This window comes from Thermobia domestica, chromosome 12 (assembly GCF_964235325.1).
Source record: "Thermobia domestica chromosome 12, izTheDome1.hap1.1, whole genome shotgun sequence".
NCBI classification, from domain to species: domain Eukaryota; kingdom Metazoa; phylum Arthropoda; class Insecta; order Zygentoma; family Lepismatidae; genus Thermobia; species Thermobia domestica.
This window is the reverse complement of record NC_137465.1, coordinates 184,893,737-184,965,825: the sequence shown is the minus strand read 5'-3', so window position 1 is coordinate 184,965,825 and position 72,089 is coordinate 184,893,737. Positions and strand designations below refer to the sequence as shown.

At 34.4% G+C, this 72,089-nt stretch overlaps 1 protein-coding gene across 1 annotated transcript; it reads left to right on the top strand.

Moving 5' to 3' along the window:
- The first annotated feature begins 18,118 nt into the window (after positions 1–18,118).
- On the top strand, positions 18,119–69,045 carry LOC145666891 (uncharacterized). Its single transcript, XM_081734475.1, has 2 exons — positions 18,119–18,963; positions 64,802–69,045. Exons 1-2 carry the CDS (start codon positions 18,417–18,419, stop codon positions 65,206–65,208), a joined length of 954 nt encoding a protein of 317 aa, XP_081590601.1. The 5' UTR covers positions 18,119–18,416; the 3' UTR covers positions 65,209–69,045.
- Positions 69,046–72,089: the final 3,044 nt, after the last annotated feature.

Here is a 72,089-nt window from a genome sequence, read left to right as displayed (position 1 = left end):
TCGTTTCGTTACTTTCCTTCCACTGAAAAAGGCTCATACTAAGGAAATAATCACCGTATTAGAGAGACGATACTTTCATCTATTGCCTTACCCACAGGAATTTTTATCCGATAAAGGACCGCAGTTCCAATCTAAGTTATGGCAGGACTTTTGTAACAAATACAAAATTAAACATAAGAAAACTTCCAGTTATTCCCCGCAGGCTAACGGCGTTACAGAACGTAGCCATAAAGAACTCAATAGGTTAGTTAGATTATGGTGTCATGAGGATCGAACCACTTGGCACAAGTACTTAGTCAAAATTCAGGATCTCCTAAATAATTCATATTGTTCCAGTATTGGCTGTACGCCTGCGGAACGCTTTCTTAGTTATTCTGCCATTGATAGCTATAGGAAAGTGTTCCCATGGCCCAAAGAGTTAGATTCCGTAGATAACCGTTTCCGATACGCTGAAGTAGAGGTAAAATTAAAAAGTCATGTTAAACAGTCGTCAAACGCTATAAATCTGCAAGAAGGGCAATTAGTGATGTTGAAACTGCACAACTTATCCTCACTTATAAAGCATGAGTCAGCAAAATGGATGAAAGTCTATACCGGCCCGTTTTTAGCAGTTAAATTATTGAAAAATTGCGCTGTATTACACAATCTAAAAGGTGAAAGTATCGGAACTCACAATTTCCAGAATCTTAAACTTTTCAACTGTACTGAGGACAAAAAACGGGAACTTCTATCTCAATACCCAAAGTGAATGTTACACTGTCTCATTTGAGTGCGTGAGAGTATGAGTGAGTAGTTAGTTTATTAGTATTAATACATGTTAATTCTATTCAACAAAATTTTGTTATTCAAACAAATTTTTTTTAACGACGCCGGGGAACTGTAATATGCCATTACAGTCTAATGATAGGAGGGATGTTCATAATAGGAGGGTGCCCGGACCGACTGTACTTGACGTTTAACAAAAAATTTCTGGCTGTTCATATAATTCGTAATTTTATTTGTTATTCTATTTCAAATTAACATGGAAAACTGTAAAAATTCATTGCGAATTATAGTTTTGGGAATCAATATCTTTATTTATATTTTAAATTAGTTATAAGTCTTGTATATGGATGTGTAAATGGATTATTACAATTCTTACGGTGTCAGTGCTATCCGAAAATATAGATCCACTATTGGACGGAACTTTTCAGATCAAATAACCAATCTAAAATTCGACAGAATTTTCAGGACCACCCTTCACCTCTCTTTTAGATACCTAGGTCCTTCTAAACTCTAGTTTGATCCAGATTTTACCAAATTTTATTCGTTTCAAAGCCCCACCGCCAAAATGCTTAGTTTTGATTGGCTGATAAACCCACGCTATGATATTAGGGCGCAATTATTCCATTCCATGCCGGAACGTCTCACTGACAACAGCCAGATTCGGATCATCTCGATCATAAAGTTGAAAAAGCTGCAAACAAGGTAATATTTGGGAGTTTTTTTAACATGTAAAATCTCTGGAAGTCTCGAGGAGCCAAAAACTATTAAATTTCGTAGTAAAAACTGAACTAAAAAGCTGAAAAAGAAAGCATAACTCGGTGACGCCATGTTGTGCAGATATAGTTCGTGATGGACAGAATTCAGGATAGTGTGTGCATTTAATCTCCTTTCCCAAACCCAGTTTGCAGTTCAGTGAATCGAATAGTTAAATTTCCCTCTTGCCCCTCCTGAATCAGTGTAGGTTCGGTCAGACCTGTCCGTTCAGTAATCTGTCTGTGTAGTTAGTACGTGATTTTTTTTTCATATATATATATGGCGGTATTTTTAGGTCTGTTTGTAGTGTTAGTAACCATCAGCATGTACTTGTAAATTAAGCAGAGGGCTCCTATCTGACTCCCAAATTGGGAGTACGGCTTCCAGCGGGATGAGTTGAACATGTAGTTTGTTCCGGGTTCCTGCCCCTTCAGGGCAGGGGTCCTATTGTTAGCTAATACTTCGATATGTCCCCTCAGGGCATTGATTAAACAGGTTGAGTAAAGAATGTGATTTAGTAAATACAAGGGCCAGTTGGCCCTGTTCCTTTCTTTCCTTTTCCTTTCGAGCCGATTTAAAATGGTAAAATATGAATGTTTTCTGTGTATATTTATTAGTATAACATGTATTAATGATAGTGATGATTGGTGTGTAGTGGCATGTATGTGTATATTTGTAATGTAGTAGTAGTAATTGTGATAGTTAAGTGATGAAAGAGTGTGTGAGATAATTAAATATGGACAGTGTAGTATTTACTATGCGATAAATTATTATTTTTCCGTCATTAAGTGAACGTAATATAGTATAATAATTCCGTGTACAAGGTCATATTCAGTTGTTCAAGGGTTGATTATATCGTCGCTAGCCCTAGTGTCAAAAGTCAGTACTAACCGCCATTCTTCTGTCGAGATGCTTAGTGATTTAGTTTTCATGAAATTGACCTTTCTTTCCGAAATAAAACCTAGAAGGTATAATTCACAGCCCATATGAATGTACAGTTAGGTCAAGTGCCCCAAAATTAATATATTCTGAAAATTTCAACATTCTGCCTAGTCTAGAAATCGAGATATTTAAGTAAATAAACAATACGTAAATTTTTAACAGAAGTCGGGCGATATGATGCTAGTTCTTCGCTTTGAAATTATATTAAGTGTCCATTTTTTCTTCGTGGCTGCAGAAGTTCATTGTTGCTGCAGAATTTCATAAACATTAAACATTATCGCAGATAATTCTATTTTCAGTGAACATAAGTAGGATTTTTTTTCTTTTCGTTCGTAATAAAGCTACCAGGTATTACATAGTATTGTGTGTGTGTGAAAGAGTCTTGAGTTCGAGTGAGGTTGTCGTGCGGTGATCGGAATGGGAAATGTTTGTAGTGACTATAGATTTTAAAGTGTTATGATGAAATGTGTAAATAGGCTGGGCGTAGATAGAGGAAACAGGGTGTTTGTAGAATATAGCGTCGTGGCAAATGAATATTAATGTGAATATGAATATAAAGTGTATGAATATTGTAGTAAATGAATATAGAAGATAGGACACCCATATAGTTAAATATATATAGTAGCCCAGTGAATACTTCGCCGCGTGTTGATATATATATATTGAATAGATACGTGTAGCTACAAACATCTCGGGTTCTGACCCCTGCACCATGATATCACTCGGACAGGAGGGCGATATATAGTCGGACTATGGTAATACTTTGTAGTTTAATGTGTTATAATAATAATCAACCTTAGTAATACCATCTAATAGAATGGGTAGCATCATATAATCGTTGACTAGACATATTGAATAATAAATTATGAAAAGACAATAGTAGTTATACAACAGGGCTGTAGTGAATCATATCTTCTGGTCGGTTTTAAAAATAGAATGTACCACTCCGTGAGATTTTTTTTCCTTCACGTTACCTACTCAGGCTAGCTTACAATGTTCATGGAGGCGACGGTTCTGATAGGGTTACAGAATCAAAACAATTAATTATTGAAACTTATTCCCGTACCCGGGCATCGACCTCTCCCCCCTTGAGTACTTTCGTTTTCTTTTCTTAGTTTCCAAACTAGATAGTGATGGAAATTAATCGATGCCTCAGAATTTAGCGCATTCTGCGAAGGGGAGCTATCGGTGAAGTTTGGCAATAGAAATCACCGATCCAAAATCCAGTTTATTTAATATTTTTTTTATTTTTGGCAAATCATTAGTTAGGGATATCTTAGCTAATACTTCTATTCTAGTTTCATTACTGTCCTCGAACCTTCTTAGTTTTTCTAAGGGGTCGAATATTTTTTTTACTTAGAGATTTCAAAATTGGGGACACAGTTACCTGGTCCCTTCCCCCTCTCCTTTCATCCTGCTGGTCTGGGCCGGATACGGGGATCGGATTTCAATCTTACAAGCAAACTCTTGTGGGATTGGGATCTGATGGACACAGAACTTGCATCCTTGGCAGCAGGGCGCCCCTTGAGTCTACGTATTTGAGTAGACCACCCTTTTTGGCATGTTAAGAATATTTTGGCTATGGATTTTGTTGAGAGCGAAATTCGACTTCTATCTTTCTAGCGTTAGTTATTTCTCACTTAAGTCTTTGGCGCCCCTATTCTTCGTCTTCCTTCTTCTCTATCCCTCTCTCTGTCTTCATTACTTCAAGATTTTTTTTTCAAATTTTCAACCTTCCCCCCCCCGATTTTGAACTTGTCACTTACGATTTATTTAACGTACAACTCTGATCTGAAATTACCAGCTGAGACGTTGCAAGACACGATTCATGGATAAAGTAGATAGTGATTGGGTCCTCCATCACATTTTGACCTATCGCCGAAATGAACAAAGACTTCGTAGTTGACGACACTTCGATTACGTTCTCTCACCGTCGTCCCTCTTAAGTTTTTTTAAATCCGTTGGTCACTTTCCTTTCTGTTTTGGTTTTCAATTACCTTGTAGTTAACCTGGGCCCAGAAATTGTACTTTGGTTTATCTAGTTATATCTTTAGAAATGCTCTGTGTTACGTGCCTGCCTCACAAAGTTTTTTTTTCATTATTTAAGGACGAATTGAATATATAAAAGGGAAAAAATTTATAGATGCGCGGTATCAGGTAGAAAAGCGATTTTCTTTTTCATATGTAATGTCGGAAGTCATTTGTTTTGGGACAATGTTTGCAACCTTGTAAAAAATTTTATTATTGGGGTGATTAATTTAAATGTGTGCGCATTTATTGAATATAAATATATATATAGAGAGAGAGAGAAATGAATACGTCGAAATGTATATGTACTTAATATGTGAATATGATTTTAAAGTAAAAGTATGATATTAAATGTATTATGAATATATGTAAGAGCGCTCGTGTCTGTCCCCCCTAAACGTGTATTGGTTGCTATAGTTTGCCAGTGAGTTTTCCGACGAATTTGAGAATGTAGATTTTGTCATGAATACCGCCGTGCACTTAAATAATTTTCCTTTTCTTTTGAATAAATGTAAATGATACCTTATGTAATTCTGTAATGGCATGTATTGGAAAGTAACGGCAGGTCTAAACGTAACCCACATCATAACGAATATTATCCCTGAACTACTAACCTAAAACCATCGTGGAAAGTGCACCTTGTATCCTTCATACTTGCATATGTATCCTGTGACTTGACCAGTTTTTTCCATCCTCAATTTGAACCATCATACTCCGTACACACCTGTGGAAGATCGTTTTTTTTTAAAAAAAAAAAATCCGAACCATGTATACATATATACCAAAGTGATCTAAAGGAAAGGTCTCATGACGTGTCCCAGTGTTGAATAAATAACTTAAAACTATTCAAATAATAAGTTTGGAAATGGACCGTCTAAGAGGAGAAACATCCTCTAGCGATAGTGATTTTTCGAAATCCCTGGATGGGTATAAAGCGTCGCAGTGTGCGATTGCAGATATAAACTGTTAAAAGTTATAAACCAAGTATAGACGACGAATGGTTTTGTAAACCAATAGATATATATATATATATATATATATATATAGAGAGAGAGAGAGAGAGAGATAAACACGAACGAAGTTAAATGGAGCGAAATGTTCTGGACACTACGAGTAGTGCGTGATTTGTGATTTGAACGCTCAAAATCATTAATATTTTATTACCCAATGTGAGGTAGAGACTCATATAAGTTCTGATACACTTAAAAGTTTTTTTTTCTTTTCTTTCCTCTTTGTTCATATATTTTTTTTAGTGAAATAAGTGTCTTCTTTGCGTATGTCGCAAATCATAATTTGCTTTAGCATGCCTAAGGTATGATACATGTAAATAATTTTTTTCCTTTCCATTTGTCAATATGATTGAATATATAAAGATTTACTAAAGTATAACTTCATGTACTCTATTAATATATAACCAAGAACTTGTGCTTTTAATATTTTCTTATAATTATTTGTTTTGTCCCTTTTTTTTCACTATGAATGTAATAAACTATTTGTACCTTTGTAGTTAGTTGGTTTCCTTTAAACATATATACACTGTCCTGAGTGAGTGAGCGTGTGAATGCATGATGGATTTAATTTAAGTAATTTGTGTGATATCATTTGTCATATTAACATCTGTAATATATGTGTCATGTTTTGACATATGTGTTAAGGTAAATAACCTAGGTCATGAAGGACCGTCACTAACGGTTTAAATCGGCTCGAGGAGTGAAGCAAAAATAGCAGGATGAGCCTAAATACGACATCTTTCTTCTAGGAAGTCGAACCTTTTATTGATACGATACATAAATTTATATTGAGTTAATAAGTTTGTTTTTTCTCTTGGCTAATTCATATGTGTGGTCGATCCTAGAGAACAGAGTTCAGATGCTGGATGGTTATCAATCACCGGTTGGAATAACAGTACAAAGAATGATTTCACTTTTCTCATTTCCAGGTCTAGGTCTGGGCAACCCCACGATCGTGGTGCCTGGAGCTAGGTCTGGGTGGTATGAGGGAACATGTGTCTATTCCGAAGCATTCCAAAATTGATTAGTTGTTAATAACATTTAGAATGATTCATCTTTCAACGACTTTCCCGACCTTTTACTATATTTCCGGAATTATCCAGTAATCTGCTTCTTATTAAAATACCCTATATCTTTTCTTTCTTCTTTACCTACCTCCTTCTTTTACCCTTCTACTTTCTTCTCTTTCTTTCCTATTTCTAAATGAAAGAAAACGGAGTCATGATTGAGAGTAGTCGCTATTGGCACGGTCAATAAGTTGTTTCGATGAGTTTTCTTCGGGAGTCCGATATGGAATAATTAACAATAACAAGAAAGTTTATTGAAATTTACTTTATTGAAGAATAATCATGATTTCGATTAGTAGATGATGTTTCGTAAATCGTTCTCGTTCAAAGAAAGTTAATTTTTAGCGACTCCTCTCCAGTACATTGCACTTTTGCTTTTTTCTTCGTTTACTACTATTTTTTTTTACGTTTTCTTTCAAACCCCTTTGATTTTCTAAGAAAGCAGCAAAATAATTCTCTATATCAATCATTGCACTAAAATACAAAGGTGTTTGAAGTATAGTCTACATGTATCAGGGACGCATCTACGGGGAGTCCACCGGCACATACATTTGTACACTTTCTTAATAAAGCTAGCCAGGTATACTTGTTTAGCTGAGAAATGACTAATGTTGACTAAAGATTTGTCCTTACTCATCATTTGTACTATTTCTTTTCTGATAAAAATAATCTAATTTTATCATTTTTTGTGAGAATACAGGTGTTAGTACTTAAAAATTACTTATCTTTTTTTTTGGCTGTAAAGCTCGATACTACATAAACATAGTGTCTAGCATTATTGGACCCCTCGCAACCAAAATCTCTGGCTGCGCGCCTAACATATATTAAAAAACTTCAGGAAAAATAGTGTGGATACCAGGCTATGAACCTTCCACATTGAAAATTTTCCTTTCGGTAGCCCAGGGTATTTAAGGCCAGGATACCACCCAGGAAGAAACGCATCCAAAACTTCGTAACTCTTTTTAATACTTATGAACTCGGAACGAAAAAATAGTTAATTTTTAGTCTAGAAAATCTTGAGAGGTGAAATTTAAGAGGATTATTTATCATACACAAGATTTCCTTTGTCATGCTACGTACAGGGTTTTTACTTAGCCAGGACTAATCTATATAGCCGCAAATAGACGGAAGTCCTGTGTGTCCTCTGTCCGCACGTCCAAGATACAGAAAATCATTAATGGTTATCTACTTTGATAAGCACTAGCTGGTTATATACAGATACTACACACAGTCCAGAAAATATGCAGTTCAACACAGATTTTCTAGGATTGCAGTTGTCCTGCAGTGGCCGGAGCAGCCACAAGAAAGCCACCGTTAGCCGGAATCTATAAATTTTCTTTCTAAATAGTCTCGATTCTTCTTTTTATGTGCTTTGTCTGCATAAGAGACACACTCGCGAGGTCCACTCAGTTGGAACGCCGTCCAATCTTAGTAACTTAACATACACTTGTATACTTCATTAATAAAACTATACTTACTTTAATAGTGAAATGATTGATGTGACCTAAAGATTTGATCTTACACTACATCTGCTCTTTCTTTTCACATTAAAAAATAGTCCTTACATATTTTCCTGAGAAGATACTTCAGATGGAGATGCTTGAAAATTACGTATTGTTTCCTCGGCAGTAGAATGACACCAGTCCAATACTAAATAGACTTGGAATCCTTCCTTCTCCCCCAACTTTGGACTCCCTCCAACAAATCTTTCTTGGTGTGTGACTGCGTAGAAGTTGTTAGACCCTGGAAAAGACTTTGTTTTCAGTACTTGATAACAACACATTTTAATAATATTGAATTATTTTAAAACTATTTTTTAGAATTCATTACAAAGTAATAATAAATTCCTCTAAAGTATTTACAGGTTTAGCAATAATCAGTTCAGGAGTAATAGATTGAAGCATTTAACTTTGCAAAAAGCGTTTTGAACGCAATTCCATTGTAATGATAGCTTTCAGCATTACAGGAATTTTTAACTTTCACCACTCAATTGTTATTAAGAAAGTGAAAGAAATGTTTCTTTTTCGTTTCTCTTGTTATTAAATTTTATTGTAGAAAATGACAACACAATTCAATAGCTCCGTCGGGATTCTTGTCCTTTGTAGGAGTTAAATTCTACTTCGTCATTTTGCACGAAATACAAAAGCAACTTAAAAGAAAATCCTTTCGACCGTCAATGGGAGAAAATGAATTCTTGTTGAGATTAAAAGAGTTTAATCTTTGTACAGTCAATTTCAAAGCTTTTAAATGTTTCATTGCGTTTACATCAAGGGGCGCACATGCGGGTGTCCACCGAGTCCGGATTTCCCGAAAACCACTTCCTAACTCAACATACACTTGTACACTTTCTCAATAAAACTATACTTGTTTAAAAGGGAAACGATTGATGTAGCATGACAATTTGATCTCACACTTCATCTATACTCTTTCTCTTATAAAAACAATCTAGATCTTTTTTTCCCTGAAAATATAGGTTTAAGTATTTTAACAATAATTTATCGTCTTTTCAGGTGCAGAATAATCCCCGTTTAATACTACATAAGTCAACCAATTTAAATATGCTAGCTGAACCTGCGATATTTACACAGCGCACAGTTCTAATATCAGCGTGAATCTCCTTCCCACTTCTCACTATATCTGTACAAGTTCCTCTTCGTTTTGTCATTCAGATTAAAGCAAAGCATGTGAAATGTCCATCAACCCGCAATACATAACTCCTGTACTGGTTGCCTTTTGCAAGGATATCAACCTAGTTGTAATATTAAAATAAAAGGACCAAAACGACGCCTAAAAGTAGGAGTAGAAAAACTAAGACAACTTTTTTGAAAATTTGAATGAGAACTGGCAAATCTACACAAAATTTGGAATCGACCAGCGATAACGGCACGTTTCTAGCACTTGTGGTTTTTGAGATCTCATTGTTGAAAGGATTGGCTACAAATATATAAACTTTTCTTTGGATACAAACATATAAAACTAGCATTTTAATATATAGACTAGCTGAACCTGCACTCTATACATAGTGTATCATTCACATATGAGCAAGAATCTCCTTGTCATTCCTCACACATTTGTACCTGTCCCTTCACAGACACTGGTGAAAGACGGCTTCATAAAAATCGGCAACGGGTAACATAAAGTAACAAATAAAACACAGTTCTGACCAGAGCAGAATGAAATATATTAAAAACTATACTTACTTACATTTAATATATTTCATTCTGCTCTGGTCAGAACTGTGTTTTATTTGTTACCCTACTTATCCAGAGCCATGGAGTTTGTTCAGTAACATAAAGGGGAGATTTTTTTCGATTATTTTGACAATATCTCGCACCGTTTGCAAGATTTGACCCAACTTCCCGTTGGAGTTTCTAATTCATGAATGATCAGTGTTTTCTTTCTTCTTGCATGCAGTATGTAATAAGCAAACACATTACATACACAATTAATTATAATGGCAGTTATATATGGTGTTCATTGGGCAAAACACTCCAAAAATAAAGATTCATCTTACACTGGAGAAACGGTTATCCTTCCTTTTTATTATTATTTGGTCATGAAACAAACGCATAAGTCTATGCAACCCCTATATACAACAGTGTTGTGTTGGAATGTATAATGTGTAGGATATGATGCTTTAGTTTTTTTTTTTTTTTTTTTTTTTTACATTTCAACGCTTCCAGTGTACCCTTAAAAATGCAATAAAGAAATAATGGCCGTTTTTAAAAAAAATATTCAATTAGAATATTCAAAGTGTATGCCCAGCGTGAATTCATCCAGAGAAAACACTGCTGCACTTTTTTATTTTCTGTAATTGCTTTTTGACATGATGCCTGCTATGAAGTCCATGAAGATTGAGTCTGGGAGTAGTTGTAGAGGTGTAACTTGGCCCCTTTGTAAATTGCTTATTGAATGATTGATTGCTTGTTGAATTCTTGAATTCGTCTTGGCTTGTCTATGAGCTCTTCTGTTTGCATTGAAGTAAACGTTAAACGCGTGGACATCTTGAGAAGTAAGCGGAGTGATCCCTTTGGTAATCCACGTATTTCGCTGGCGTCACGTACCTGGGTTTGGCCTGACATATGTAGTTACTACTTGCCGGCTGTAAGTTGCTAGTCGCAGGCATTTAAAAAAAATCATTGTAGGTGTCGTCTTGGTTTGTGATTCTATTGGAATTTTCATATACAATAGTAAGTGTTTTTCGAAGAAGATTTTGGCGTACAGCGTCTTCTGATGAGTGACCAGAAATAATGGTATTGCTATTTTGCCTTTTCTAGTGTTACGGTTCGGTATTGTCATTTGTGTTACTGAAAGCACACGATATGTTTTTTTAAGGGTTACGGTGATATCTTGAACTGTGGTGTCGATGGGCAGGCTAATTATTACTGCTTTAAGTGTCTGCACTTTCTTCTTGATTGTTGTGGCGAACTGCATCTACAGACTCTAATATAGTACGTGTTCTGCGACACAAAACCGGTTTCTATACGTAAATACCAAAAGCCAATAGAAACTCTAGGAGAAAGCCCGGAAATTATACCATTGCCATCATGTAAGCTACTACTCACAAGGAACGGACATGAACCTGCCATCCGGACATTCGAATCAAACCTAGTCCATTTGATAAACATAACAAAGAGGTGATATATATTGGGCCTATAACATACTAGAACAGGGAAAATTCCGTCCAGAAACCCTTCCCATCAACTTTGGTCCAATCTGAAGTGGTTCCGGGCAAAAGCACACAATCCAAATGTATTCTGAAAAATAATATAGGGGATAAGAAATGTATCTACCAAGTTTTGTATTGCAAGACAGAATAGGTATGAGGGGAAGCGAGTATTGGTATAAAATCTCTTCCCTCATATCTATTCCGTCTATCAATACAAAACTTGGTATATCGGGTGTTGCAAAATAAGTGTTACAACTCTTGGGAGGTGACTCCTGCCACTGAGACAAGAAAAAAAGTTCTCTTGAACTTTCGCCTATCGGACATAGTTTCAGATCTACAAGGTGCCGAAAGCGTGGGAAAATGACTTTCGGACGCCAATAGTTCCGAAACTATCCAACGTAGAGACGGCGGGTAAAAAATTCACTGAAGAAGTCATACCTGCTGTATTAAATTTTGCATGTTTCACAATTCTACCATGCACGCGCAAGGGATTCCCCAAAGGAACGTAGGGAGTCCCGGATAATCTGCCAAATAAAAATTGGTCTAAATGGATATGAATTGATAGGGTTCCTACCAGGTAACAATAATTCGTTTGTATCTGGAACAAATACAAAATGGCGGACACCTTCATGCCCGTTGTGTGTGGTTGCATAATCGCCAGGTACGGATGCTAGCCAACAGTGACGTTCTGAGTATTAAGTGTAGCGAATTTGTACTCAAATGCTCTAGAAAGACATCTGGAGTGTCGGTAGAGAACAACAGATGAAGCAGGGTGATTCACATGTGTGGCAAACACTTAAGAAAAATGCCCAGAAATGCACTCATACTCAGTAAACTTCAGTTCAAAGCGTCGGAAATGTAAGGATTAACGTCAAGAACATTAAAGCCATTGCAAATTCACCAATAATATTCTCTCTATCCGATGCAATATGATGTGCCCGGTTGCATACCAATAAGGATGCGACAACTGAGGCCAAGTTGAAATTGTGCAAGGGGACTCACAAAGAAACTGGATAAACTAAATGAATGTCACTAGTGGGATCGCATGATCAATATTGAAATGTGGCCAATGTGTGTGTTGATATCAACATGTAGCTAATGAACAAATGTCAACATGTCCCACTTCTGCTGGGACACCGTCCCAAGTGCAAAAACTAAGAAAATAACGTTGTACATTCTGCTATTACATCTGGTGCACTTTTTTGTAGAACGTAACTAGAACACGATTATATCAATGTCCCTCTTTGTTTGGGACATTGCCCCACAGTCGACACATATGAAAAGAAATCTCTTAATCCATTTTTCAAATTCTGATAGAGCGTGAAAATAAAAAAAAAAACTTGTATCATGTCCCACGTTTTCTGGGACACATGACGTACTCGAAATATGGGAAAATACCTCCAGAAATTCGTATCTTACACACAGTGTACATGCCAAGACACAGACGAAAATAAACCAATTTGGCACATGTAACACTACCGCTAGAACACCATACATATGGAAAATAAAACGACATGAGAAATAGGAAGAAACGTCTTAATGCTCTGATTTTTTACAACTGTGCAGTAGCAGTAACAAAATGAAACACACAAGCATGTCGGGAAGCTGTACAAGAGCGCTTGTCAAACAAAGTGGGTACTCCTTAAAGGAATGAACACAGAGAAAGTGAGGCTCTCTCGAAGCCTGAGGGCTAGAGCGCTTTCTTTTGCTCGCGTGGTCGCAGTTTCCAATCCTACTGGGAGCCCAAGGCCTCAGATTCTAGACCCGAGTAGTTATTTTCCTACTTTTCGCACGTAGGACGGTGTCCCAGCAGTACATGTTGACATTTGTCCATTAGCTACATGTTGATATCAACACACACATTGGCCACATTTCAGTATTGATCATGCGATCCCACTAGTGACATTCATTTAGTTTATCCAGTTTCTTTGTGAGTCCCCTTGCACAATTTCAACTTGGCCTCAGTTGTCGCATCCTTATTGGTATGCAACTGTGTACATCATATTGCAACGGATAGAGAGAATATTATTGGTGAATTTGCAATGGCTTTAATGTTCTTGACGTTAATCCTTACATTTCCGACGCTTTGAACTGAAGTTTACTGAGTATGAGTGCATTTCTGGGCATTTTTCTTAAGTGTTTGCCACACATGTGAATCACCCTGCTTCATCTGTTGTTCTCCACCGACACTCTGTCTTTCTAGAGCATTTGAGTACAAATTCGCTACACTTAATACTCAGAACTTCATTGTTGGCCAGCACCCGTACCTGGCGATTATGCAACCACACACAACGGGCATGAAGGTGTCCGCCATTTTGTATTTGTTCCAGATACAAACGAATTATTGTTACCTGGTAGGAACCCTATCAATTCATATCCATTTAGACCAATTTTTATTTGGCAGATTATCCGGGACTCCCTACGTTCCTTTGGGGAATCCCTTGCGCGTGCATGGTAGAATTGTGAAACATGCAAAATTTAATACAGCAGGTATGACTTCTTTTAGTGAATTTTTTACCCGCCGTCTCTACGTTGGATAGTTTCGGAACTATTGGCGTCCGAAAGTCATTTTCCCACGCTTTCGGCACCTTGTAGATCTGAAACTATGTCCGATAGGCGAAAGTTCAAGAGAACTTTTTTTCTTGTCTCAGCGGCAGGAGTCACCTCCCAAGAGTTGTAACACTTATTTTGTAACACCCGATATACATGTCTTATCCACTATACTATTTTTTGAAATACATTTGGATTGTGTGCTTTTACCCGGGGCCACTCCAGAGGGTGCCAAAGTTGATTGGAAGGGTTTCTGGAGGTAATTTTCTCGACATTTTCTCAATTTTTCCTTGAATGGCCCCGGGTCCAATGGGCTCAATACATGTCACCTCTGGAAAGCTTGTTTCATGCTGAAGAGAATGAGCTACAAACCATGACTTTCCAATGAACAGTGTTGATGCAATAGCTATTTCACTGTGAGTCTACGATTTTCTTTATACTAACAGGATTAATGGACCACAGGGACTTACTCCGTTGTCCATGGCACCTAATTTTTTGTACATCAACATATCTTTGTTATGTTTGTCGAATGGACTAGGTTTGGTTCGGATGCCCGGATGACAGGTTCATGTCCGTTCCTTGTCAGTTCGATTGTTTTTCAACGAATACAGCAGAAAAGGAATTGTCACGAACTTCGTGACCCGTGACCCGGAAGTCCCAAAGGCGTGACCTACCATACTCGCTGACCCAAAGTGATGCAGTCTGAACCATAGTGACCCGGTAATCCGGTTTAACACCGGTAGACCCATGTTCTGGAGTGACCCGGTAACACTCAGAGACGAAGCGTCGTCATACACGTGGGGAGTATGTGTGAGGCTATTAACGCAATTCTAACCTCTCTCATTGTCTTTTCAGTAAATATAATCTTTCTCTCTTGTTATATGCGTCTCTGTGTGTCAGGCATTGTACTGAAAGTTGAGTACAAGGTTTATCAGAATACAAACGCTTCTGAATCACATAAAAGCTAAGCTATATGTTTCTCTCATGAGGTATCGTCAAAGTGCAATCTCCTGTAAAACGTCTTTTAGTATATGTAAAAGATACTGCTGATCCCTATGTTTTATTAGGCCTAATTCTTTTTGTATAAGCTACATTCAAAACCCACATATGAGAAAACAAATAAGCATGAAATTATATTTGTGAAAGCATGAAATTATATTTTTAAAAGCATGAAATGTTCAAAACAAGGTATCTTGATTAAGAAATGTGAGACCAGGAACCTCACAAATGAATGCTCGAGCTTGAGTAGTGAACAACATTAATTAACTATAAATGCTACGGTAATGCCGTAGAAATTATATTTCAGTTGCTTCTGGGTCAGCAAGTCTGGGTTCCTGGGTCACAGTGGGTCTGAGAATCCAAACATTAATCTCCCGGACAAAAGTCGTGACCCAAATGACTCTAGTGACTCATGACTCATTCCGTCACTGGAATACAATGGTTTTGACAGATGAGGGTTTCATCTGTATCGAACTGCATCCATAGACCGTAATATAACGCATGTCCTGTAACACAAAATCGGTTTCATTGTAGCAAGAACAAGACAATAAATAACCACATGGAACTATTGCAATGTTTTGGGATACTATATTGACAATTAATCGATCGAGTTCAGAGTGTTGCGTAATAAAGTAAACCAAGATTACAGTCCAAGGATTTGTTTGGAAATTTGATCAAAATTTCATAACAGAATTTTTCAACAATGTTTATGTTAAAATAGGTAACCACATGAGAAAGACAAGTGTGTTTTATAAATTGTCATTGTTTCTATGACCTCTGTCCGTAATATGTCTCACAAAATTACGTTCATTGTTTACCAGATTCCTGCGAAAGGCATGTATCAGTTTCCTGGCGATTCTTAACGAAAGTTATTTTGGTGAAAATGATCATTATATCGATACAAGCTAAAGGAAAATAATTTTAAATATGGTATATATATATATATATATACTAATTCTTATAAAGACACTGCTTGTAGTGGTAAAATGTGTACCAATTCCCTTAGTTTACAGCGATGTTAATACATTTTGTTTTCGATAACTTGAACTTCGATAACTTGAAATCCTTGATAACTCGATTTTTGACATTTCCTTGAACTCTCCATAACATTCAACCGGTTATTAAAATAGCCTCTTAACTCTAATTTTTAAAAATTACAACCACTATAAGTCGAATTTTAACGGTTTTATAATCATATATTTTTTTAAAACCTCGGTAACTCGAACTATCGTATTTGCGAACCTCCACACCACCTCGAAGTTTACGCCTATAAGTCGAATTTCCCTTGATATGACCTCGATAACTCGAAGCTCAATCCAGCTCTATGATTTTACGTAATTGTCGTTGTTGCTACTTGCTAGTCCTGTCCTTGCTGCTAACGTGCACTATAATTGTGTTTTATTCATGTATAGTCGCTAACGTGAACTATAATTGTGTTTTATTCATGTATAGTTGCTAACGTGCACTATAATTGTGCTTTATTCATGTATAGTTGCTAACGTGCACTATAATTGTGTTATATTCATGTATAATCGCTAACGTGCACTATAATTGTGTTTTATTCATGTATAGTTGCTAACGTGCACTATAATTGTGTTATATTCATGTATAGTCGCTAACGTGCACTATAATTTCGTTTTATTCATGTATAGTTGCTAACGTGCAATATAATTGTGTTTTATTCATGTATAGTTGCTAACGCGCAATATAATTGTGTTTTATTCATGTATAGTCGCTGCTGAAAGGGAGTTAAACTCAAAATCAACTCATCTTTAGTACTTTAGTTTTACTGATTATCTTTTTTAATTTAATAACTTCCTGTTATAGCGGTTGAATGAGTAAAATTTCGAGTTATAGTGTTTGTATAGACACTTTTTATGAAGAACACTGAACTTTTGTATCTCGAATTTTTGTTGTGGTTATCTTGATAACTCGAACCTGATTACTCGAAAAATTCAATAACTCGATTTTTTATCTATTCCCTTCAGCTTCGAGTTATCGATACCCCACTGTATCTACTGATCTGACTCTCCTGAAGAGCCGCCACTGGCGTGTTGCAAAAATCTGAAAGAGTTCTTAGTAAAGATAACACTTAAGATTAAAAAGTGAATCCTTGATGTTTTAGTAGCTTGGTCCTTTGATAGATTCCAAAAAGCGTAGTTGTGTTACAGTTATTCTAATCTTTACTACTCAGATAATAGCTAGAACAATTATGCATTTATTTAAGTAATTATATGGTGGTTCGGCGGTAGCGCGCTGAGCTTTATTGAGAAAGAGAGGTCACTGGTTTGATATCAGAACATAGGAGATTTTTCGAGATTTTTCCATTTTCTTCAACATTTTCATTCTATAAATTCCTTTTATAATTTTCAGTTTCATTAATCTTCCGTTTCCTTTAACCCAGCATAACTATGGGAAATAAAACTGGAAAATTTTATTTTTGAGTATTTATGTTAATTGATTTTTAAATTGATGTTAGTTTAATTACCCCTTGATTCGAACAAACTGTTCAGTTGAATACTTAAATGATTTATCATGTTTAAATCTTCTTTGGAAATAGTGAAAATTCGACGAGAATATTGTTTCAAATTTCGAATGTTTGTGTTTCAATATTCGAATCTATTTCAAATTTCTAAGTTGATATTGTCTCCTTTAAGCTTTAAGATACAGCTTGGGAAAATGAAAGTAAATCGAAGCTAAACATCTAAATCTTAGGTTCTGAAGCCTGAATACCAACATAGTAAAAATTTACGTCCCTCTAGGGGAGGCTAAATTGAAATCATTACGTGTAGTGATATGTAAGCATAGCAACCATAGGCATGTTTGCTTTTCTAATTACAATAATTAATTATCTTTTCACTATTAATTTTACCAGATATTTTTTTTTCATTTCCTGACTCACCCATCTAATGCTCATCAAATTGCAAAATAATATTTCTTAATTTCTTTTTGCTTTTCACTATCCATCCATCAAACAACAACACCAAGCATTTTAATTTGCCATTTTTATTACTCGTCGTCCAGCCAGACGTTGAGGAATTTATGAAAAGATAAAAAAAAACTGAAAATCATACAGAAGCCTGGCAACCTTGGACTTCAGCGACCAAATTCACACATGCAGAAGCGTAATGCTAGCAACCCCTTTCTCCTGTCTCTGATAGCCAAGCGTCCATATCGGCAAAACATGCAAGAAAAATCCACTGCCTTACTATACACTAAGACTTTAATTTTAAGCTTCATGCTCCATAAAATCACATGTCACGGTTAGACACAATTAGGATCATATAAATGGCGTGTATTGTTTCATAAAATATCCATACGAAATTTGTGCGAGGTTGTAGAAGGACGTTTTTATCTGTCACGACAAAAATAATAAAAAGAAACACGATAATAAAAACCCTTTTTGAAAAATTCATACAACTGAACGTAAAGGAGTGATTTTTTTTTGTTTATTGCCGAAGACTAACAGTGTTTTTATTTACATATATATGTGTGTGGATTTATTTGTGTTTTTAGTGTGAACTTAAAAGGACGCAGAAGAAGTGTGATTGTTTTCTTTCAATAGTGTGTTGTTGTTCTTTTAGTGCATTTAGTGTTGTGACAGAGACATATTATTACTGGAAACTGTCAAACATGCTGTGTGGTCTAATGTGTCGGCCATTTTTCTTATTAATTTCCCTGTCTCTGTGCTATGCTCAAACTACAGCATCAACAGATGATAAAACTGGTAGTGCTTCAACGTCCACAACCACCACCACCACTACTACTACTACTACAGCATCAACAACTAGCACAGGACGAGGGTTCGAACCCTCTGCAGCCGAATATCGCCTCTTGTACAGGATATACGATGACTGTATTCGGAAAAACACAGTGGAATGTCTTAAGTTGAAAGCTATTGTGTTTTTGGACAGAGCCATCAGAAAGACTGATATTCAACTCTCGGAAAATGTGTATTTGATGAAGAAACCTGTTGGTAATGTGAGTGCTGAACAGTATAGTTCCAAGCCATTGTCGGAGTTTGATGTTGAATCTACTTTACCACGTACTCTATACGCTAGGGAAGTTGAACTGGATAACTTGTTAATCGATAAGATGACAGATTTCATCAGAACCCATTCTCTGGAGTTTAAATTTCCAGATTTCAGCAGCAAGGAACCAGTGCCAAGTCAGGGAACAGGTAAGAAAAAAAAATCTCAATAGTAATTATTAATATCATAATATTTAATAATAATAACGATTCACTAGACGATTAACTAGTTTTCACTTTACAAACCTGAAGACTGCAATTTTAAAGTGAAAGAATTTTCAACATAAAACAACTTTGTTAACATAATTAAAAATTGTTTGTCTATTTCCATTTAAAATACAACAACTCTGAAGAATTAGAGTAGCTATTCTACAGATCTATTAAGATATGATAAAATGAAATCTTTAAGTTTTACGTCCCACAGTTACTTAAGCTACGCTGAAGGATAGGGTGATGAAAAATGAAGGAAATGGTGGAATGAAAGAAGTGAGAGGAAACGGAAGAACCCCGAGAAAACCCACGCACACAGTGTTTGTCCACCACAAAGCCCACTTGGCGCGAGATGGGATCGATCCAACGACCCCATCCTTCAAAGGTGAATACTCTACCACTGTGCCACCGCGGCACCCTATTAAAATATAGAAACTATCTACGATGTCCCGTTCTGATAAATACATGTGATACCTAAAAATGCTGCAAGCAATTGATAGTAAATTTGAGATAACGTTTTAAAATTAATGCATATAATAATTTATCATAATAATATTGAGATAGCTTTAACTAAAATACTAACTGTGAATCTATAATAGCATTTGAAAAGATTTAACTTCCTGATACTAGGAAATACAAAATGATGTAAACAATTTAGAACAGTAATTGCTCGGTAATTATACAATTGATAATAGTGAAATTATGATAAGAAAAGATTTAAAACATTTTTATTACAAAACAGTAATTATAACCAGTGGTGAATCTAGAAGGCAAAAACTGGGGGGCAGTCCGAACCCAAGCTATGACAGGTATACCATGAGTTTACTATAAACTTTCAAAAATCTGTAAATAATAGCTTAAATAATTTTTGTAATTTGAAAAATGGGGGCGTAGGCCCCACCTCACAAGGCTAGATCCGGCACTGGTTATAACTAAAGAAAGACGCAACAAATTATAGAAGGAACTTATAATAATTTCAAAAATATATAACAAATTAATTATAGTAAATTTGTGGATCTCGAGAAAGATACAAATAATAACCAATAAAAAGAATCAGTGATAAATCAACAAAATATCGCGTTTAAAAGAATAAAATATGGTACCAATGTTGAATGTAGAAAACTTTCAACATGATTTTTTTTTGAGGAGAGCGCTGTGGCTCAGTGGTAGAGCTTTCAACTCTGGTGCATGGGGTGATTGTTTCTATCCAAGCTCTATCCAAGTGAACTTTGTAGTGGACAAACACCGTGTTCGTAGGTTTTCTCGGGGTTCTCCTGTTTCCTCCCACTTTCTTCATTCCTTCATTTCATTCATTACTCATCACCACCGTCTCCTTTAGCCTTGCCGGTATAAGCGTGGGATGTAAAACTTAAAGTTTTCTTCCATGATTTGTTTTAAAAGATGGCGTTTCGAAACCCTTCAGGCATTGTGAACTAATGGAGAAAAATAAGGAATTAAAACTATTCATAATTTATGCACTGATATATGGGAAGACAAGGAAAGAACCCCAAGATACCTCATATACATATGTTGGGCAATCGTGACATTTATATTCCGAAATTCAGAATCGAACCCAGGATATTTTGTTTCAAATGTGATCGTCCTATCAATAAACAATAGGAAATAATTCATTATCTATTCTATCGTAATCTATTTATTTTCAAGCTATGCACATTTTGTTATACATATTTCTTTTTCTATTCATAACTGCTACTAATGATTCACCTATATGCGTATGACATTGATAAGTAAAGATATTCGTTGTGCCGTACTTACGTTAATTGAAGACAAACACACAACCATGATATTTTTCCAATCAATATCTAATATACAGTGGTTTCCTGCAGATCAATTACCAACTAGTTATATGATTAGCATACTAAAGCTTAAGTTGCATTAGTATTAATATTACTAGTATATTATTATTATTATTATTATTATTATTATTATTATTATTATTATTATTATTATTATTATTATTATTATTATCCAAAGACACAAAATCATTATGTGCCCCACTTTGTATCTGTTTGCGTCAGTGCAATGAAAAATTTCCGTTTCTAACAAGAAACTGTAGACACACGCTACATAAACGAACTGCGTCTGTGCTTTGGTAAAATTACATTTCTGTCAGGAGATGCTGTAGAAAATTAAAATGTCATTTTTAATATTAACATGTTTTAAGTGTCTCTTTCAACAGCTAAGAGGGAAAATATGTGTGGAAAATTCCTAAAATTAGTTCTAGAGAATTATGGTTTTAAAAAATTCTTTATATAAACAACCAGTTAAGCGAAACGGTTGAATGATATCGCTGCCGATAGATCATTTAAATTTAATTACCATTTCTATAATTATATATGTTTATAGGGGAATTTGATCATGTACTTTATCAAGGTCAAAAAGATATTAAAAACATTGGCAGTTCAATCCACAATGTCCAATAAACACTGACATATTATTAGTTCAACAATTTACTGCATCTCATCTAATTGATATTAGTGTATCATTAATACACCTTAGATACCTCATATATATTAGCATATTGTCTATTTCTATTATTTCCGTTATGACGTTCAACTAACATTAGTAACTGACAGCTTACGTTAGGACATCAACAGTTCAGTTCTCAAAGTCCAATAGCAGGGGCGCATCCACGCGGATCTTGACCTCTTCCCAAATCTTCGTAACTTGACTAATTTGTACATTTCCTTAAGAGGCCTCATCCTGGCGAAATTAAAATACCGCTAATTTTACAGGAATTATGTGATATCTACAAATAGATAAAAGATAATTGAAATGTGAAACAAGAGCGTTCTAGACAATATTATTTTGCGTGAGGTACCGTTATCACAAGTCACCTAGTGCCTTTCCGTTTTCAACCGTTTAGAAACGCGAAAATAAATGCCGATTTTCAAAATGGCTCGAAATCGAAAGCAGATAGGTGAGTCGTGATAACGGTATCTCATATAAAATGATATTGTCTAGGGCGCTCTTGTTCCACATTTCGATTATCTTTTATCTATTTGAAGATATCACATAATTACTGTAAAATTAGCCTTATTTTAATTTCGCCGGGATGAAGCCTCTTAACATAACTATACTTGTTTAACAGAGAAGTGATTGATGTATTATTACACTTTGATTTCACACCTCATCTATACTGTTTCTTTCCTTAATAATCTAGTTCTATCAGATTTTCTAAGAATATAGTTAGCAGTTATTAACAATTACTTACCGTCTTTTTGGATGCAAAATAACACAGGTTTAATACTATACACAGAGAAAAATTCGTTCTCCGGATAGCGGTATATTGAACAAATATACGGTATTCTCTTGCTTACTATAGAAATCAGTACGGAGCATACGTTATCCGTATACTACATAGGCACTGCCCTTAGATGTTACACCATGCCGTTGCAGGATGTCTGACATCTAACAGTTTTCCGTATATCACATGCATATACTTATGTTACCTTCGTCAGCTATATGTTATATAAGTCCATTTGTATGTGAGATCCTGACCGCCTACATTATTTCATACAGAAAGTACGTACAGATGGAACACTTATACAGAAAGTATTATTAAACATGTGTTTTCAGTTATACGTCTGCTGTACATTAAGTCCAAAAACTACAGGAATTATGCATGTAACCTATCTTTTTAAGTACGCCACCTACTTTTTTTCCCTCAGTGTATAGACGTAGATTGCACCCACCTCCCTGAAAGAACTTTCGACCCGTCCCAACAAAAAAATTCTGGATGCGCGTCTGCCCAACAGGCATTATGACGTTAGTGGAGTGTGGCCCAAAAGTAGGTATACACCCCTGCATTGATCAAGTATAACATTCTAGCTTATAGGTTTATTTGCTTTGGCTGTTTCGAGCTTAAGGTATAAGTTAAAAGACATTCAGAACAAATAATAAAGAAACTAAGTCTACCTGATGGATAACAATAAGAAATGAAGTAAAATGCAATGAGCTGATCAGTACAGAATTGTATACCTACTTTTGGGCCATTATATTAAATATCAACCTATTTTTAGATTTCTTCACTACCCCTAATATACATTAGGAAATTACGTATAATCAATAATGTGATGTAGACAATAAGATTTCAATATTTAATTTTATCCACATGAACAGGTATTTAAGGCTATAGTATGAAAACGCCATTAGTAAAAATTGTGTTAAAATAGAAATTTTTACATATACTGATTCTTATTTATTCAATATAATAACTTCGTCCAAATTTTAGTATGGACGATTGCTAAATAATAATTAAAATCTCTCTGTCTGTCTGTCTGTCCTGATGCCTCTCTCTCTCTCTCTGTATATATATATTCTCAATACATTTTTAGAAATCTGTGTGAAAGATGCAGAGTTTAGGATAATGTTAAATTAAAATAAAGTACTATTTCAAATAGTTTTATTCATTTTAAAACAAGGATTCGTCAGCTGCTGAGCCTATTCCTTTAATTTGTGCTGTACCTAATTTAATCCACCACCACGGACCCGTCTTTATTAGAATGCGTTACATATAACATAAACATGAAAAATCAGTCCAAATTATTAATAAGATATATTCATTAGTATGATTTAGTAATGTTTCAGTACTAAATCGCAATGTTATACTTACCTATTGGTCTTGTCAAATAATTTTAAATATTCTATATTTACGTACCAACGAGAAATAAACACATCAGATTTACTTGCAAATGAGATTATGATATTAATCTGGTTAATTGGGTTTTGATGCGCAGATACATTAAACTTGTAATACACATTTCAAATTAATCAACTAAGATATCAAAATTTTATATATTTTTTATATTAAAGAACGGAAACATAATAGGCCTACTTGTAGTTCTGCGTAGTAGATGATAGCCATTGTATAAAATGAAATATCCAAATATAGGTTTAATTAAGAGTACATCTGTACCTGCGGTAATATTTAACGTGAATCATGTGCAGTACAAGAAATATTATAAAGGGTGGCTCAAAACTAGGTTGCAAGTATAACACTCAAGTTATACTGATTGATCAAGTTTATGGCTTTATGGGTTTATTTGCTTCGGCTTTTCCAAGCTTAAGATACAAATAAAAACACATTAAGAACAAATAATAAAGAGACTAAGTCTATCTGAAGGATAACAATAAGAAATGACATAAAATGCAATGAGCTAATCAGTACGGTACTGTATACCTATTTTTTGGGCCACCCTGAACGTATTTACCTAATATGATACTGACAAAAATGTGTTGCAGTATTTAGACAGAATTGCAATTATTTCTCAGTCAGTCTTCCATGTAGTGATTATCGTTAAACAGAATTGGTTATAGAATGAGTGTACACCATTTTAAACTTTTGATGAATATTTCAATTAACTCTTACTTTAACATCCTTTTAATATTTCTTGATTAAACATCTCCAAGAATTTTGATTTTCCCTTATTTCCGTTTCTAGCAAAGATACTACCATTTACTATAATCACAGTTGAAATATCAGTCTGTGATATCAGCATTACATATCGTTCTGTTCTATTTGTCAATAATTTCGGCAAATTTCATTAGTCATCTAGAATTGCGACTTAGTTTTAATCACTCTATAGCAGTGATCGCCAAACCATCGATCCTGAGCTACTAGTAGCTCGCAAGGACATTTTCGGTAGATCGCGTTAACGTTCCGGTTGGTTAATCTTGATTCCTCCACTTAGCTAACGCTAACGACAGGGGACGCTAACGTCAACAACTGTTTGTTTCTTCTGCGCAACTGCTGTTGTCAGCCTCATCTCACAGTTGATTGTATACGCATGAGGCTGTGCACGTTATGTTTTTCGTGTGTATACTAGACATTTGATAACTTGGATAATTTGATTTCATATTTACTGGATAGGTAAGTTTATAGGCAATAAACAAATGTAAGATTTAAAAAAAAAAAAAAATGGTAGTTATTTTGGTTGGTAGCTCAGTAGAATTTAAAAACCGTATGGTAGCTCAGAAGCTTCGTATGTTTGGCAATCACTGCTCTATAACTTTAGAACCACGATGGTGAGGAGGTAAAGTATCTACCTACTTACCTACTAAATATATACTGCTGCATAAATTCCGGGTAAGAGTGTCACTTCTTTTGTTCTATCTTCGTCCAAATCAGGCTCATACGTATATGTAATTTTCTTAATGCTAAGGCAAACCGCAGAAAAGTCAGGTTATTTGTAGTGAAGTTAATGTTGATAGAATTCATTTAAGATAGGTAATGTGTGTATTTTAGTTAAGCGACGGTAGTAACAATTTTAATAGTTAGCTATATATTTCTTTTTAGGTGATCTTAGATTTTATTTATCCGGACTTTAACTTTTATGACTCATGTTACCATATACTAATCCCCAAGAAAATTTTCTTATTCTAGAAGAATAAGCTGAGAATTATTCTCAGGTTAATTTTCTGTTCCAGAACAGTATGAAAGTAACTATTCCTTTAGCATTCTTGAACTGATATTTTAGCAACACTTTAATTCTCAATTTCCTACTTAGAATGGTTTTAATCCTTAATTTTGATACATGTTGAAAGTATTATCGAGTTACTGAAAGGTAGCCTCTGACAGATAGCTGCACATGTAAACAAAACGAGAGGGAGGTTTGTCTGTTGTTTGAGAAAAAGGAAACTCAGTTTACATCGGAGTCTTGTCTCTCCTCAAAGCAATATCTGAAATGACACTGCTGGTTAGAAGTTTCGATTAACTACTACAGTTTTTGATGGATTAAGTGTTCTTAACATCCAATATTCACCCATTTGGTTCGGTAATTTGAAGTTTAACGTTCTTTATAAGCTCTGAGGTAACACAAGATGTTTACCAACAGTTTAACTAACATAAATAAATAATGAAAAATCTTTAAAATAATAAGAAATAAAAAGACAAGACAAGGTGAATTGAACTCAGAAGCTTCCGGTGTACAAAGCCGCAGAACACACCCTCTCTTGCCAAGCAAAGCCCGTCACTGGCCGAACTCAGCCACCAAGTATGACCTTTTTATTCCTCAACCAATGGGCTATTTGCCTATTAAATTTCGTTCAGATCCGGCAAGTAATTACTGATAATAAAGTATCACATACAAGCCAAGCTGAGTCTGTCTCTGGGTGAGCTCGGTCACCAAATAATGCGATCTTAATTATTTAGATGATTGGGCGGCTTGTCCACTGATTTTGCTCAGATCCAGCCAGTGGTTAACGAGATATAAAGTAGTAGGGGTCCGCGTATGCCCGAATGACTCATCCTCACTCTCGAGGCTATGGAAGGCAGAAAAGAAAATTTATGCACTGGAACTATTCTTAACATAGGGCCCCCTTAAAACAGTCGGTTCTAGGTCCCCAAAAGCCTTAATCCGCCCCTGTCTATAAGCAATATTTCACGAAAAGCTGGTATTTTTTAACAAATGTGTTCGTCATCAAGTTTTCATAAAGTAGTCCCTTTCTCCTTTAAGTAATATCAGAGCCCACGGTGTTTCAGTGGTAGAGCGTTCACCTCTGGTGCATGGAGTCCTTGGTTCGATCTATGTTCGCGCCAAGTGAACCTTGTGCTGGACAAACACTGTGCGTGGGTTTTCTCGAGGTTCTCCCGTTTTATCCCACTTTCTTCACTTGATCATTTCATTCATTTCTTATCATCACTGTCTCCTTTAGCATATCCGGCATAATCGTGGGACGTAAAACTTAAAGATTTCATTTCAAATCATTTCAATCAAAAAACAGTTGCAGGAAGTGTGTAATTTCGAATAAAACAAACTACTATATACAATTCTCAGTATATTATTCTTTTATGAAATTCTCGCGAACCTTATTTCTAAATCGAAGGGTAAGAAGACTAAATTCACTCTCTTATTATTATAGATCCATTTCAATTGAAGCAGTTGGAATAGTTGGAAAAAAATAAAAAAAAACATATCCTATATTCCAGTGTGCCACAATCGGTATAACGCGAGTAGTATTGGCGACACTCTGCCTAACTTTGGATTATTTTTAATGAGGGGCCCCAAGGCCCGGGGTCAATGACCTAGGGGTACCTAGGACCACCCCCTCTAAATTTTGGCAGGGGTACCTTGGCCCACCCCCTAAATTTTGGCAGGGGTACATAGGACCACCCCCCTTAAATTTTGGAAATTGCCAAATCTAAAAATTTGGTATGGTAGCCTAGGACCATAGTATGTACCTCTATTAGTATTGGGTGTCTATGTCGTTCCCTTTCATGGGTAAAAAATTGCCAAAAATTGAAATTTCGGGGGTTTTTGACCTAATTTATCCTCTTGGATGAGGTGTTATTACCCTATATGGTTATATGGGTGTATACAGGGGTCCATTCCCTTTCATAAGACATGGGTATATTAATGTACCCCTTGAAAAATTTGGGAGGGGTACCTTGGCCCACCCCTTAAATTTTGGAAATTGTCCAATTTAAACATTTGGTATTATAGTATAGGACCCTAATATGTATTATGATAAATTTGGATGGTCCACCTCGTTCCCTTTTAGGGGTACCAAATTGCCAAAATATAAACGTAAGCAATACGTAGTACCACGTGTTTGGTTTTGACCTAATTTATCCCCTTGGATGAGGTGTTATTATCCTATATAGTTATATGGTCATGTATAGGGGTCCATTACCTATCATAAGACATGGGTATATTAATGCACCCCTTGAAAAATTTGGGAGGGGTACCTTGGCCCACCCCTTCAATTTTGGAAATTGCCAAATCTAAAAATTTGGTGTGGTAGCCTAGGACCATAGTATGTACCTCTATCAGTATTGGGTGTCTATGTCGTTCCCTTTCATGGGTAAAAAATTGCCAAAAATTTAAATTTCGGGGTTTTTTGACCTAATTTATCCCCTTTGATGAGGTATTATTACCCTATATAGTTATATGGACGTATACAGGGGTCCATTACTTTTCATAACATATGGGTATATTAATGCACCCCTTGAAAAATTTGGGAGGGGTACCTTGGCCCACCCCTTAAATTTTGGAAATTGACCAATTTAAACATTGGGTATTATAGTACAGGACCCTAATATGTATCATGATAAATTTGGGCGGTCCACCTCGTTTCCTTCCAGGGGCACAAAATTGCCAAAATATAAACGTAAGCAATACGTTATACCACGTGTTTGGTCTTTTGGCCCAATTTATCCTCTTGGATGAGGTTCTATTACCTTATATGGTTATATGGTTATGTATAGGGGTCCATTACCTATCATAAGACATAGGTACATTTGTGCACTCCTTTAAAAATTTGGGAGGGGTACTTTGGCCCACCCCTTAAATTTTGGAAATTGCTCATTTTATATATTTGGTATTATAGTACTGGACCCTAACATGTATTATGATAAATTTGGGTAGTTCACCTTGTTCCCTTTTAGTACAGGACCTCATTATGTATCATGATAAATTTGGATGGTCCATCTCGTTCCCTTTCATGGGTACGAAATTGCCAAATTTAGGTACAACCACGTGTTTGTTTTTTGATTTAATTTATTCCCTTGGATGAGGTCCTATTACCTTATATGGTTATATGGCCATGTATAGGGGTCCATTTCCTATCATAAGACATAGGTACATTTTTGCACGCCTTTAAATTTTTGGGAGAGGTACCTTCGCCCACCCCTTTAATTTTGGAAATTGTTCAATTTAAACACTTGGTATTACAGTATAGGACCCTAATATGGATCACTATAAATTTGGGTGGTCCACATCGTTCCCTTTTTAGGGGTACAAAATTGCCAAATTTTAGTACAACCACGTGTTTGGTCTTTTGGCCCAATGTATCCTCTTGGATGATGTCCTATTACCTTATATGGTTATATTGTAATGTATAGGTGTTCATTTCCTATCATAAGACATAGGTACATTGGTGCATCCCTTTCAATTTTAGGAGAGGTACGTACCTTGGCCCGCCCCTTAAATTTTGGATTTTTTTTTGATTTAAGCATTCGGTATTATAGTACAGGACCTTAATATGTATCATGATAAATTTGGATGGTCCACATCGTCCACTTTCATGGGTACGAAATTGCCAAAATATAAACGTAAGCAATACGTTGTACCACGTGTTTGACATTTTGACCCAATTTATCTCTTGGATGAGGTCCTATTACCTTATATGTTTATATGGTTATGTATAGGGGTCTATTCCCTATCATAAGACATAGGTACATTTGTGCACCCCTTTAAAATTTGTTAGAGGTACCTTGGCCCATCCCTTAAATTTTAGAAATTGCTCATTTTTATATATATTTGGTATTATAGTACTGGACCCTAACATGTATTATGATAAATTTGGGTGGTTTACCTCGTTTCTCTTTCATGGGTACATGTTATATGGGTATGTACAGAGGTTTATTACCTTTATATGTTTATGTTTAAATTTGGGGACTTATCAAATAACAAAATTCGGTAAACCTTTTTCTAGGACCCAATGTATCCTCTTGGATGAGGTCCTATTACCTTATATGGTTATATTGTAATGTATAGGTAGATGTTGGTGTTCCTCTTATGGCCAAATATTCAAAATTTAAAGGTTATTGACCGGCTTTATTATTGAATAAGTACAGGATTTATTACTTTTTCATAACACACAGGTGTATTTGTGTACCAATCTTAAATTTTGGGAGGGGTACATTTCTTATTGTCATATCAATAATTGGTAATGGTTCTTAAAATTGGATAGTATCTCATTCATTGGGTAAATCATTGTGATCACGTGATCAGGACATTGGAACATTGAAACTTTGTAGGATAATTTGAGAATTGCGTCATTGGTTTTGATTATTCCCGCCAAATATAAACGTAAGCAAGACGTTGTACCACGTGATTGTCCTTGATGAGGTAGTGTACAGGGATTCATTTCCTTTGTTGTGGTACTTCTTAAGTTTGAGTACACACACACTTCTAGAAAACAGTTGGTTCTACTCAGGTAAACAATTGACGGACATTATTGACATTATTGAACATATAATGATATGATTAACTCTAAGACTTAGGTATATCAAGAGAAGTATTCTTTAAATTTGGGAATGGTGATAAACAGAATTTTAACATAAGGTGCGAAATTTGAAACAATACATTGAACTTTAGTCACAGCTCATAGTCTAAGATCTTTGGTGGTGATTGATTTGAAATCTGATAGCTAACCTTATTGAATTTTATGACTCATAGACGAAAGGCAATACATGCTACAACACTGGCAAAGTTATTATTAATGCAATTTGATTGGTTGATCACTATCTGTCGTGCAATCTGATTGGCTGATCACTATCTTTCGTGCAATCTGATTGGTTGATGATTTTCAAATCTTTGCTGTATTCAGTTTTAAGTTTTGTTTAACATTTAAAAATCTTGGTTTCGTTCAACATTTTGCACTCACTGATAAATATGATCAAAACCGTTTATTTGTTAATCGAATAGTTAAAAACCGGATAAAGTTTGACGGTTAACCGTGAAACGTAAAATTTTTTTGCTTGAAATTTTTTGTTTGAAAATTTTTTCGTTTCAAAATTTTGTTTGAGATTTTTTCGTTTGAAATTTTTGTTTGAAATTTTTTTTCGTTTGAAAATTTTTGTTCGAAAATTTTGTTTAAAATTTTTTGTTTAAAATTTTTCGTTTCCAAATTTTTTGTTTGAAATTTTTTGTTTCAAAATTTTGTTTGAAATTTTTTTCGTTTCAAAACTTTGTTTGAAAATTTTTGTTCTCGAAATTTTTGTTTTCAAAGTTTGAGTTGACATTTTTAAAAGTTTGTGCACTTATTAGTAAAGAACCGGAACTGTTTAGAGCAAAAACCTTTGACAACATTGTGGTGCAATAGTACACGTCAGAACCTGGGGTTGTACTTGAAATGAAAAAACACAATTCATTGAAATGGATCATTTTATTACACTCCACATACATCCATACCAGATAGTGGTTCTGGATATTGTCGATACAATGTATTTTGAACTTCTTGCACTAGTTTGTCTTTAGCATATAATTTTAATTCCAGTTGAAGTCTTTTAAGGTCTAGTGCAATATCAATTGGTGGAAACTCAATGTCCATTTGATCACAAATAAACTGTTTATCAATACAGGTATGCACTAGCCGGAACTGTTTAGAACAAAAACATCTGGCAACGTTGTGGTGCACGTCAGAACATGATCATGCAACGTCATCAGTTTTGCATCATCGTTCGAGTTAGTATTCATGATAACATCATCATGGCTACTTGTCTGCAGCGTGATTTGATGAAATCATTTACCAAGATTACTAATTTACAACAAAATGTACCTTATAGAATCTTAGCTAGCCAAATGATCCCTACAAAGTTTGGATTAAGAATCGTAGTGAAGCTTGAAAATGATAAGAATATAATTTTACCAGCAAGATATTTACCCATGGAACCATCAAAACAAGAAGAACTGCTGCGTTTCTTAAATACTGGATCTGTATCTTTATGTTACAAAGGATTCTTGGGTCGAAGTCATCAGTACACAGCCAGATTCGTCAGCCATTGTGATGAAATCATGAATCAGCACATTTCTTTCCAATGACGTCAGCTGTAGTTGTATGAATTTGGTTGGTCGGCATGACGTCAGCAACTGTGATGAAACCATGAATCAACACATTCCTTTTCAATGACGTCAGCAATAACTCTATGAAAATCAGCAATGCCATGAAATCATTTGAGCAAGTGCGTTTCAGCAGGAAAGATGTGTACTTCTAACGATAAAGAATTCCTCTTCGCAAGCTATTATCCAATAAATATATTTTAAACAAAACATGTGATGATTGGTATCAGTGCTAGAACATTTGAACCAGTGATTCGATTGGGCAAAGCAGAACAATTTGGTGTACAACTGACCTGTGAAGAATGGCAAATATTATGTTCACGAATCGACCAAATGAACGATTATTTTCATGATGAGCTAAATGTGACCATAGTCAAATCATTAGGCTCAAATCATGAAGTGGTGCTGCGTACAGTCCTCGAAGAGAAGATGGTGCTGTTACGTAAAAAGAGTACATTTCATGTCCCTCGCAACATGGTGTATCTAACACAAACGGAATGGAACAAATTCATCAGCGTATTTCAGTGTGTGAAACATGCAGTGGAAGTGTGTAACAAAACAAGTATATTCCTGAAAAAGTACTATTTTGAAAAATGTGTTATGCATATTGTACAACATGTATCTAGATATTGTGATGGTTGTCAACATCGTTCGTGGGTGCATACATGTATTGATAAACAGTTTATTTGTGATCAAATGGACATTGAGTTTCCACCAATTGATATTGCACTAGACCTTAAAAGACTTCAACTGGAATTAAAATTATATGCTAAAGACAAACTAGTGCAAGAAGTTCAAAATACATTGTATCGACAATATCCAGAACCACTATCTGGTATGGATGTATGTGGAGTGTAATAAAATGATCCATTTCAATGAATTGTGTTTTTTCATTTCAAGTACAACCCCAGGTTCTGACGTGTACTATTGCACCACAATGTTGTCAAAGGTTTTTGCTCTAAACAGTTCCGGTTCTTTACTAATAAGTGCACAAACTTTTAAAAATGTCAACTCAAACTTTGAAAACAAAAATTTCGAGAACAAAAATTTTCAAAGTTTTGAAACGAAAAAAATTTCAAACAAAATTTTGAAACAAAAAATTTCAAACAAAAAATTTGGAAACGAAAAATTTTAAACAAAAAATTTTAAACAAAATTTTCGAACAAAAATTTTCAAACGAAAAAAAATTTCAAACAAAAATTTCAAACGAAAAAATCTCAAACAAAATTTTGAAACGAAAAAATTTTCAAACAAAAAATTTCAAGCAAAAAAATTTTACGTTTCACGGTTAACCGTCAAACTTTATCCGGTTTTTAACTATTCGATTAACAAATAAACGGTTTTGATCATATTTATCAGTGAGTGCAAAATGTTGAACGAAACCAAGATTTTTAAATGTTAAACAAAACTTAAAACTGAATACAGCAAAGATTTGAAAATCATCAACCAATCAGATTGCACGAAAGATAGTGATCAGCCAATCAGATTGCACGACAGATAGTGATCAACCAATCAAATTGCATTAATAATAACTTTGCCAGTGTTGTAGCATGTATTGCCTTTCGTCTATGAGTCATAAAATTCAATAAGGTTAGCTATCAGATTTCAAATCAATCACCACCAAAGATCTTAGACTATGAGCTGTGACTAAAGTTCAATGTATTGTTTCAAATTTCGCACCTTATGTTAAAATTCTGTTTATCACCATTCCCAAATTTAAAGAATACTTCTCTTGATATACCTAAGTCTTAGAGTTAATCATATCATTATATGTTCAATAATGTCAATAATGTCCGTCAATTGTTTACCTGAGTAGAACCAACTGTTTTCTAGAAGTGTGTGTGTACTCAAACTTAAGAAGTACCACAACAAAGGAAATGAATCCCTGTACACTACCTCATCAAGGACAATCACGTGGTACAACGTCTTGCTTACGTTTATATTTGGCGGGAATAATCAAAACCAATGACGCAATTCTCAAATTATCCTACAAAGTTTCAATGTTCCAATGTCCTGATCACGTGATCACAATGATTTACCCAATGAATGAGATACTATCCAATTTTAAGAACCATTACCAATTATTGATATGACAATAAGAAATGTACCCCTCCCAAAATTTAAGATTGGTACACAAATACACCTGTGTGTTATGAAAAAGTAATAAATCCTGTACTTATTCAATAATAAAGCCGGTCAATAACCTTTAAATTTTGAATATTTGGCCATAAGAGGAACACCAACATCTACCTATACATTACAATATAACCATATAAGGTAATAGGACCTCATCCAAGAGGATACATTGGGTCCTAGAAAAAGGTTTACCGAATTTTGTTATTTGATAAGTCCCCAAATTTAAACATAAACATATAAAGGTAATAAACCTCTGTACATACCCATATAACATGTACCCATGAAAGAGAAACGAGGTAAACCACCCAAATTTATCATAATACATGTTAGGGTCCAGTACTATAATACCAAATATATATAAAAATGAGCAATTTCTAAAATTTAAGGGATGGGCCAAGGTACCTCTAACAAATTTTAAAGGGGTGCACAAATGTACCTATGTCTTATGATAGGGAATAGACCCCTATACATAACCATATAAACATATAAGGTAATAGGACCTCATCCAAGAGATAAATTGGGTCAAAATGTCAAACACGTGGTACAACGTATTGCTTACGTTTATATTTTGGCAATTTCGTACCCATGAAAGTGGACGATGTGGACCATCCAAATTTATCATGATACATATTAAGGTCCTGTACTATAATACCGAATGCTTAAATCAAAAAAAAATCCAAAATTTAAGGGGCGGGCCAAGGTACGTACCTCTCCTAAAATTGAAAGGGATGCACCAATGTACCTATGTCTTATGATAGGAAATGAACACCTATACATTACAATATAACCATATAAGGTAATAGGACATCATCCAAGAGGATACATTGGGCCAAAAGACCAAACACGTGGTTGTACTAAAATTTGGCAATTTTGTACCCCTAAAAAGGGAACGATGTGGACCACCCAAATTTATAGTGATCCATATTAGGGTCCTATACTGTAATACCAAGTGTTTAAATTGAACAATTTCCAAAATTAAAGGGGTGGGCGAAGGTACCTCTCCCAAAAATTTAAAGGCGTGCAAAAATGTACCTATGTCTTATGATAGGAAATGGACCCCTATACATGGCCATATAACCATATAAGGTAATAGGACCTCATCCAAGGGAATAAATTAAATCAAAAAACAAACACGTGGTTGTACCTAAATTTGGCAATTTCGTACCCATGAAAGGGAACGAGATGGACCATCCAAATTTATCATGATACATAATGAGGTCCTGTACTAAAAGGGAACAAGGTGAACTACCCAAATTTATCATAATACATGTTAGGGTCCAGTACTATAATACCAAATATATAAAATGAGCAATTTCCAAAATTTAAGGGGTGGGCCAAAGTACCCCTCCCAAATTTTTAAAGGAGTGCACAAATGTACCTATGTCTTATGATAGGTAATGGACCCCTATACATAACCATATAACCATATAAGGTAATAGAACCTCATCCAAGAGGATAAATTGGGCCAAAAGACCAAACACGTGGTATAACGTATTGCTTACGTTTATATTTTGGCAATTTTGTGCCCCTGGAAGGAAACGAGGTGGACCGCCCAAATTTATCATGATACATATTAGGGTCCTGTACTATAATACCCAATGTTTAAATTGGTCAATTTCCAAAATTTAAGGGGTGGGCCAAGGTACCCCTCCCAAATTTTTCAAGGGGTGCATTAATATACCCATATGTTATGAAAAGTAATGGACCCCTGTATACGTCCATATAACTATATAGGGTAATAATACCTCATCAAAGGGGATAAATTAGGTCAAAAAACCCCGAAATTTAAATTTTTGGCAATTTTTTACCCATGAAAGGGAACGACATAGACACCCAATACTGATAGAGGTACATACTATGGTCCTAGGCTACCACACCAAATTTTTAGATTTGGCAATTTCCAAAATTGAAGGGGTGGGCCAAGGTACCCCTCCCAAATTTTTCAAGGGGTGCATTAATATACCCATGTCTTATGATAGGTAATGGACCCCTATACATGACCATATAACTATATAGGATAATAACACCTCATCCAAGGGGATAAATTAGGTCAAAACCAAACACGTGGTACTACGTATTGCTTACGTTTATATTTTGGCAATTTGGTACCCCTAAAAGGGAACGAGGTGGACCATCCAAATTTATCATAATACATATTAGGGTCCTATACTATAATACCAAATGTTTAAATTGGACAATTTCCAAAATTTAAGGGGTGGGCCAAGGTACCCCTCCCAAATTTTTCAAGGGGTACATTAATATACCCATGTCTTATGAAAGGGAATGGACCCCTGTATACACCCATATAACCATATAGGGTAATAACACCTCATCCAAGAGGATAAATTAGGTCAAAAACCCCCGAAATTTCAATTTTTGGCAATTTTTTACCCATGAAAGGGAACGACATAGACACCCAATACTAATAGAGGTACATACTATGGTCCTAGGCTACCATACCAAATTTTTAGATTTGGCAATTTCCAAAATTTAAGGGGGGTGGTCCTATGTACCCCTGCCAAAATTTAGGGGGTGGGCCAAGGTACCACTGCCAAAATTTAGAGGGGGTGGTCCTAGGTACCCCTAGGTCATTGACCCCGGGCCAAGGTCATTGACCTTTGACCTATGACGTCACAAAAATTTTTGCTGACTCGACTAGATATACGGGGGCCACTACTACTTATAAAGTACCATCCGAGCCGAGCCATGTCCTTGGCCGAATCCGACCCTGGAGCCAGTCCCTGGAAATCAAATCCGATTCTCCTGGGTCAAAGACGTTTATAGTTCGATACAAATGCTGGGATGGTATTTATTTATTTATTTATTTATTTATTCGTTTCTTTATGTAATAAATATACGCATGCATACACTATAACTGTCATATATACCATAGTAAATGTAGCTTGGTATTGATCACTAAACTTAACGGTTCTTTCACGAAGTTGTAACACTACTCCCATCAAAATCTCAATATTTAAAAATGAAATAGACTTTTTACGTTGTATAATTGTTTGAAATAAATTTTTGAATGCAGTTTAATATTTGAGTCGAATTTGTTTAATATCTTTTCCGTTTGATTTCTAACTATCTATATAAATTGAGGTAACTGATAATTAAAGTACCAATTGCGTAGCGCAGTCGCTAACGCTCACATCTTTGGTGCGAGCGGTCCCAAGTTCGATTCATGTGTGGACACTCTGTCGAAAAAGTGGAAAAGCTTTTTCAGATCAACCATCCTAAGTGAGGTTTTCCTGGTTTTTCTTCATTCACACTAAGCAAATGTCGGGATGGTACCTAATATACAGGTCTCCGGAGTGCTTCCTTCCTTTCTTCCTCTTCGATTCCTCGGCTGATAGTGTAATCGCCGAGGAACGTCATCCCTTACACGTGACGGCTAACATGACCATAGATGCCGAAAGCCCAAAAATCTAATTTCTACTCCTAATCCCTAAGCATTTCTCATTGTTGCGGTTGATCACTGGACTTGTTCATTGATTTCAGGGGCGTCATTTGGGGACGGAAGGGTCCCCCGTGAGTTTCAGAAGTCCATACTTTTTAATCTACTATGTACAAATATAGTAATAAAAAAACAAAACTTATGGCGGTGGAGCAACTTCTCCCCCCACACTCCGCCCCCCGGCAGAACGTGAAATGACACTATTGATTGGTTTCAACTTCCATAGAAGTTGCACCAACGTAGTAAGAGACAACCCTTAGATCACCACCGCTGCTAAAACTTTTCATTCTTGCGTAATTGTCCTATTGATATATCTTAATTCTTTCTACTTCGCCTTATTTATTAATTTTTAGCTCCGGGCATATGCATACGGGAGCTTATAGTTTCACAACAGACATATGCGCATGTGTGTATATGTGTGGTACTTTATTTCCGGGTAAGTGCTGACCAGATCTGAGCGAAATTTGGTGGGTAAGTAACAAATGGATAGGCTCGGCTCGGTTAGATTCATTCGCCTCGTATGTGATACTTTATTTCTGGGTAACTGCTGGCCAGGTCTGAATGAATTTTGTGAACAAGTAGCTCATTCTACTGTATGTTTGGTGGTCGGATTCGGCCAAAAAAAAACTGGCTCGGCTCGGATGGTACATTATATCTCGTTAACCACTGGTTGGATCTGATCAAAATCAGTGGACAAGTCACCCAATCATCTAAAGAATTAAGATCGTATTATTTAGTGACCGAGCTCAGCCAGGGACAGTCTCAGGGACTTGGCTCGTATGTGATACTTCATTTCTCAGTAACTACTGGCCGGATCTGAACGAAATTTGATGGGCAAATAGCCCATCGTCTGAGGAATAAAACGATCGTCATACTTGGTGGCCGAGATCAGCCAGCGACAAGCTCCGCTTGGCAAGTGAGGCTGTATTCTGCTGCTTTGTACACCGGGAGCTTCTGAGTTCAATTCAGTCTTTTTTTTTTTTTTTTTTACTATTTTAAAGATTTTTCATTATTTATTTGTTGTTGCAATTTTCAGTTAGAATTTTATATCATTTGACTGATCAGAGCGAAGCGAGTTAAACGAAGCTAGTGCTACGTAATAGGAAATTGCATAGCTAGGCTATAATGGGAAGTTAGTAGGAGTATATCTTTTCCTATTATATTACATCTTTTTCTTCTTCTTTCAAACAACGATTGGTGATCAACATGGAGGAATAGAATTCGTTGTTAAGTCTGCTTGTATGTTTTTGTGATCTTCATTTCTTAAGGACTTTGACTTATCAAGCCCCATTTACAAAATTTACCCTGTCTGTCCGTCTAGCCGCTCGGGAGACAAAAATCTCAAAGATCTATTTGATGGATCGCCACTAATTTTGGCTCGGATGTAGAGGATAAAAAGCTAGAAATCGGGTCCATTGATTGGGTGTTATTCAAACCGGAAGAAGTAGAAGTCAACCATTTTCTGGTTTCAACCTTGATCACTACAGACCAAAAACGGTAATAGATAGCGAGAAGAAGTTTCCTGTACTCGGTTAAGCTTCCTAAGAATACGTTTTAACTTTATCCTTAACTCTCTACTAGAAAACAAAAAGTGATTGAAATCCCCTACAACTTTCAGTTTCGATGTTGATATACAAGGTGGGCCAAAAGTAGGTATACACCTCTGTATTGATCAAATATAACATTCTAACTTATAGGTTTATTTGCTTCAACTGTTCCGAGCTTAACATTAAACTAAAAAGACGTTAAGAACAAATGATAAAGAAACTAAGTCTACCTGATGGATAACAATAAGAAAAGATATAAAAAGCAATGAGTTGATCAGTACGGGACTGAATACCTACTTTTGGGCCACCCTGTATGCAGTCCAAAGACGATACGAGATAGTACAAATCGTTTTATTAATCTATTTAACGTTCTGAGAATAGCTACCATCTTGTTTCTTAATCATCTATTCATACCAGAAGCGGCAAATATAAACGATTTTTGGTTTTAATGTTGATTGCTACAGGGTAAAAACGATAATACATCTACCAATGTGAACACATTGCCAGGAGCGCAGCGTCCATGGAAGCTGTGGGAACGCTGCTTTCCCAGAGAAAATAGATTAATATAATACATCAATACTTAAAAAAAGAGCAGTAATGATTTAGGAATAGGGTTATTCAGAATTAACAGAATAGTGCATCTCCCTAATGCATCTTAAAAGTTACTTAAAAGTGTGCATCTTAAAACTATAGATCTACATTTACCAAAGTATAAAACCACGCTACGCCACTGCACATCACTTTGCAAAGTTCTATTTCTCTACCCTATTAGCGATAACAATATCTTCCTTCTTATTGTCTATCTCCGTATCCAGCAATGTATTACTTCCCCCTTTTTTCTTTTTTCTTTTTTTTTTTTTTTTTTTTTTGCCTATTTTCCTAGCTATTAACTATAATATGTATTTTCCTTAAAAGTATTAAAATTAAATCTTTAGCTTGGTTAAATCATTTGTATTTACATCCGTTGTCAGAAGCGAGGATGTTTAGGACGAGACCTTCAGTTTTTAAGCGAGACCAGAATTTTTTTTAACGTTTAAGTACATGGAAAAGTTACCTGTTTTTTTAATACTATAAGAGTTACTTACATTATTAGCGCCCGCGATGGCTCAGTGGTACAGTGTTCACCTCTGGTGCATGGGATCCTTGGTTCGATTCCAGCTCGTGCCAAGTTACAGTGTGCATGGGATTTTTCAGGGTTCTCCCGCTTCCTCCTACTTTCTCCATTCCACCATCTCACTCATTTCTCATCTTCATCTTCTCCTTTAGCGTAACCGGCATTAATGGAACGTAAAGATTTTATTTCATTTCACGTACATTATTGGGATATGAATTTTCTATTCTCTAAAAGGAGCTTATGATACAAATTTTAAAGACGAAGTATATTCAAAATAAACAAAAATGTGAAGTTGATTTCCTTTTACACTGAACGAGCCATTTAAACAAATTAAAAATAAATTTCAACAGAAAGTTTAATTTAAAAAACATAAACGGATGTATCACAATTTTATAACGAACATTACATTCCAGATTCATTATAATAGACGATTTTTTTCTTCTAGTAATTAACTTAAGGTTGGTACTGAAATCGTTTGAATGTTTAACAGCACTAAGTGTTTATTCGCTCGTATTAAATTTTTAAATTTTTAAGTTAGTAGAGCCTGTCTATTTCAGATGTGCCCTCGGAAAATATGCAAAACATACTTCGGCCCCATCCTGGCCGCCCTCTGACAGAGGAAACCTTCCCTTTGTTGAAGGAAAATAAGTGAATGACCTCAGCTGTGTTGCCAATTCGTCATTTAGTCGTTTGGTCTTGACGAGCCCTTTTAGGATCTTATGGTACAATTTGTACCATACGCGTGTTTTATGGTACATTGCGTTATAACTATCCTATTTGAGCTTTTTCGTCCGTTTTTTTTTATTTTTTTATTTTTCAAGTCCAGAGACATTGTAGAACACGTTAGGTATGGTTTCGCACCTTCCTGCGTCGAGACATAGGAGGTGATAACGTCATAGCTTTAAACAATATATTTTCTTTTGTTAGACCTATGTTCATTAGTTTTTGGCGGGCTTAGTTTTACACTTAGAAGAATGAAATTTTGCACATACATCCAGTCCACCGAGTGGTATTTATCAGATTATTTTCAGATCTCTGAGTTAGCAGAAGGGGGGTCCAGAGGGGCAAACAAGTAAAAAAAGGGCATATTTTACCCAAACAAATTGCCTTTTACACTATTTTTACGCCTCAGATACATGATGGAGACACGTAAATGGTACCGTATGAAAGGCAGTTCTATTCTGAAGAAAATGATGGGTGAACCATGATCCTAGGGTAATTAGGGATATCAGGGAATTTTTACAAAATATCCTTCTGACTACGGGAATAAGGGATATTGTCGGTATATATATATATATATATATATATATATATATATATATATATATTTGGCGGGCTTACTTTTGCACCTAGAAGATTGAAATTTTACACAAACATTCAGTCCACCGAATAGTATTTATCAGATCTCTGCGTTAAAACAGGGGGGGTCCAGAGGGGGCAAAGAATTGAAAAAGGGTATATTTTAACAAAATATCCTTTTCTTCGGGATATTCCCGCCTCAGATACATGATGGAGACATGTGAATGGTACCGTATGAAAGGCAATTCTATTCTGAAGAGAATGATGGGCGAACCATTATTCTAGGGTAAATAGGGATGTCTCAGGAAATTTTTTATCTGAGATCAGGGTCTTTTGCAGTAATCTGGGGCATTGTGGGGATTCTTGATAAAATTTCTCCCGCCGTTACTATTCAAGGTAGAAGCTTGAAATTTGGTACACACATTCAGTCTATCGAGTAGTATTTATCAGATTTTTTGAGACTTCTGCGTTGACACAGGGCGTTCCAAAAGGGCCCAAAGTATGACCCAAAAAATCCCCAAAATTTTCCATTTGACCTCACTTTTCCCTCTTCTGGTATATGGTATGGGCATGGAAGTGCTACCATTTGAAAGCCTGCTCTATTCTGAAAAGGATGAGGTATGAATCATTATCCTAGGATAAATAGTGACGATGCAGTAGCTGCTTGACTGGAAGTCTAAAAAATACTAAAAAAAAAAAGATCCTAAAAGGCCTAGTGAAGATCGTAGGCTACTTAGAATGGGTAACAAGCCAGAGTACAGCGAACTCTGTGAAATACAGAACTCCATTTTGGCAACTCTTCCGAATGCAACTATTGAAAGATATCGACCGCAGCAACTTGTTCCTCCTCTTTCGAGGGAAAACACACATCTACAGCACACTTGAAATAGAAACTTTCTAGCAATAAGGCCAGAGGCGTACCCACAGGGGGTCCACCGGGTCCGGAGCTCCCCTAAAATTTCATAACTCGACATACATGTGTACACTTTCTCAATAAAACTATACTTGTTTAACAGGAAAATGATTGGTATAGCATGAACCTTTGATTTTACACTTCATCTGTACCCTTTCTCTTATAAAAGCAATATAATTCTATCATTTTTATTTGAAAATATAGGTGGAAGTATTTTACAATTACTTATCGGGTACAGAACAATACTCATGCATAAAAATAATTTATTTCTATTATATTTTCTGAAAATGTAAGTGGAAGCATTTTACAATTAATTATTGGGTACAGAAAAATACTTGTTCAATACTACATTAGTCGTAGTGGCTTTTAGTATTGAACCCCTTCCAAAGTTTGGACCCCCAACAAAAATTTATGGGTGTGTGCCTGAAAATGGCCTTACTGACGAAAGGGATAAGTTCCCTAGCCCCCCAGGCCCCTACTCGCCACTGCCACTACGAAAGAAGTAAAACTACATGTTCAAATGTGAGGTTAAAACTGTTGGATAAATGGCAGCAAGTAGTTGCTTGGTCAAAAACTACGCTGGACCGACTTTATTTTGCAATTTTATTTTCTGCAAATTCCCCTCGGAGCCAATCATTAGCTTACAAATGGTCTGCCTTGTTGCTACGGTAATACATACGTAAACAAGCACTAAAAAAATAAATTCCTGTGATATAAACAAGTAGACCTACTTTCTTACAGAAGATCGTCGTGGTGCTTGAGCATGTATGTTGTTGTTGGTCTTTTCGTTCGTGTGTGTGTGATATCACGTTACAATACGCATGTCGGTTGGGATTTTAGATTAAACCAAGTAATTGGTCTTCTTTTTTTCTCTCATATTCTACTTTCTTAAACATTTAACTTTTTTTCTAGAAAAAAATATTGTTTCCTATTTCCGTTCTTCTGGTGGTAGAGAAGTTAATATTGTTTTTGTTGTTTTGCTTGGTTATGCGTGCATACAGACTACATTTTTAAAGAAAAATAATCATGAATTCTTAAGTGTTAAAGACGATTCCCCCAGCCTTCTTTTTACATTTGGTTTGTACTCAGCAATGCCTAACGTTCAACATATTCATGACTACTAAATTAGGACAATTAAAACATTAGGGATGTAAAATTCACGGAAACTGTGGAAGTACCGTTTCCGCTGAGTGAACAGAATAATGTACTAAAATGCATTGCATTAAAATAATGCAATCATTGTACTGCAAAATGTTAATAAATAATGCTGCTAAAAGACAGTAAATTGGATCACGCGAAACGTAGAAATTTCAACGTATTTCTAGGAATTTCAATTAAATTATTAGAAGTCTAACGATGGAAGATATTTCCTGCCATCTAACGGCTTCTTGTGTAAAGTCAAGTATTCTACAATTATAACATATTTGTTTCGATAGTAGAAAATGAGATATGGGTAGTCACCGTTAAAGTCACTGTTACACATGAATTTGGTAATGGATTTATTCCAATAACGAACTTGGCCTAGATATAATCGTTTCAGTTATCTATTGGTAAAAATAAAATTCAAAAATTCGCTTTTTGTTCAAGAGTTATCGGACGGATGAAAGTTTTCGTTACCCTTTATTCACTTCCGTTCAAGAGTTATCGTTTGAATTATCGGACGGATGGAAGTTGTCGTTACCAGTTATTTGCTTCCGTTCAAGAGCTATCGTGTGGATTATCGGACCGATGAAAGTCGTCGTTATCCGTTATTCGCTTGCGTTCAAGAGTTATCATGTGGATTAACGGACGTCCTAACATTACATTTTTTTAAAATTTCACTTCTGTGTATCTAATAAAGTAATACAAAAACATGTATGATATGTCAATATAGCAGAAAAAAGCATTACAACTAGTTTAAGCTTATGAAAAGAAAAAGAAAGAAACATATTTTGATTCAACAAGTTCAGTAGGTTTTATTTTCACTTTATATTATCAGTCAGAGAGCACATATACGTACATCACTCTGATAAACAATATATACTAATTAAACAAATGTTGCACTCTTATTGTGGATGAATATTCGCGGATGTTAAAATTCTTGAAGTTGATGAGTAGAACAGGTTTGAGCAGTAATGATTTCAGGAGATCGCCCGGGTAGGGGAGAGGGTAGGGAGAATTTCTCCGAGATAGGAAAATTTACCCGGAGCATTTATCCGATCGAACTGAATCTAAGTTACCAATATTTTCGCAGACTTCTTTCACTTCCTTTTTGTTCAAAGCCCCCTACGAGGGGAAAATTCTGAAGCCATCACTAGATTTTAGTATCTGGACTTCTAGATTGGTGCATGGTGCATTATCTTTTCCAATGTTTAATTCATAATAAGAGTGCAACATTAGTATAAATATATTGTTCGTGATAGTAATGTAGACTGGGAATATGAACTGGAATGAAAACTTGTTGCATTATTTAACTCACTTAACTTGTGGCGAGTCTGGATGAAAGTTACACATTAAAAATTTAACGTTATAGGCTAAGGATGAAATCTTAAATCTTACCTCATATAATAACTAAATCTTGTATGTAACTTTCTGAAGCTTTCTTTCCTTTCCAGATAAAATTTAAAATTTTACCGATGTGACTTCCCTTAATAAACGCTACTGCAGTGATAATCTAGCGTTAGTAACAGCGTCACACGAAGATTGTTGAACATATTTTAATTTATTTACTTGTTTGCATATTTGATTGATTAATTGAATTATGTTTAAATCATTACTCATTTTAGAGCAGTCGATGATCTGTAACCGGGAGTCGAATCCATGACCTTGTGCAACGAAAGCACACCTGCTAATCAGTAGATTATTGAGGAGGGTTGACTTATTTGATTTGGTAAGATATCACGAGCCGCAGATGCATAACGCTAGTGCTGCTTGGTTCACGAGACCCTTGTTTGGTTCCCGGTGGAAAAACATCGAACTATTTTACCATTTGCTATGATAATCCCGGCAGTCCATACATTAACCACATTTCCATGCATTTTCTTAACTTAAGACAAGTCAGCACAGGTAATGTAGAAGTTTCACCATGTTTTCATGAATTTTCTGAAGTTATCGGCACTTCGCATAGTAACGCAGAAATTCCGTAACTTTTCCTTGAATTTTCTTCAGTTGTCGGCAGTCTTGCAGCTATTGCAGAAAACCCATCTTATTTTTGCGACTTTTTAAAAGCAGTTTTCCAACTGCGCTATAGACTGTTGGTCTTTCTGGCAAGTTAGTTTATTCTATTGAACTTGGTCTCCATTTTCTTTCAAATTCATTCCCCTCAGCCACAAAGAAGAATCATCTCCATTCAGCCCCATTTTGTCACTACCATGACTCGGCGATCATTGCTTATAGAGACGGATTTTCTTTACAATCAGAAGAGAATATCTTTATTGATTACATAGTTTATAATACACTATACAAATCTTATACGTGTTATTATTGACATAAAAATACGTTAATAAAAACATGCATTTCAATGATGAGAATTCGAGAATTCACCGGCAATATCATAGCAAATGACCGGTCCGAAAGCACCCGTTACCAAAGTAAAAGAAAGTTTTCTAGGCAATACTTCGTACTCATATTGTGGGATGATAACTTTCTACGTTGTTTCTGTTAACGTTCATAAGTATGCCATACAGCGGTATTCAAAGATACACTTGAATTTTTATACTAATTGATTTCAGTTATATGAGGGATATGAATTGAAAATATTAATAATTTGTGTTATCAAATTTTGTGCTTCATTTAATTTTATCTAAAAGGAAAAATCAATCACAAGGTCAATATAAATCTACGTGATCTTCAAAGCTCATCCGATCGTGATCAAACTTGCATGAAGCTAGACCTTGACTTACTTAGTACATGTATAAAATATTTTCAATGTACATCTTTGGCTTCCGATTTATTGATCAAGGTTGAGGCTTAGAGTTTACATCATACATGATCTACAAAACTCGTCTGTGACAGCGACGCAAATACACTTGTTGTTGCCCGTGGCAAAGAACTCGCCTTAGCCAGTGGTGCCCACCCCCTCATGTCCACGACGCACCCCCCCCTCAATTGTCTATCCGTAGGTATTCTTCCATGAAAAAAATATTTTCGATTAATTTCGATTAATTCCTCAAACATATTTATATAGATTTTTAACCCCCACCAAATATTTCAATGACGCAGTTTGCGTCATAGCCCCCCCCCCTTGTGGGCACCCCTGCCTTAGCGTCCCCCTGACCCAACCAAACCAAAACTTTCCTCCAAATATTTGCCCAATTTTGCTCCCTCCCAACTCGACACCAGGGGCACAAGCCGGTTTGCACCAACTAGTTATGTCCCTGATTCGTGATCAAACTTTTCATAAAGGTAGGCCATACGAGTCATTCCATACCAGTCTTAGCAGAATTCTTCGTACAGCAACGAAACACAAAAATTGCAAAAAGTCATTATAACTTCTATGTCAATTACCGGAAACTAAATCGCAAATTCTGCGTTGTGTTGATGCAAATCGTTACTGAATATTCCCGTTCGATATCTATAGTATGCATGTGAGTTTTTTTTTCTGTATAGACCTTTGGTTCATGAGCTAGGAACCACGAAATGTGAATTTGCACTTAACTTAAATTTTTGCAAAATATTTCACTAATTGCTACGTACTGTACCTTGTGCTTGAATTAGGTAAGGAATTTGTGAAAAAAATTGTAAAACATTAATTTCAAATTAGACATTAAACATGTTCGAAGATAGATGATTGGTCCTTTAACACTAAACGGAATTGCTGGATAACATATCCATACGCCTATTTACGCGTAATCAGAATTTATTTGCCATCATTGGGGTATGCATCATCGACAATAATTAACAAGTAACAATGTCACGTGTTCACCATGCTTAGTTTCAATGGCCTGACATTTTCTCCATTAATATTAAAATCGGAACTTCTACCAATTCTGGTTTTCGTGCAGAGATTACACTCAAGATATTCTTGGAGTACTTAGTTCATTGCAGAAAACTGCTTTTCGCTATACTCTAGTGATCAACGTTGAAACCAGAAGCGATTTCTTCCACCTGTAGTTTAAATATCGGGTTAACATAGAAGATGGTACTTACCGGTTCTTTCTATGCCTTATCGTTTTTTTCTAGCTCTTTCGTGACTAAGCGGTTAGCATACAAGCCTTTTTCGTGGGAGACCCGGGTTCAATTCCCGGCGGGAGTTAATGTGGTTCAGATTCCACGTTAATCAGTAGATCACGTCTCATATATAATAGCCTCGCTACTGAAAGGGATATTAAACTCCAAATCAACACAACTCTAATTTTTTTATATCGCTTTTCCTCTATGTAGATTAATATTAACCCTTTAGCGCGAAGCTTTGCATATTTGCAAAGTTTACTTTGAAATTGTAATGCACCATGTAGTTTCTAGTTCGGACATAGAAAAGTAGCTTTCCGTATCAGCTAAGAAGCCCTTTCACTAATGAAGTTCTAAATTTCCCGCTAGATGTCATAGTAAGCCAGCGTTGGTCTCTGTATTACTTGCTGCACGAGGAGTTGTCATCTTGTCATCTTTGAACTTGCTTTGCTCATTTAGGTGGACAGGTTTTGAACTGTTGATTTTTCTCTGTTTGATAGAAGTATAATGAGTGCAAAAGTGCAAGTACGCTGGCAATTCATAGCGTTTTATTGATTCTATCTTGTTTTAGTGAATTTTGCATATACCAACGCACAACTTTGCATAGACTCTATATGCAAACACCATTAAATATCCCATAGACACCATACTATTTGCATTAATGTTTTTAAAGAATTCCCGAGTTTCTTACACCGAAAGCACTGCAATTTAAAAAAAGAAAAAGAGTCAGTCTGATCGAAAAAAATGGCTCGTTAAAGGGTTAAATGCGCAATTGGTAATGGACTTCTATCACCTTCGGTTTTAATACAGAATTAAGGATGGAAATAAAATGTATCTTGGGATCCTTGATTGACTGCAGGAAAAAGCCCTTCTCACTTTCTATTGTTCTTTTCGCTCTATAGGGATCAAAGTTAAAACAGAAAATTTGTTTTTTCACCTCTTCTGGTTTGAATACCATGTGCATCAACGAGATTATTCCTAATTTTTAACGATTCCTAATTTTTACACTTCTTCGGCCAAAATTAGTTTTGATTCATCAAGTACTTCTTGATGTTTCCAGATGGACGGGCAGATGGTGTATATATGTAAAGTAGTTTTGGTAAACCAAACTCTTTAAAAAGGGGGAAAAACTATTGTTGATACTCATGAAAGAAAGCAGTTAAGATAACGGACATCCTCAGTCTTGACAATCGATCCGAGTGATGACAATACATATTGTATGGAAATCAAGGTGACCAGATGTCCCGTTTTCGCCGGGACAGTCCCTTTTTTCCAACCATTGACCCGTTTTTTTCTGATTCTCGAACGGGACGCCTAAATGTCCCGTTTTTAAGTAAAAATGACCTAGGTGTCCTGTAATTATTATTCAAATTATAAATCGTAAATGGAAATTCTATTCTCTTCCGTACCAACACTCGTTGCCAAGGTTCAGCCGTGTCTAGAACTTCTGAATTTTCAAATGAAAATTCAGTGTTCGTGGTTCAAGTGGGAATTCTGAGTGTTCAACTAGTTAAAAGAATTGTTGGGTAGAACTTGCAATCGGGAACCATTATTTCTTGTGTGGTACACGTACAGTTAGAAACGGTGTGTTATCGCTCTTACTTGTGTATTTTGTAAATTGAGAACACTGCTAAGTTCCAAAATGCAATGTGGAAGTCAGATACCCTCCCCATAGCCGATTCATATGCGTCCCGTTTTCGCAAATGAAAATTCTGGTCACCTTGATGGAAATACTCATAGTTTGAATTTCTCGTGAATATTTTGTCCAAAAAATGCAACTTCAGGTGGAGGATAGTGTACCTCCATAAAAATTTGGTATGTTGATTAGTCTGTAAATGTACCGTGTACTTATAATAAAGGATTACTAAAAAGTCAGCTAAGCATGATTTTTTTATCTTAATCAGGAAATTCGCTAGTAAAAGTTGCTTAAATTTAGTGAAACATTTAGGCGATGTCGACGTGTAAAAACGTATCACAATCAAGAAAGACACGCCTTTAATCAACTGCACAGCTTGTTTGCAACATATTATGATTTTAATATTTCACTTTCACTTAATTGCTATGATAATGTCAGAGCTGCCTTACATATATGTTCGTTTTAATTAATTACTATGCGGTAAGTTCAAACGAGTAAACTTCCAGTAAATCAGAGTATAACACCAGGACTTTAAACCAGAGTCGGCTTTAACGGGTAGTCCGGATAGGCATAGGCTTACCCAAAAATTTTGAAAAATATTTAAACATAAAAGATACAATAAAGAGTAAATATATTTTCCACTATTTATATTAACGATATATAATTATTTACCAAATAGCATCAACCATTACTGTAAAAGTAATTTCCTGTTATTATTAATCAACCAAATGTGTATATGTATACATCCTTGGGAAGGAGTGGGCCTACCCAAAATTAAATTCCTAAAGCTGCCCCTGCTTTAAAATACCGTAACATGTCTTGCAGTAAATGCGATAGCGTAAATTTATACAAGGTTAGGCAATTCTAATTTCTTAATTAGTGTGGGTTGATGCTTATCTAATGATGTCCTAAATTTATAACTAAGGAAACAACAAATGTTTACTATAATGATTACTTTATTAGCACACGTTTCATTTACACTGAGTACTAAACGCTAATCAGTTTCATATTCTACTAATATACACACACCAGTGTCGACTGCCCAATTACCTTCCAAACGCCACACATTAGGTTTTGTCGTTATAAAATAAACGGTATATAATAATTCTTGGGATGTCGTTATAAAATAAACGGTACATAATAATTCTTGGGATGTCGTTATAAAATAAACGGTATATAATAATTCTTGGGATGTCGTTATAAAATAAACGGTATATAATAATTCTTGGGATGTCGTTATAAAATAAACGGTATATAATAATTCTTGGGATGTCGTTATAAAATAAACGGTATATAATAATTCTTGGAATGTCGTTATAAAATAAACGGTATATAATGATTCTTGGGATTTGTTTGTCTTCCGAACGGACACACGGACAGAGTAAAAGAATATAAAAGAGTTTTGGTGACTCAAAACTCCTTATAAGTATTTTATTGAAATCTCGTTTTTTGCACTCCTGTTTTTCTCCGAAAAAATGTTGCCAAGTTATAAATGAATTAAATCAAGAAACAAATATTTTTTGTCAGGAAATTTTCAAAACTTCTCTGTTTTGAGAGTATTCAACCTTAACTATACAGATAATTATTCAGTATAACTATATTTATACCGAAAGAAAGATCACTTAATTGGAACTCAAATAAGTGTGATTCATATTTTAAGTTGAATTAGGAGTAAGCTATATGCTTCTACGGCTTTGTCAGAAACGGGAAGTCTTATGAAGGGTAGGAGAATTAAAAGTACGTTTTTTCTGCCAAACTAATGGCGGTCGAGTTGTCACAAAGTTGCATCAGCACTTATTTTGACGTGCTGAATACAATCAAAGAACAAAATATTGAGAGAGGGGAGAGAGAGAGAGAACTTGGAGAGAGGGGGTGCATATAAGAATATTTGTTTGTCACAGGAAGTGTTGAAAAAATTAGGAGGAAGGTATTGTAATTTAAGATATAGCGTTACTCGATATTTAGTTAGTTTGCCAACGAGACAAAACTACTTTTATGTGACGATATAGCTTATCCAATAGAAATAGAAACAATTTCCGAGTGATAAATTACTTTCTCTACACGTTTTCGAAACGAACTATAAACGAAATAACAGAAACAAAAGATGGTGTTAGTACTCAATTTTAGTGACTACAACTTTAGCGTGTTATTTCAGTACAGGTGTTGCGGTTAACACAGACCCGGTCTTCCCGATTTGACATAATGTTGGCGTTAATACAACTCAATTTTAGTGACTATCACTTAATATCAATGGTCCAGTGTTGTGGTTAACACATACCCAGTTTTAATACAACTCAATTTACTGATTACCGCTTTAGTGTGTTACTTCAATACAAATAATCCGGTGTTGCGGTTCACACAGACCTAGTATTACCACTTTGACAAAATGTTGGTGTTAATACAACTCAATTCAATACTAACGGTTCGATGTTCTGGTTAATACAGGCCCGATGTTACCGATTTGACAAAATGTTGGCGTTAATACAACTCAATTTTAGTAACTACCACTTAATACCAATGGTCCGGTGTTGTAGTTAACACATACCTGTTGTTAATACAACTCAATTTAGTGACTACCTCTTTAGCATGCTACTTCAATACAAATAGTCTGGTATTGCGGTTCACACAGACCTACTGTTACCGATTAGACAAAATGTTGGTGTTAATACAACTCAATTTAATACTAACGGTCCGGTGTTGTGGTTAATAAGACTGGTCTTACCGATTTGAACACAGTGCCGATGTTGAACGATGTGAGAAAAAATAATAGCGTGAAGGTGTTTTAAGAACTAGGTGAAAGAACAAAGAAACGCGGAGAATAGGAACAGTAACACGATGTTTTTTCAATATACACCTTTTGTCGTTAGTAACACCCCAGCTCAGTGCTTGCGGCACTGTGAACGCAAGCTGTCTTACGAAACTAATATTGATACTTTTATTATTCGTCAGTGATCGGTCAAACTCTTCATATGCTAAGAACAATTACTTAGTCAAGATATCACAGCTGCTTCTGAACCCTGTGTTTTAGATAGATATAGGTACACTGTAATATTTAACGTATTGCCTTATAGGGATATCATAAATAACTGACTTGAGAATTTGAAAGAATTTTTATTATTATTATTATTATTATTATTATTATTATTATTATTATTATTATTATTATTATTATTACTTTTGCTGGGAGCAAAGTTTTGGACGGCACATTTAATTTTTATACCAAGTACCGAACAATATGATATTTTCTGTATTTCGTTGCTGAAAGCGGTACTAAACTAAAAATCAAATAAAATCAAACGAACACAGCAAATAAATAATTCAAGGTTACTACCACTTTAGTGTGTTATTTCAATACCAAAGGTTTGGTGTTGCAGTTAACACGGGACCAGTCTCACCGATTTGACACAGTGCCAGTGCTGAACAGTTGTGAAAATAAGATCGCAAGGGTGTTTAAGAACTAGAAGAATGAACAAAGAAACGCGGATGTCAAAGAAATCTAACAAAACTTATATTAGCACAAATGCTCCTACCATTTTCGATGTTCGGAAACTTGTTCTTTTGGTATTTCAATAGGTATTTCCTTTTTGACCAAAGGTTGTAATTTAGAGACACCATCGTGTAGAACTAGTCTTCAATATACCACATACCAAAAATCTCAGAAAAATATTTCTTCATTACGGAGATACAACGCTTCAAACAATGGAAAAATGAGATGCTTACGTCACGGCAACACAGACAAGGGTTTTGGCGTGACATCACAGGTCAGTATCGCTCTGTGAGTCGCATTGGAAGCTTCAGGGAATCTTTTCATATTACAGTTTCTTACTGCAAACTACAATGAAATTTAATAGAACAGTGAAAGGAAAAATGGCAAAATAGGTAGTACACTTACTGTATATAGCGTAACGTATTAATAAGACCTATTTTTTTTTAGCTTGAAATACATTAATGGTCATTTTTTGTAATGTTCTATCATTACAAATATTTTAAATACTTCTACACTTTAACAAGATAATTTTACTATTGTATTACCCCAAAAACATAGGAGTCTATGCACTAAATCAGTCAAACTAACTCATGCGCAGATTGAGAATATCTAGGCCACCATATTATAGCTTTTCTTTATTTTGAAGATTTGCCGTGAATCTCAATGCTATTATACTACGGCTGCAAATAAGCACTTTCTGCACCAAAAAGCTCTTAATCCTTTTAAAAATATTCATATCCTATTACGTCATTTCATTTTTTTCTACTATTTACTCTGCATATGAGCAATTGTCATCCCTCCTCAATTGCTACAACTATTCTTATCTTAATGCTACAAGAATAGTGTTATATAGCGCTTTACTTTCTTACTATATTTCTACAAGGGAAATGCTTTTGTGGTCACCGTGATGGTTTGAAGCTGAAGAAAGCTGTAGCGAAAATAGGTAGACAGATGGTTGGGCTGCCGAAAGACCATCACAAACAAGATAAGTGCTCAAGAATTTTTCTTATGACCTAGGTGCCGGTTCTCAAACCTAGGTACCATAATAATACAATTTCATACATAGGCCTTCATAATGTTATTTTTGATTTAACTTATATAGGAGCCAGACTCCTATTTCCAATCGCCATGACTACCTGGCGTCCAGGGTTTTTCGAGTATGAACAAGAGGAATAATGACAGAAATTCATTATGTGTTACTTTGAAACTTCAGCTTTTTCTTTCCAATAACCTCACACAAAATGATGTTCTAAGTATACAAACATAAGTTTATTTATATTCTTTCTCCCCTTCAGCCAGGCCCGTATCCACGGGAGGCAACTCCCCTAAATTTTTACTGCCCCTAAAATTTTCTAGGTAGGCTTGAAAATAAACTATAACATGGTTATGAACTATAATATGGTTGCATTAGCCCCCCTAACTTCTACCGGGACCCCCTATATTTTTGGGGTGGCTACAAGCCTGCCTTCAGCTCTGAGATGATTACTGTTTAGTATATAGTGGTATATTTGCAAAAGATTATATCGTGAAAGTATTGTGTTTTCTGTTCTGAGGTCCACAAGTAAGTAAAAAAAAAAGTTTGAAGAGTTTAGCCTTTGTTAAGTTTCGTCCAGTAGATTGATTTCTCTTATATTGTTTCACTCATAGGAACAGAATATTGTGTTCATTACTCGTCATGACATATTAAAAACATAGATTATCAAAGGACACAGAGGATCAATAGTGGAGCGCTCACTTCTAGTGTGAGGGGTCCGTGGTTCGAATTCAAGGCATACGAAGTTGTGGTGGACAACATCGTGTCCATGTGTTTTCTTGCGATTCAGACTTTCCTCCCACATGATCGTTCCACCGATTCTTTTATAATCATTTACTCTCATTAATCATCCGTCTCCCTTTGCCTACAGGACATATTCGTGGAACATAAAAGTAGAAATTTCATTTTATTTTATTCAGTAATAAGCCATTGTAACTAGTTTATTATCATTAGTATGAGACCACATCAGTTTATTTGTCGGTATAAATGTTAATTCATATGTTCAAAACACTTCAGCCAATTCGTAAATGTTCACATAGACTAATCTAAACAATTTAGAGTATGTTCCATGGGCTAAAGAAAACGACAGTAAGCACGAAAATATTATAATGAAATAATATTATTAATGTGTCACGTAATTTGATAATAGCATTGGTAAACAGAATGCTCATAAACATAATTATCATCATAAGATTGTGCGCCCTTGTGTTGAACTCAATAAAGAATTTAGATTATTTTTACTTGCAGAAATGTTTTTTCATGTATTAATTTCCCTAGGTATTCTCCTGAACGCACAACTATCGAATCCAGGATGAACTTGCATATAAGAAATTAGCACTCTACTATCAAATAACTATGTTTTTATATTGTTGATTGTTTTCTTTGAATAAAATTCGCTTCGTAAGGTCGGTGGGTGATCGAAACATGAGAATATTAATTAGTTTCTTACCTCAGGCTGCAAACAATGTCAATAATATAGCAAATTAGTACACTTCAACTTTGTCCTAAGATATTCAAGTATATTCAAATAATTGGTAATAAATATATGAATACGTAGCTTGCTTTTTAAATAAACAAATTCTGTTACTTTTCTTATTTTTTGTGTTATTAGCAACGTCGTACACATTTGAAAAACATGCAACGTATCTTTCGCTAAGCCGTAGTATTCATTCGAAATCCGTCATATCGTGATCATAGTATTAGATACTAAAGTACTTCGGATAAGTACAGCCCCGTCTGTCTCAATTGCATTATTACTGCTGTAGAGGTCACCAAAATTTGGATGTTTGAGATACTGTGGCGTCCTTAATGTGCAACCAATGGCGAATCTAGAAGATAACAACTGGGGGAGTCAGAACCCAAACTATGTTAAATATATCATGAATTTACGCAAATCATTTTATATCTTCCTCATGTATATCTCCCAACTTAACTGTAGTAAGAACAGTTGAATAACGCAACCAGGTGAAGCTAGTCAAAGGGAAGCTGTTTTACTATATGAACGTATCTCAAATTGTATCTTTAAAAAAATGCCTGGATTTTCGAATCAGCTTCTCAATTCAAAAAGTTTTATTTTTGTACTGTGAAAAATTTGGCAGGAAATACGCAAAGAAATGGCAATTTTGTGAATACTCTTTTCTGCGATTACGAATAATATGTATTATTCAGCAAAATTTTGAAAGGAAGAGCAAGAAGTTGTAGTAATTCATTTTTGCTTCTCGTGTAAAATAAAAAAAGCACACATATTTGTTCTTTTCGTCTTCATTTATTCTTTTCGTCTTATATTCACTATCAACACACGGTGACAAACACATAATCGTGGTCCATTGAAGAACTAATTTGTCGATTGCCTGTATTTTCAAATTGAATTGAGTTGATTTTAGTTTAGCGTCCCTTTCAGCAGCGAATCTATATGAGACGAGGACTTACTGATTAACGTGGAATCCGAACTACATGAGCTCCCGCTGGGAATCGAACCCGAGTCTCCCACGCCAAAGGCTATTTGCAAATTGATTTACAATTTCTCATGGGTGCTGCAGGAGTTTCCAAATTAGCTGTCTCCCGATGGATATTATGGCTAGATTGGATGTTGACATTCTGGACCTCAAGTATTATTTTACACATTGCATAATAGAAAAACTGCAACTTAAATTATATCTAATGTTTCAAAAAACTTTCAACAAAAAATAAAAGGCAATGCTTGCTACAAACTTTTAAAAATATTATAAATAATAGCTTCAATTATTTTTGGCACTCATAAGACTGGGGAGGGGAATAGGCCCCCGGGCTAAATAAGCCACTGTGTGCTACACTGCAGGACAAGTGTGGTATTGTATGTTTTCATTTTATATATTTCTTTTTTGCCCGTTGCTCTTTGTAGGACATACGAAGAGACCAGTAGTAATAATTTCCAATTCGACCACTGCACAGAATAGGTATTGGTGAATCTGTTAAAAGTTACCAAGTCATATAAAATGACAAGACCTTGTCAAAATTGATTCAACCTTGATAACATTTAAATTCTCAGAACAATGAATGCGTGTACAAACTTTTTTTTTCTTCCGAAAATTCTAGACAGGAACACGAGGAACGCTAGAATTTCAAGGATGTGCAATAGATAATATGAAAAGAAACCTACGTTGAATGTCCAGGCCAGGACCGAATCCAGGATTTTCTGAAGGGGGGAGAGGGTACCAATAACTATCAGTACATTTGAATCAAATTTAATTTTTTTTAAATGCCTTTAGGCATCTGCGATGTGTATGAAGAACTGACTTAAACTATTATGTTTAGCAAAACCATTTTCTTTCAAGCCCGAAACGGAAACATGACATGAAATTTTAGGAAAGTATTGCTATTTCCACTGCCAGTTTCTCACTTTAGATAGTGTATTCAGAGCGGAGGGGGGTGGGGGGTGCACGTGCTCCGGTGCACTCTCCTAAATCCGGCTCTGGTCCAGGCTATTTTCGCCCAGTTCCGAGGGTCCATCATGTCATTTTCTTATAGCTAAGTTGAATATGTATATCTCTATTCTAACATTACTATAAAAAAAAAGTTTTGCTTCAAATTAACAGGTAGGAAGTAGCAGTATTACGAGAAAGAGGTTGGTTTGGTTTTTGTGGTAAACCAAACTCCTTAGCAAACAAATTTCACCAATAGTCTACGATAAATGAATATTTGATAATAGAATTTATCGAGTGGATTCTTCAGATTTGATGGGTAGAAAGTCATTTAGTTTTAATTTAGCGTTGTATTCTCCGGACAAATTAGTATTTTGCATCCTGAACAATATACTAACCTGCTAATCTCAACAACATTGCAGGTAGTAAGTATATCAAGCGAGGATAATATTCATAATTTCTCCCATAGGAATACATGGAAAATCGAATTTTTATTCTTCATATCTTGAAGTCAATTGCATGGATCACGTCCATTAAAGAACTTGATTTTTAACTTTTGACCCCTTTACACTAGGGTGGCTCGAAAAAATCAAAAGTTGTCCACTCAAATAACAGTAGGTGTCAAAAGTTGTGTATTGACTAGTACAACATTCGTGAATTTTTTTTCATAACTTTTGTACTTCATCTTCATTCCCCGCAAGGGCCTCAAAATTTTGCAATTTTTTACGAAAATTTGAATTTTTTGAAAATATTGAATTTTTTTATAAAGCTGCCCAATGAAATCGAACTAGGTGTCAACAGTTCCTGCTGTTACTGTTACTGTTTTATTAATGTTAAAATATAAAACAGTAATAGTTAAGTAATAATAACAGCAATAGTAACAGTATAAGAGGTAATAGTTAGAACAAAAAAAAAAAATAAATGTCATGACATATTTGGATGCGAAATTGCTTTTGCAGTATTTTGTAAAACTAGTAACATGCACTAGTTTTGTAAAACTAGTGAAGGACTTGTAAATAATATTTTATAACTGTAGCTTCGAGAAACACAGACATGTAAAACTAGATTTGTAATACAACTAGGTTAAAATAACTAAAAATAACTTTAGAAAAAAAAGAGTCGCATTATCTCAATAGCGCTATGAGGATGTATAGACTAGCATATTTAGTCTAGTAGTTTTAAGAAACAGACCCTATGAAGCCCATGGAGAATTGATTTGTTCTTCCCTTCAATGTTTTAATCTGTAGGTTTTAGTCTTTGAGCGGATAAAAGATGGTTTTGTTTGTATGCAAACTATAATATCAACAGCTTGTATTAAAAATGACTGTAATTATGATTTTTGGTATTTATTGTTAATAATTTTCAACCTATAAGAGACAGTTGTACAATAAAACTTTTAAGTTTAGCCATTACCAGAAAATAGTTAGGGGAGCTATTACCTTGTTACGAGGTGTGATCAAAAAGTACGCTGAATGTAATTGCACAGCACCATCTATCAATGTTGTATCCATTTTAACTAGTAAGCCCGGTAACTTAAGCCTTTGGTACAATCAGTGTCGAGTTTGAACGAGTTGTGACATGTTAGTTGGCTTCGAGAGGCAGAAGAGTGAGGACATGTTAAGAGTGTCTGTCGCGACCCAACACTAAGTTTTGTTCGAAGCTTAAAAAAATAAAAAGCCAAAGAAGCTCGCGAAATGTCAAAATCAGTATAAGGCGATGAAGTGGTGATATTGAAGACTGTTTACAGGTGATGCGAGCTATTCAAAAGCGGCAAGGAGTCGATTGAAAACGAGCAAAAATCGAGACGTCCTTCGACGTCAAAAACGGATTAAAACGTGTAAAAATGGCACAAATGATTTGTTCAAACAGGAAAATGACTATTCCAGAGCTTTTTGAAGAACTAAACATCTCGTATGGGTTCGTGAGAAGCATTTTAATCGCCGATTAAATGAGCAAATGGTTTCCTTCTTCATCATGAAAACGCGCTGTGCCACACCTTGCTTTTGATCTGCTAGTTTCTGGCCGAAAAAATATGCCTGTTCGTTCACATTCACCATACTCATTAGACATAGCACCATGAGACTCTAGCTCTTCCCAAAAATTAAAGGAAAACGTTTTGACACCATTCCTGACATTGAGAGGGCCACGATAGGGAAGCTGAACGCCCTTCCAAAAGAAGCCAGAAACGCTTCCAGCCCTGGATTCAACGTTGAAATAAGTGCATTGCTAGCCAAGGACAGTATTTTGAAGAAGATTAAATCAAATGTCATGTAAGCTTATTACCTTGTTTCTTTGTTAAAATTATTCACCGTATTTTTGATAACACCACTGCACTTACTTCTGAAAGAAATTCCAAATAAAACATTCCAAAGTTTAGATTATTATCGTAAGATAAAGATGATCCATTACTGAATTAAATGTTTAAATATTTTCTGTTTTTTTTTTTCTCTATTAATCATAACATGCTTCTGAATGAACTTATTATAAAAATTTAGAGATTGCGTGTTATTCTTTTGTCTCTTTTAGTAATCAGAGTGGAAATGGAAAGAAGATGCATTTATTGCACACAACATGCGTGCCTGAAGTTAGCGTTTATGAACACACGTGGATTGCCTTTAGTACAATTCTTGTCATGAAGTAACGCTAGCCTATTATTTTATTGTCCTATTTATTTAATTGGCGTTTTCTTGCACTGATTAATATTGTTTCTATTTGATATATCAAGTGTTGTTGCAATGACAAAAGATAAAGTTTCTTTAAGTGTTTTGATAACAATGTCGAAAAAGCAATGAGCAAAAGTATACAATGAGCAAAAGTATGAAAAGTATTATGTAAGTTTTTCTGACAAAAGTCATGCGATGGTATCTGAAAAGACGAAAAATCCATGAAAATTATAAATAATTGGCCAATGATGTGTTAGTATTCTTAAGTAAGTATTTTTTTTAAAAAAATCTACTTTTTGACTCGCTAAGTTCTAGCAATTTGCATAAAAGTAATAAAACACCTAGGACGAAATGTTATTTCGATTTAAGGATAACCTTCTAAATATTTTAATAGGTGAGTTATCAGTAACCTTATTTTTTATAGAGACCGAACTTTTGGCATGGTGCTGGTTTCTAGCTGGTGAAAAAATCACTCTCTGTTTCAGATACGGTAGATTCCATGTTGCACATGATAACTAAAATCGAACATGTACTGAGATCTCACACCTAATAGAGGGCAAAACTCTCAGAAGGAATTTGGCCTTTGGCTGCTATATAAGCTGGTACAGTAATACACCGACAAACTGAATGAAGCTATTATAGACATGGGTCGAAAGTGGCACTGTTTTAGCGTGAGAGGCGTTGAGAAACCGATGAAGGCGATGATATGATACCAAATATTTCGCGAACGCAAAAGGATATCACTGTTGAAGCAAAAGATTGCACAGAAAGTGGACTCTTCATTGTAGCGGTCGCTTTGCAACAGGAATCTCCATAGATGGGGGACGCGTTTGTGAATTCCCAGTATGTTTTTAGAGAACTGCCCCTGTAACTTGGCGACCACTCCACTACCATCAGTACCAGGGGCGGATTAAGGCTTTTGGGGCCCTGGAGCCGACTATTTCAAGGGGGGCCTATGTTACGAATAATTCCAGCGCCTAAATTTTGTTTGCTGTCTTCTACAGCCTCATAGGATTATTGAAACACTGACAACTATGCTGTAATATTTTAATGTGCTCCAAGTTTACAATAATTAGTTTAATTACATTCATTATTAACAGTTAAATGCTCGTATACTGCAGTGTAACACATAAATGCCAAATATGTATAAGCCAAGTGGTCAACAAACCCTGTAAAAACACTAATAGAACAAAAGGAGAAAAATCATATACAAATAGGTAAAGCTGTACAAGGATACACTAAATAATTATTGATTGAAGACTGCTGATGCTGCATTATATTCTGCTTTGCAAATATCAATAATTAGAGAGGATTTAGTTTCACCTAAGGCTAAGATATTGAATGTCGACACACGAATAAAATGAATTACTCAGAATTCTCTTTTGATAAACGAGATAGCAATTGTACGTTTCAAGTTTAATGGGAGAACATTTCATCATGCTTTTCGCTTATTAAGTAATTTTTTCCCAGACATATTGTTGGAATGACTTTTTAGTATCTCAGAGAGCCCAAATTGATTTGAATAGGAACGTTTTATTGTTAAGGAGATTTGGAAAACCTCCTAGATTTGCTCTAAGTAATGACAGAGATATTTCAAAGGAATCGTCTACACAAGCTTATAATTTGGTTTGTAATAGAGGTCCAAAATAGCTTACTCCCTCACAAAATAAGTATCGTTGAAGAAGACTTAACTCTAGTGATACCGCGAGCGTAGCGAGCGGAAAAAAATAACATGGGTCTGAAGCCTATAAATAATAAGTTGATTGCTATATTTTAGTATTAAAGAGACGGATTTTTAGGCGGCCTGGGCTCCATTGGCTCCGCCCTTAATACGCTCCTGATTAGTACGTCATTGCATTTTTCAGGGCCAACTTTCTGTGTAATCTTTTGACCCGACTGCGGTATCTTTTCGCTTTCACGAGATACTTGGCATTATAACAGTGCTTTCACTGGTTTTTAACGCATCTCACCGTAAACCAGTACCACTTTCGACCGATATTCATTTCACATTTTTTTATTAGTTTCATTTTTATTATCACCTTCTTCAGTTTGTCGATGTATCATCGCACTATCCATATATACAGGGTATTTTGAAACAACACACACACACACAAAAGCTTTGGAAACTTAATACTTGTAGAAAAATGTGAGCGAGATCAAACATCAATATAGGTGCATAAATGCATAATTTTGGAGCTACTGGTAGAAACAATAAAATGGAGGGTTACAAGTCGAGAAAATGAAATGTCTAATAAAAGAACATAGTATTTATTTCAATTCTAGATTCCATTAGTGTACCAGTGGATATAGAACAGAGACGATGCCAAGGTTAACCTTGAAGCAAGAAGGAAATTCATGATACTTTCTCGAAACAAAAATTATAGAGCAGGAACTAAAAACTGACACACACATTTCATATCCACAGCCACATTAACGGAAACTTGGTACAAAATAACTACTATATAATTTTATCCGATCTTCATCTGACATTGCATTTTTGAGTTGTGATCCTCTTTACATCCTTCCGACGAATTTTCGGGTGGCAATAATTTCGAAATGACGTGTTTGTGGTACCGTATATATATATATATATATATATATATATATATATTATATTTCCGTGTGAAAATTTATTTGCCAAAAGTTGCTGGTATTGTTTCCGAACATCCTGTATAGCAACAAAATCTACCAATCTCCAGGAGTGTTAAGTTCATCTTCTACATAAAATTACTCTAATAAATCTCCTGATACTTAAAAATCAATGCCTACAAAGAAGGTATAATCTCCTACAACCCGCACAATATTTTTGAGAATGAAATCCCTTTGGAAAATATAAACCATATCCTGGCTACAGAAAAATAACCATCGAATATCCTTAAATCTCCTTGCTATTTATAAATCGCTGACTAGAGGGTGAATGTAAACTTTGAACTGTGTAAGCCTACCTGTTATTTTTGGCAGAATGAAATCATATATACATAATACCCGCTTCGCTAGCTTAAAATAAGAAAAATTAATAATACGTTCCGTTAGTTAGTCACTTTTTACTACTACTAAAACACTCTCTGATATCGGTCATTTTCGATCATTTTTATATATTCCCTGTCCTCCTTCCCCAAGTTGTGGGGCTGCATTTGGATTTAAATGGCATCGGAAGTGTCACTGTCAATCTCAGCGACCCCGAAAACTATGGATTCGACACTAGTATCGGTGATTTTCGATCATTTATATATGTATCCCCCTCTTCCAAGTAGCACCATCAAAGTGAAAATAAAATATTTCAAATATAACTAGTTGGAAAAGTGAAAATAAATTGTGTTTGTATTGATGTGTTTGAAGTTCTGGTGCAAAGAAATGAGGTTTTGAAACAGCGAAAATTTTAAAATATAATCATCAATACCAATTACTACTTGACAAGTATTATTTCACTTTGATGGTGCCCATCCCATGCCCAAACTTCATCTATGTTGAAAATTTGATCTACATCGGTCGGAAGGTTCAAGAGTTATGTCACAAACATAGTCGCTTTCATTTTTATATGTATATAAATAAGATGAACCACTGAAATTCTTCCTTTCTTTGCTACATCAAATTTTTTTCCAAAACTTTCTTTAAATAGCGCCTATTTATTCATTGTTCTCTAATATATTGCTTATGCAATTGAATATTTGACCAAGATTAGTAGTTGTTGATCTTTGAAAAATAAAGTCGTGTTCTAAAATTACTCACATACCAATACCTACTTTTGAATTTTTAGCAAAAAATTTTTATTATTGAAACAGATCTGTCATTTTATATTTGATTATTACTTTCAAAGTTCGAGTTTGGTATTTATCATTTATCAATTTGTGAACAATCTTTTATTATATAATCAGGCAATCTCTGGCTGGATCTATTAAGTTTTAAGATTTGCTATTTTAATAGTGTCTTCAAAATAAAACACATTTCTAACTGTTCGTAACGAAGTATTACATTTCATATGTTTCTGTAATATTGAAAGACAGTATATAATTTATACTAACTGAACTACTGTAAAATATTTTAGCGCATGAATCTATCCATTATTTATGTGATCTGATTAAATTTAATACAGTTCATTTTCAAATGTTTTTTGCTTTTAATAAATTCCTATAGTCGAATTCAATCATTATTTAAATGTTTTTTCAGCACTTACAATATATTCGGTATAAGTTTCTTAGCAATCTTTATTACAATATATTCGGTATAAGTTTCTTAGCAATCTTTATTACGACGCCATGAGTTGAATTTGAGTCTAGTACTTAACTTGAAAACGAATATAGGTAAATTTTATCAAAACATTTCAAATATAACTAGTTAGAAAAGTGAAAATAAATTGTGTTTGTATTGGTGTGTTTGAAGTTCTGGTGCAAAGAAATGAGATTGTGAAACAGCGAAAATTTTAAAATATAATCATCAATACCTGTTATTACTTGATAATTATTTGAAACGTACATAAATAAATAGTGCATGTGTTCTTCTTTATAGTGTGTAAACTTATTATTTAAAAAGAAAACTACATTTATGTTATATATAACAAGTAAAAATATTAGTTGGTTTTCCGTTAACTTATAAACACTTATAAGAACGATTCCAATTCAATTAATTTATTAAATGCATCAGGTTAAGCGATTAAAACTTTTAGCCAGAGGACAGGTTTAGTAAAAGAAGTTGACAATAAATAAATAAATAAATAAATAAATAAATAAAATAATACACTTCCAGAGCCATGCACCATGTCTTCTTCCAATCTGATTCAAGGTTTCCGATCCCGACCAAATAGAGATTTTGCTATGTGCAAGAATCTGGGGTCTTATTGTGCATAACTTATAATTTCTCTGTAATTCGTTTACTGTTTGTAATCTTTGAACATTTTAAATATAAAGTATGAACGAACTACGGTTCGTAAGTAAAGATCAGATATAATAGGCTTAAGCTGGCATTGAGCCTTATTCCTCTGATCAACCAAAAATCAGACCTTATAAAATAACTCAACCCTTACACTAATAAGAAAATCACAGTACATCTACATCGTGACTTCAACCTCAACATTATTAAAATGAAGTTTGTGCTCCTATATTTATAGTTATAGTACAAATATAATATATACACTCTATTCATATTACGTTGTATTAATGTGCATAATTCTACTAGTGTAAAACCCATTGTTACAAATATTGTTTTTACGTGAACTTCCATAACTACCTTATGTTAATTTTTATACCAAAATCGTAAGTGAATTACAATGTAATTCGAAAATAATGATAATTCAATATAGCTGAACTCCTAAATAAATATTGAACTCCTAAATGCTAACGAAATCTTTTTTATATTTTCAGGTAGACGGATCTTAAAGAAAATGTTGCTCCCTTTCCTGATTGGAGTCGTCTTGAAAGCGGGTACTTTTGTCCCAATAATTCTCGGTGGTATGTCTCTACTGGCCATCAACTCATTCTTCATGAGTAAAGTCTCATTGTTGCTATCAGCAATTGTCGGCATTAGGAAGCTGCTTCAAAACCAGGGTGGTGCCTCAGCAATCTTTGGTGCTGCAGGCGCGCCGCCAGCAACTGGTATGGGATACAGCAGTGCCTATGGTACTAGCTATGGTGCTGGTTACGGGTATGGACGAAGTTTCGATGGTGATGTGACAGGTGAAGCAAGAAAAGGTGATGATACGGAGGATGATTTCCCTCAGCTTGCATACAGGGGACAGAAAGTAACATTCACCGAAGAACAGTCTCAGTAATTTGATTATAAACACTCCTTCCATGTCCTCAAGAGAAAAGACTGCTAAATAATACGTTTGGTATCCAGTATAATTTCTATGCCAGATGCTCAATATATTTATTTTCTTAATTTATTCAAACATAACTCATCATGAATTAACTATTGCTCAATGCAGAAGTAATAACATTAATACAAGTACGAATCTTAAATCACACAGGTTTGGTGCTGTTTTAATTAAGTAAACTAACTGGGAAGTTCTTCACTAAGGATTAAACATGTAATATTCTGATATAAAATGTGAGTGGGACTAACTAAAATGTTCATGAGCTTAAATAGTATTAGTTCCTTGATTAAGCAAAGGCATGCTCTAGTTGCTTAGTTCTTGTTTCATATATAGACTTATTTTGTTTTGTTGATCCGTCTAGAGAGTGCAGGAAAGGTGAAGAGTTGTGAACATTTTAGTGATTTATTTGCTATATTTTTCATTTATAAAATGTAAATTATAATATTATTTGTAAAGAGTATTATTATAATATTCTTTCAACGTTTCATCATTTTGTTGACCTCCTATTTAACAATACTGCTAAAGTTGTTAAAAACAAAACTTTCAGATATCGTAATGTTTCCATACAAGTATTTTTGGCAATTTATTCTTCCTAAGACAGTTTACAAATAACATCATGTTAAACTTTATTTATATCAAATACACAGATCTTGTTGTGTTAATATTTTTATACAGACATTATTTCCTGATGTTAAACACGTGTACGTTTTGTAAGATAGTAAAATCTACAACGCATAATATTAACCATTTACAAGTCATAAAATGTTGAGTTATCATAGATGGTAAGCTTTGGTGACTTATCTACATTAAATAATAACAATAATTTCAAGCGTTTGTGCACTAGTACCAAAATTACTAGAAAAATAATCGTATTATCGCTTAATTTGTAATCATAATATAATTATTAACTATTAGTGACAATGTGAAGTTTAATAAATTGCAAAACGTTTAATAGTTATTTCTAGGAAAAGAGAAATACTGTAAAATCGCAACTGAGTATACACAAATGATAGCTAAATGTATGTCGTTGTAAAATAATATTTCTATTAAGACAAAATTACACCAAATTAAAAGTTAGAAAATGTAAGGAAATAATTAAAATAACAACGACAATATGAGCTTGGTAAATAAGAAGAAATTTAATACTAATTTTAGGAAATAATAGTGCAAGGATTGCATAAATAATGAAAGTAATTACCTTAGAAAATAATAAAATCAAGGGTATTTTTATTAAGGCAAAATCAATGTACTTGCTAAATTGTTATCTCATCCCAATTGGAAAAAAGAAGATATATGTAAGATAGCATTATGATAGTAATAATGGTTTGAAGTTACTACAATTATGTGTGCTTAATATTTTTATATATTTTTACATTAAAAACAATTAATTAATTGAGAAAAACTGTAGTTAAAATATGAAGAAAATGTGCATATGTATCTGATAACATTAATACCTATCTGAATTTAACTTATATCTATTTCTTTCAGTTCTTTCAATTATATTACTATTATATATTGTTTCCAAATTCGTCATTTTACAAATTGAATATATGTGTAACGAAAATTAAGCTTTACAAAAGAAATGTTGTAAATATAAAATAATAATTGAAATCCTTATGATCTTTCTTTTTGCATATTTATATTTAAAAAGTTTTTCTAGTAGAAAGTTATTAGAAGGATATGTATTAAATCCTACTGTACATATATTAAATCGAGTAAAGGATACACAAATAAATCCAGCTAACTTGATTCAAATACTCTGTTTTGTTATATGATTTCAAACCGTTATGTAATAGTAATTTTATCAGAAACTTGATAAAGATTAACGAATAACTCTAGGCCGTCATCTAATAGTAATTTCATTTGAAACTTGGTAACAATTAACGAATAACTTTAAACTGTTATCTAATAGTAATTTCATCAGAAACTTGGTAACAATTAACGAACAACTTTAAACCATAATCTAATAATAATATAATCAGAAACTTTAAACCGTCATCTTACTTAACGAATAACTTTAAACCGTCATCAATAGTAATTTTAACAGAAACTTGGTAACAATTAACGAATAACTTTAAACCTTCATCTAATAATAATTATACCATAAACTTAATAACACTTAACGAATAACTTTAAACCGTCATCTAATAGTAATTTCATTTGAAACTTGATAACAATTAACGAATAACTTTAAACCGTCATCTAATATAAATTTCATCTGAAACTTGATAACATTTAACGAATAACTATAAACCGTTATCTAATAGTAATTTCATCAGAAACTGGTTAACAATTAACGAATAAATTTAAACCTTCATCTAATAATAATTATATCATAAACTTAATAACACTTAATAATTTTAGGCCGTCATCTAATAGCAATATTATCATAAACTTGGTAACAATTAACGAATAACTTTAAACCGCCATCTAATAGTAATTTCATCAGAAGCTTGGTAACAATTAATTAATAACTTTAAACCATCATCTAATAATATTTTTATCAGAAACTTTAAGCCGTCATCTTACTTAACGAATAACTTTAGGCCGTCATCTAATAGCAATTTCATCTGAAACTTAGTAACAATTAACGAATAACTTTAAACCGTCATCTAATAGTAATTTCATCTGAAACTTGGTAACAATTAACGAATAACTTTAAACCGCCATGTAATACTAATTTCATCTGAAACTTGATAACAATTAACGAATAACTTTAAACCGTCATCTAATAATATTTATATCAGAAACTAAATAACACTTAACGAATAACTTTAAGCCGTCATCTAATAGTAATGTTATCAGAAACTTGGTAACAATTAACGAATAACTTTAAACCGTCATCTAATAGTAATTTCATCTGAAACTTGGTAACAATTAACGAATAACTTTAAACCGTCATCTAATAATATTTATATCAGAAAATAAATAACACTTAATGAATAACTTTAAGCCGTCATCTAATAGTAATTTTATCAGAAACTTGGTAACAATTAACGAATAACTTTAAACCGTCAACTAATAGTAGTTTTAACATTAACTTGGTAACAATTAAAGAATAACTTTAAACCGTCATCTAATAATAATTTTATTAGAAACTTGGTAACAATTAAAGAATAACTTTAAACCGTCATCTAATAATAAGTTTATCAGAAACTTTAAACCGTTATCTTACTTAACGAATAACTTTAAACCCTCATCGAAAAGTAATTTTATCAGAAACTTGGTAACAATTAACGAATAACTTTAAACCGTCATCTAATAATAATTTTATCAGAAACTTGGTAACAAATAACGAATAACTTTAAACCGTCATCTAATAGTAATTTCGTCAGAAACTTGGTAACAATTAACGAAGTTTATCTATTTAATGTATATTTATTTATACTTGTGAACTTTTGTCTACTGTTAAGTATACTATATTTATATTTTGTAACATATTTTATGTATGCGTATGTGTGACTATGTATAATTGTGTATGTGAATGTATTTATGTGTATTTTTTGAATGTACGGAAAGCAAAGTTTTCGTAATAAATTGATGCTTTACGTTTCAAAGTATTATAATCTTAAGAATATATCTTCCAAATTAAGATATTGGTATTCTTTTGATGAAACAGGATTAGATTAAATATTATTTTGCTTTGGAAAACAAATGAATGTAACTTCATCCATACTGATTCTGGAACTATTACTTAAATAACTAATACTTTTCTGATTAGAGTAAGTACTTATTTATTAAAATAAGTCCTAACAGTTTCAATAACATAACGTTATCTTCATCGGATGTTAACTGGCATAAATATCTTCATAACATTAAATTATTATTGTTGTAAAATTTTAACTGTTTCAATTTATCATTTAAATTTTTTTAGTATGTAACAATGAGGTATTGTTATAATGTACTGTTTCATTTTAATTTTTTATTATAACAGTTTTTTTATAATAATAATTATTTATATTTTTCTCTCTTATTATCATTATTATTTTAATAAATTACGCCAAATATCACTTAATTTTGGAGTTTCTTCTCAGTTCAAAGCTCTATTATATAATTTTCCTTTTATTGCTTCTCTTAATAATTTTTCATATCCGAGATTTTTATTCTTCTATTCGTTTTAACGATCTATCCCATAATTTATGTATTTGAAGTTCATTGGTCCAGTTCATTAATCTTTCACTTCTTTATATCTTAATCTTTCCACGCTTCTTTCCATTTTCTTATTATTGTTCTATTCTCTTTTCCTAGACCTTGGACTCCTTCCCAATCTATATCATGTCCTGTTTCTTTGACAAGTTTGTATACACTGTTATTCTCCCTTTTGAGTCTTACATCGTCCCTATATTGAGTAACTTTCTTTAAGCACTTTCCCTGCTTCTCCAATATATATCATATTACAATTTTTACACTTCAATTACACTAGAGAAAGAGTTAAAATTATACAACAATAATTTAATGGTATGAAGATATTTCTGCCAGTTAACATCTGATAAAGATAATATTAACTTATTGAAACAGTTACGACTTATTTTAACTTTAATAAATACGTACCTGCTCTGGTCAGGAAAGTATTAATTATATAACAAATGAATGATATGAAATTTGTGGTTTAGCATTCCGTTGGTTGAAGCTCAGTAGGAAAAGGTGATAAATAGAAATGAATGATGGTGAAACAATGGGTGGAATGAAAGACATGAGAGAAAAGGGGAGAAAATACGTGGACCGCAATGTTGTCAGAGATAAGCTCATATTTGTCAGAGAGAACACATTAGGTGTCCTTCACGTCAGAGACTTTTCAAAATAGCATTCAGAGTTTTTAAGGCCATAAGCATTTGATTATAAGTACTATCTGTGTAACTGTAGGGAATAAATAAAACAATCATATGGATACGTGTGTCACTCTTAATGGAAGGAAACAACAAATACAATTTGCTACTTACTGTTTTTTTCTTGCATATACAGGGTGTTTTTTAACATGGGACTGCAAAATTTCTGATGAAATAAGCATCGGACAAAAAAGTGTTCTAAATAAAAAGCTTAATATTTTCGAGAGATAAATTCATTTGTGATAAAATTACCCCTCTCTTGTCGTAGTAGTGATGTAGGAGCAAGTTTAAAAACTTAAATTCGGATTCTCCCCCCCCCCCTTTTTTTTATTGCCGGCTCGGATTCAACGGGGAAAAGTAAGCAAATTCTATTCGAAACACTTTTCTCGATTTGCTGTAGATGGCGCTGTAATCAGTGAAAACTAGTTTCACTAAGGCTTCTTAAGTTGGGAACCGTTACATTTCATCCAAAATAAATCTGCGATAAATAGTATCAATTTTTTGTCTTAAAAGTTTTCTAGAGTTGTCACAAGTGGTGTGGAAGATTCATCTGAATTCAGTATAAATAATTCAGTACAATAGTTCAAATATGACAGCGCGATTAGGTGCAGTTTTCGGTGGTAATCGTAGTTGACCGATGAGCGTGACATATGTGATAATATGAACGTGTGATACAAGTGTCATCATTGTGCGCAGATGTAGCTGTGAATAGGTGACAAGATTTACTCGATATAGTATAGTTGAGCATTGAGAGTGTGGTAGGTATAAACACATTAACAGTAGGGGTCTACTGTGGTACTTCAAAGGAGACGGAAAGACAAGCGTATGCCCGAAATTGGATTGATGGGGACCATTCAGAGAAAAACGACCATGGATTTAGTTTCTCTCTAAATGTAATAACATTATAAGTTATTATAATGTACATTTTAAAGTAAGAATTGTAGTTTTGGGTAAACTTTATAATACATGCTCCAACTGCGCATCAATAAGTAGGCCTGCATTGAAAGAGAATGGTAGAATAGAGTAGGGTAGAGAAAAGTAGAGCAGAGTAGGGTCGAGTTAACTTAGGGAAGTTTGACCTATTTTGTTAAAATTAATCGAGTGTAATTTCTTCTGTCTGTGAAAGAATAGCAACTGAAGCGGTCATTGTAAAATTTACCCACAGTTTCTTTAATATTTCCTGATAAATATTTGTTCGCGTTTTTATTAATAATTCAGAGGGCTCACATTAACTCAAACTTGGATTGTTCGAATTATTGTAAAATACAAACAAAACTATATTCCCATTAAAACATAAACTATTAAAACAATAGTGAAAAAATCATGAATAAATCGAACTTTTCTCCCTTCCAATAATTCGAAGTGGTACAGTACAAAAATTTTTAGCATTGGACAGATTGCAAACAGAAGATCGCAGTTTCAAATGGTTTTCAGTTATCCAGAGGCAGCCGTAGAAAGAGTGATACAAAAGCATAATCCATGAAGACGAGGTCAGCGATGAAGTAAAGAAACAGCGTATTTCAACCTTATCTGAAGCTTCCGAAATAGTGGAAAATTTAAGATCTATTGAATGCCAACCAAATGTTACTAATGAAGCACTTCACGCAATAATTAAAATTGAAGATTTTGTTGACCACGTAAAAACAATTAAATCAAACTCAACGAAGATCACGAACTTTTTTAGATAAGAACAGACAATTAAGATGGTTACTCGTGCATGTGATTTTGTGTGCTAATTCAGTGTATATGGTACTGTACTGAATGCGTTTTCCGTGATACGTGCAATTTCCTTTATGTGCGGTTAAATGTTGTTTTACTTCTTTTTTTTCGGAATTGTATTACGCAAATATCTTTCTTTAAAGGGAAAATCTACAACATACTATTATTATTATTTTCATGCAGGCACAATAGTTTTGTTCGATTGATTTAACAATGCATAAATGCATAATTTTGGATAACTCGAACTTCTTTCGTGTACCTTTGGACTTCATATTAAAAAGGAGCCGCGGT

Coding starts and splice junctions, on each gene's coding strand:
- LOC145666891 (XM_081734475.1), top strand. CDS start 18,417: ATGCTGTGTGGTCTAATGTGTCGGCCATTTTTCTTATTAATTTCCCTG. Junction 18,964..64,801: donor AGTGCCAAGTCAGGGAACAG/GTAAGAAAAAAA, acceptor TTATATTTTCAG/GTAGACGGATCTTAAAGAAA.